General features: G+C 39.7%; 1 protein-coding gene and 1 pseudogene across 2 annotated transcripts; both read right to left on the bottom strand.

The window, feature by feature from the left end:
- Positions 1-10666: 10666 nt before the first annotated feature.
- Positions 10667-56436, bottom strand: AADAT (aminoadipate aminotransferase). 2 transcript variants are annotated; one of them, XR_011648415.1, is made up of 13 exons: positions 56111-56388; positions 55346-55514; positions 54210-54342; positions 38446-38520; positions 35707-35916; positions 34103-34168; positions 30724-30806; positions 30177-30273; positions 28703-28764; positions 27721-27805; positions 14976-15082; positions 12707-12808; positions 10667-11747 (listed from the first exon to the last, which is right to left on the bottom strand). XR_011648415.1 is itself a non-coding variant. In XM_004475394.5 (13 exons), exons 1-13 carry the CDS (start codon positions 56175-56177, stop codon positions 11706-11708), a joined length of 1278 nt encoding a protein of 425 aa, XP_004475451.2. In that variant the 5' UTR covers positions 56178-56436; the 3' UTR covers positions 10667-11705. The 2 variants fall into 2 exon arrangements, 1 of the variants encoding a protein (XP_004475451.2); XM_004475394.5 differs by having other exon boundaries at positions 27741-27805; positions 56111-56436.
- LOC139438833 (bromodomain-containing protein 7 pseudogene) lies at positions 16442-27364 on the bottom strand (annotated as a pseudogene).
- Positions 56437-67330: the final 10894 nt, after the last annotated feature.

The following is a 67330-nucleotide window of genomic DNA, read 5'->3' as shown; positions in this document are numbered from 1 at the left end:
GAGACTCATAGCCATATAAACTCATTTGTCCTTTCCATTTCCCCGTTTTATTCAGGTCAGAAAGCATTTTTAACTCCTGGTATTATATGTAGACTGAGATATTCTGCTGGTCCGAGTTTACCCTTTTATTGAAGGTCATTTTCTAGTTACATCATCAGCTGGTACTTGGTAGTAATCTCTTGGCACCAGAGAGGCTCATCCCCGGGAGTCATGTCCCATGCTGAGGAGAACGCAACACATTTACATGCTGAGTTTGGCTTCGAGACTGGCCACATTTGAGCAACATGGAGGAGAAGCCATTTCTTAATTTTAGTATTGTTTGTCTTTGGAGAGGCTGGGAATGCTCAAATCCAACAATTTCTTCATTTTGTTTAATAATCCTTCATTTAGTTTATCTGTCTCCTGCATTTTACTAAAAGTATCAAGAAGAAACCAGGGAGCATCTTCCATACACAGCCTAGAAATAACATTAGTATATCATCCAATTCAGTGGGTACATTTTCTAGTTTTCACATTACTGCAGGTGACAGTGTTGCTAAAATCTCTGCCACTAATTGGCAGATCCCTTTTCCTCTCATTTCCAATAATAGTTTTCTCACTCTCCTTTAAGTCTTTGCTAGCAGACTAATCTTAGGTTATCAGGCTTCCATTTACAGCTTCTTCAAAACACTTTAGGCATTCACCAACACTCTGCTCAAAGTCCTTTCAGCTTCTTCCCATTGACCAGTCCCAAAAGGCTTTTAATATGGCACTTTCAGGTACCAAATCTTCCAGTTGTCCAAAAAACAGGTAATAAGTTATCCCAAAACTTAGTGGCTTAAAACAGCATTTATCATATCATCCAGTTTCTGTGGGTCAGTAATTTGGGAGTGATTTAGCTGGGTGGTTGTAGAAGTTTGATATTGTTTATGAAGTCCAGAAATAGATATTGGATTATGTTTGTGAACTGGTCTGTTCCTCTGGTCATACGAGATTGGACTGGATTGAGAAGTTTCACTTTTACTTGATTAAATAATGACTAAGGCTTTGATTGGGCCATGTCAGTAGAACATTGAGTCCCTTCCCCCTTGGTGGGCAAGGACTCACAGAGAAAACACTGCAGAGAAGAAAGGTGAAAATTTTGATCCTGGAGCCCAGAGTGTAAACTCACGGAGAAGATACATGAGGAAGGAGAGCAGGTTACATTAGACTTGGCAGAGGCCCTGGGAAGAGAGATCTGATAGTCTACACATGGCCTTGTGGAGAGAGCAGAGTTGCTAACCCTGGAGAAAAACGAGCCCCAGGAAGAGAGGAACCCAGGAAGCCTGAATCTTTGCAGATGTTGGCAGACATCTTGCTCCAACACATGGTAACATACTTTGGTGAGGGAAGTAACTTATGCTTTATTGCCTGGTAACTAATTCTACCCCAAAGAAATACCCTTTATAAAAGCCAACAGATTTCTGGTATTTTGCATGAGCACTCCTTTGGCTGACTACTACAGAATTTGCTACTGGAGAGTGGGGAAGTGCTTTTGCAATTACTGAAATGCTGGAAATGATTTATAAATGGGTAAGGGGTATTTTTTGAGGAACTGTGAGATGCTTGTTAGAAAAGGTCTATATTGGTTTGCAGAAACTGTTGATAGGAACATGAATGCTAAAGAGACTTTTTTTTGATGCCTTAGAAGTAAATGATGAAACTATTATTGGAAACTGGAGGAAAGGTGATCTGTGTTTTAAAGCTGCAGAGAACTTAGCAAGATTGACTCTTGATGTTATTTGGAAGGCAGAATTTGAAAATGGTGAGCCTAGGGCATTTAGCTGAAGTACTTGCCAAAGTAAACTCAGAGAATGCAGCTTGGCTTCTTCTTGCAACTTACAGCAAAATGCTAGATGAGAGAGATAAGCTGAGAACTGAACTATTGCGCACAAAGAAAACTGTTGGGACATAGATTCTGAAACTACCAAGTCTCTGGAAATCAAGTTACCAGACAACAGTGCCCCATTTGAGGACTTAACCAAACTTGGAACTTGTAAATCAGGATGGAAGATGCAGTTATCTAGAAAAGATTTGTGGAAAGTCTTACTATCTGATGGCTTGGATCCCTGCTTCTTGCATGCTAAACCAACAAGCTTTTTAAAAGACCTGTATGAACAAAACCACTGTCAGCTTGGAGACATGAAAGGAAGAGATTGAAGGAGAAACAGCCTTAAGAGGAAAACCATGGAGGCTGAGATCTGGAATTAAGGCATCTCCTTGAGCCAAGAGAGGAACCCCACCTAAGTGTACAGAGAGGGTGAATTTGCCCTGGCAGTTGAAGAGGGTGGATGTTTCCACCCAATGTTTAGGGAGAGTTTTGCCACTTCAGGGTATAGAGAAGGTGGAGCACATTCCCCAGGGATTAGGGAGTTTGAGGTAGACACCCCATAGGTCTGAGAGGGGCAAGTTTGTCTCCCAAGGATTAGGAAATGCCAGGTCACTAACTCTTTGCTCTGAGTGGGTTGGACCTGTATGCCAGAGGTTTGGGAGGATAGTGTCTTCATGTCACTGTACTGGGGGAGGGGGAGGGATTAAGCCTCCAATCCAAAGATTGGGTAAAGTGTGGCAATCACCCCAACACTCTTGGAGGGTGCAGCCTAGAGCTTGGTTGACACCCAGATGCTTGATGAGGGTGGAACCAAGAAAATGGTCATTGGGCAAGTCTACAGAAAGGGTGGGTCCCCATGAGGCCCCAAGGAGAAGAAACCATCCTCTCAAGAATGACTCTTAAGAATAGAGGATGCTCTGCAGGTCTACTGAACTGTAGAGGACTCCTGACTCATGTTTCCCTCCCAATTTCTCCTTAACATAATGAAAATATTTTTCCTTTGTCCATTTGTGTCCTGGAAACAGATAAACGGTTTTACAAATTTCAGAGGTCTACAGCAGACAGGACTTTGCCTAAAGACAAACCGTATTTCTTTAAACTGATTGTGATGTGATTTTGTGTTTAGCATTTAAGGCTTTTTTGGAATCTTATAATGTCTTCTTGGAATTCAGAGGGTGGAGTGGTTTTGACTCAGGATGTCTCATTAGGTTGCAGACAAGACATTAGCCAGGGCTGTAGTGCTCTGAAGCTTGTCTAAGGCCAGAGGATCTGCTTCCAAGCAGGCAGTTGGTGCTGACCCTTTGCTGCAGCCCTCAGTTCCTCACCACATGGATCCCTCCACAGAGCTGCTTGATGGTCGTCATGATAAGGCAGCTGGCTTTTCTTAGTGTAAGTGATCCAAGGAGAACAAGGGAGTAGTTTCTATATCTTTTATGACCTAGTTACAAAAATTACACTGTCATTTCAATATCTCATTGGTTAATAAGGTCAGGCTTATTTGGTGTTGGCAATGGTATGACTACCAGGAGGTGAGACTCACTGGGGCCATCTTAGAGACTTTGCTACAGTCTATATCTCAGGTAGATTATAACCATGATTGTTCTGTCTTCCAGGTAAACTAAAATTGTGTGGAGCTGCTCACACACATGAGTATTTACTCATTCTTTTTTTTTTTTAATTTCTCTCCCCTTCCCCCATCCCCCCTTACTTGTCTGTTCTCTGTGTCTATTTGCTGCATGTTCTTTTTTGTCCGCTTCTGTTGTTGTCAGTGGCACGGGAACCTGTGTTTCTTTTTATTGTGTCATCTTGCTGCATCAGCTCTCCGTGTGTGCGGTGCCATTCCTGGGCAGGCTGCACTTTCTTTCGCACTGGGCGGCTCTCCTTACGGGGCGCACTCCTTGCATGTGGAGCTCCCCTACGCTGGGGACACCCCTGCGTGGCACGGCACTCCTTGCACGCATCAGCACTGTGCATGGGCCAGCTCCACACGGGTCAAGGAAGCCTGGGGTTTGAACCGCAGACCTCCCATGTGGTAGATAGACGCCCTAACCACTGGGCCAAGTCCGCTTCCCTTTACTCATTCTTGACAAGATGTAAACTTTCCTATTCTTCCAAGAAATTTATAACTTAGCAATTATTGGACCTTGGAATCCTGAAACCTGTGGTGTAGGATGTAATATGCTGCTATGTTGGAGACCAAAAATAAGATCTGTAAAATATTAATTTCATTTAGGGGTAGGGAGGGTAAGTGAACTGGAAAAAATCTAGTATGTGTATGTATGTGCTTATTTACTATGGCTTGGCTAATCTTACAGAGATATTGTTTTTCTCTTTGTGTTTTCATTAGAGAAATGTAGAAACCACAATAAATACTGATGCACATGTGTGGGAAAAATGCGCAATAGCTGGTAATGGTAGGTGGTGAGGGTAGTTCAACATTGTGAATGTGATTAACCCCTCTGAATGGTAAGCTTGGGAGAGGTTGAGATGGGAAAGTTTATGATGTATATTGTTCCCACATTTTTTTAAAAAGTTGTGACTAAAGAAACAATGACAATTAAAAGCAATGCATGACAATGGGTTTGATCTAATAACGGAAGAGAAAAGGTCCAAAGGATATATTGGGACATAGGAAAAAATTGGGATATAGAATGTAAGCATATATAAAACAAATGTTTAGAAAATAGATTGATGGATGAATGGACAGATGGGTGGATAGACAGATGGATAGATAGAATGATATGGCAAACATGACAAAATGTTAAAAGTTGCTGGATCTGGATATCTGGGAGGGGGAAATTTTGGGGTTTTCTGTATGGGTTTTATATTATTTTTTCAACTCTCCTGTAAGTTTTAGATTATTTCAAAATAAAAAGTTTTCTTTTAGATGAATATTAGAATGAAAAATAAAAGGGCTTACATGTAGAAAAGAAGATATCTTTATTTAATAGAAGGTGTTGAGTATTTGAGTATATAAACTGTTCCAGGACTGTTCAATCCCTATACAGCCTGAGAGTTGTATAAAATTAGAATAGGATTGTTATGGATTGAATAGTATCCCCTCAAAAGATATATTGAAAACCCTAATCCCCAGTAGCTCAGAATATGTCCTTATTTGGAAATGGGGTCAGAATGTGACCTTATTTAGAAATGAGGTCATATTGGAGTAGGGTGGACCATTACTCCAATATGGCTGGTGTCCTTATAAGAAGAGGAAGTTTGGACACAGACAGAGTCAAGACTGCCTATGTGATGACTGAAGCAGAGAGTACCATGGATTGCCAGGTAGCCACTGCCAGAAGCCCAAAGAGAGGCATGGAACAGATTCTTTCCTACAAGGATATTTTGAATGGTTAAGATTTGAGCAAAGAAACAGATCATCAGACATTAATCAAAGAGTCTCTATAAGACTATAATCTTTGCATCTGATGCTGGAGCTTGATGTCTGCAAGGAAGACACTGGTAAAAGAAAGATGGAGGTAAAGATGGCAAGAACGAGGGCACACTGAAACGTTATTGAATGGTAACAAGGAAACTTGTGTGAGTCCCTCAACACTTACGGCTTGTTGATGTGGATATGCTGTAGGAGAAGCTGACCCCTTTTGTCATATGCTAACAACACACTGGCCCACGTGTCAAAAAAGCTGAAGGAGGATCCAGGGGAAGGTGGAGGACCTACTACCCCACTCCAAAAGGATGAGTCAGCAATAAGCAATGAGGTACAGGAGCAGCAAAGGTGCTGGGTGGTTTGCCTGCACCTACTTGAGCATAAAAACAATATAGGTGCTACTTTACTTTCACCTTCCATATCTCATGTAAATGTTTATTCTGGCTCATCCTTAATGGAAACACTTGGAAGGGAATCATGGCAAATGTGATTCTGCTTACTCAAATTACAAAGCCATCACAATAATGTAGAACTACCCTATAGTTATGAAAAAATTAGTTCCCTTCTTAAAGATGGAGGGACTATGGGAATCCATAAACAATGCTGCAATGTGGCTGGCAGTTTATGCCCAAGCCTGTTAAATTCTGGCTGTCCCAGTGGGTACAGCAATCAAAAAGCTTCCCACGACCAAAAAACAAAACAAAACAAAAAGAAAAATGCAGAAAAAATGAAAACTACCCTCACCAACAGTTCATGTTCCCTGAACTACCTCAGTTAATGGACTCTCTCAATTTAATCACACGAAAACGGAAGTATTTTGTGAAAACGTAATGCGAGAGAATTCCTATAGCTAAAATTTTAAATAAAAACATGGCAAGAATATTGCACAAGTTGATGATCAATTTGAGTTTTAGAAATGGAGGCCTCCAAACACCTGGGGCGAAAATGTTCTTTCTTGTATTTTTCTTTTTTGTTAGGTGTTTGCATTCTATTATTTTTTTATCTTTATGTTTTAAAATGTTCATTCTTCCTTGAATACAGAGGAATTAGGATGATATTTAATGCACTCATGAATACCCTTCCTATCTGGGTCCAGTTGAGAGGAATAGTCAACAGTTGACTGTTATCTTGGAAACACATGTAAGGATGTTACTTCTGGGGAAGTAGATAAAATGAACAAACTATGACTCATAAGCAAGTTAGAGCAAGATTTCTAGGTACCTTCCCATAAAATATATACATTCTAAAAAATGAAAAAGAACATGTCAAATTACAGAATTTGCTTTAAAAAGTCCATCCTTGTGCAAAAATTATGTTTAACAACATTAAGTTTAAGAGGAGAGAGTAGTATGCCTCTTGGTGTTTTATCCGACGTAAGAACGTTGTTATTGCCTATTTCCACCGAATCTAGGCTCAAAAGAGGTTAGAACATTGTTACTGAATGCCATTTTGTCATTATTCCCCAACTCCTACCCCGAGTGATATGTGAAAGGAGAGAGGGCACTTTTCTCTTTGAACTAGTTTCCATAGCACTTGGCCGTGGGTTAAAGGCAACAATATATCCCTGAACCTAAGCCCAGGTGAACCCCCAGCGCAGGGGTCCTGGCAGGGCCAGGAGCATGGAGCTCTCTATTTCTGTGCGTGAAGTAAGAGCAATGAAGGTAATAAGTTATCTCTGGAATAAAGGGACCGGAAACTCTATGGCCTTTATCTTCTGGTGTCCTAAAGCTTCCATCTTATTGCTGTAACTGCTAAACTTTGTCCTAGAGAAGAGAGACAGGCCTAATTTTAATTTTGTTAACACTGGCACAGATGGATTACACCTTTCAAAACTGTGGAGCACGGGATTCTAAATGTATGGAATCAGGGCCTTATTCCAGAGCAAACAAACAATTTTCTACCACCACGTGTCCTGGTAGTGACACCTTCTGATCTCTCAGGATTGGCACTTTTCCCTTCACTAACTGCATTTTGCAGAACATAGATAGCTATGTTTAATGCTTCAGATTGAAGTAGTGAATTATTTTCAGAAAGCGGGATTTAATAATCCTTTTTGTGTGGGGAAAGTGAAGGAGCTTTTCTTTGAATACATTTGTGCTTTTGAGTGGATGAGTCCTTAATGTATTACATAGAGACCTACAATGTCCAACACAGTGTTCATTGCTTTTTTTTTTTAAACCAGTTGTAGGTTTACAGAAAAACCATGCATAAATTACAGAGTTCCCATATAACATCTGTGGTGGTTTGAAGCTGTATGTCCCTCAGAAAAACCATGTTCTGAAACCGAATCCATTCTTGTGGGTGTGACCCACGGTAAGTAGGACCTTCCCATGAGGACACTTGGTGAAGGTGTGACCCCCTCAGTCAGGAGGGGCCAGCATCCTCGTAGTGGAGTCCTGTACAAGGGAATGAGATTCAGACAGAGAGAGAGAAGCCACGGGAGCAAGAGGCTGGAATCAACTCAGCGTGGAAGAGAAGGGAGAGACCAGTGTACGCTGCCATGGGACAGAGGAACCAAGGATCCCGGCCTCAGAACTGTGAGCAAACAAATTCCTGTTGTTTAACCCAACCCGTTTCATAGTATTTGATTAAAGCAGCCTAAGAAACCAAACCACCACTCTATTATTAACATCGTGCATTAGTGTGGTACAATTCATCAAAGAACATGTTTATTTCTTATTTTTTATTTTTTCAGATTTATTTCATTTTATTCCCCTCCCCACCCCAGTCGTCCGTTCTCTGTGTCTATTTGCTGTGTCTTCTTTTTCGTCCGCTTCTGTTGTCAGCTGCACGGGAAACTGTGTTTCTTTCTGTTGCATCATCTTGTTGTCAGTTCTCCGTGTGCGCGGCGCCATTCCTGGGCAGGTTGCACTTTCTTTCGCGCTGGGCGGCTCTCCTTATGGGGTGCACTCCTTGCGCGTGGGGCTCCCCTACGCGGGGGACACCCCTGCGTGGCAGGGCACTCCTTGCGCGCATCAGCACTGTGCATGGGCCAGCTCCATACGGGTCGAGGAGGCCCGGGCTTTGAACCGTGGACCTCCCATGTGGTAGACGGACGCCCTAACCACTGGGCAAAGTCCGCTTCCCAAAGAACATGTTTATGATTGTACTATTAACTATCATTATTTAATCTTGAATACTAGCCATGTGAGACTCCTGAATACTTAAAATGTGGATAGTCTGAGATATGTTCTATGCATAAAATACATACCAGATTTTGAAGACTTAGTTCAAAAAAAAGTAAAATATCTCATTAATTTTTATATTGATCACATGTTGAAATGATAATTTCGATATATGGATTAAATTATATTAATAAAATTAATTTCATCTCTTTATTTTTACTTATAAATGTGAGTACTAGAAAATTTAAACTTACATATGTGGTTTGCATTATAATACTATTGGACAGGGCTGTAACAGAGTATTAAAGCATAACACTGTGAATGTATAAAGCAAATGCCATTTCAGAATTCTGAAGAGGATATACCTGCAAATTAAGCTTCTTCACCATTTCTTGACTTGTTTACCACTGGTTTCAGACCTCTTTCTCTACCTTAAACCCAAGAAGCTGGGCCTTACTTAGCCAAATCCATTTTCTCAGTCACAGGAGAAACGTGAGCAGAGCTTTTCAAGATTTGAGGAAAGGGCACCCACAGTGAACTTTGGGAGCTTTTTTTTTTTCATCTCCGTCCTCTAGAATAGTCAAAGAAGCTGCTATTTCTTAGGAAACCCAGACAATCTTGTAGGGATTTACAAACCCAGGCATATCTCATTTATTTCCCATTTTATATTTGCATTTTAATATTTATGGTTTTGGTTAAATAAAATGAACATATCTGCTAATTAGAGAGGATTTCATTTTCTTTTGATTAATTCTCTTTCTCCCTCATAACAGTCCAGCTCACAGAAAGTTTTCTGTTTAACTTATGTATCACTGTGATTTAATATAGCAACTAAAAGGTATTTAACAAAATAATCAATAATAAGGAATTGGATTTGTTCTAGTTAGGTCAACAATATTCTGTATCAAAATATTTTCCCTTGTCCATGTTAAATAATATTACCTGAATAATGAGATATATCAGATATATCACTGGTTAAAAGAGTACAATAGAGAAAGATTTAAAAAATGATATTCTATTTCTTATCAAGCTGTATATATTTACTTAAGAAAAGGAGACTAAATACTTCTTAAATGACCTTCCCTGTCATTAGTTCTTTCAGAGAAGGAACAAGCCTATTATTATTCTTATTGTTTTCTTTTTTGAAATTAAAACAGTAATTCAAATCATTGACTTCTAAGGAAGTTGTTTTCTGGAAGGTTTAATTAGAGAAGTTTACATTCCTCTCAAGAACTGTTTTGGTTATTTCGATGGCTGGCTATAACCTGAACCAAACTCACTGTTAAAATTATCACAGTATTTCCACATTTAGTGTATCTGCGGGCGGACCCTGGCTTTTGTGAATGAAAGGAGTTAGCTGTCCCTAAGTTGGGTCAGCAGTTTTGTCTGAGAAGTGGTGAAATGGTGGCCGGCCCAAGGCCACGCTGGACATGGCAGGGGCCCAGGCAGCCCGACAAGGAAAGCTGGGGATCGGAGTCAGGACGTGGGCTACCTTCTTCTTGAATATGTTTGTGCTTCTGGATTAATTAATCTGCTGCTTACTAGCTGTGCTACTTTGGGCAAGCACTTTAATCCCTGAGCTCCTTTACTTCATTAATAACGTTCTTCTTTAAAAGAAAGAATAATGGAAAAACAGGTAGTGTTAAAGAGTCAGTATGGATCAGTGCTGCCTTTGGGGGAGGAATTTTGAAAATATGTATCCAAGTTTAAAATCAGTGTACCTCTTATTTTTAGCTGTTCTACTTCTAGAAATTTCACCTGTGGAAACAATGTGAAACTGCAAAGATATCTGTGTAAGTTTTTCCCTGCACTGTTGACATTTTTAACAGAGAAAAACTGAAAAGGATACTATCCATCAATAAGACATTCACTACAGGCATTACATTACATTCATTCATTTGAAGACTCATCAGCCACTAAAATGACTGTATAGGTTTGTATTTGTTTATATGTAAGGCACCATGGTTGGCTGGATTCTAAGATGGTTCCCCAAGATTTCTTACCACAATCCCTGGGAGTATGAATTTGATGGAATTATTCCTGTGATTGTTACTTTACATGGCAAAAGTCAGAGAGCTGTAAGGAGCTGGATTTTGCTAAGAATAAGAATGAAACTGGAAGTAGATTTTCCCCCAAAGCTCCAGATGAGAAATCAGTTTGGCCAAAACCTTGATTTCATCTTTGTGACATCTTGAGCAGAGGCCCCAGCCCTGTCCTGCCGGACTTGTGATGTACACAACTGTGAGCTAATAAATGGGTGTTGTAGCAATTTGTTACACAGCAAGAGCAAACAAATACAGAGTGTTTATAATACAGCCATATGAGATCCCTTCTTTTATTTATTATGTATAGGCACAGAAAAACATCTCAGAGGATGGATAATAAAATGTCGAAGGCAGTTATCACTGGGTGGTGAGGCAGTGAGTGGCTCAGACTTTATTCCTTATGCTTTCTAGATTGTTTAAAAATTTAAAAATGGGTGAAAAAAGATAAAAAAATGGATTACGTACTTTAATAATCAGCTGGAAAAACAGAGATTTTAAAAGGTGGGGAAGAAAATAATTTAAGAAAAGCATATCCTAAAGATCTCATAGGGCTGTAGGAAATTTAAATTACATAACTTGTAAGAATGTGATTTTGTGAATTTTGTGCAGTATTTTGAAAATACAATGTAGTGCATTTTTCTAAGTCCAGAATCTCCATCTCTCGCTTTGCATTTTGGTCTTATTCCTTTAGGTAGGTTTAGTTCGAGAATTTTATTTTAAAGGGATTTCTGTGGTATAACACAATGTCTTTTGTACCCTTACATAAAATCATTTATAACTGCCAAATTTTAATAAATTTCATAAAAACTCCCATTACATTTTCTTTCAAACAGAAAAAGTACATATTATACGACATTTTAACTTCTTTCCTTAAAATTTCAAAATAATTCATTGCAAAATATTAATTTCAAGTAAAACATACAGAAAATGATAAAGCAACTAAGAGTCTTCATAATAAAATCCAAGATAAAAATAATTTTTTGCAAGTTGAAAATTTATCAAAAGGTCTAAGTAGATTATAAATATATTTTGGCAAGGTGATGGATTTAAAGGTACTTTAAAAGTTATCTAGTTAAACTATTACAGATATGATGTGTCTGATCTAATCAGTAAGTTTTACATCACTGTTATTTCTAGGGGAGCAGGTGTAGCTCAGTGGTTGAGCTCCTACTTGCCATGTACAAGGTCCTGGGTTCAATTCCTGGTTCCTGACCCTCCCCTCAAACTGTTTATTTCTGCTAAAACACAAAAGTATTTTATCTGAAAAATCCAGGAGCAGTATGATTCATTTTATTTCTTCACAAATGTTCTTTTATAAGTTGGGCCAATCTCTGGAAAGCCTAAAATAGAAAAGAAATGAGAACAGATGAAATGAGGTGCTGTTAATGAAAAGTTTCTCATAACTTTAGAAATTCACACAAAGAGTATCCTTCTTGGGTTGAGATGAGGCAATGAAAGTCAAGTTTAATATCATCTTTATCTGAGTAGGATGCCATCAATGCTTACAAATATATGGAGAAATACGCATATTGGATTTCCAGGATTTTCATTTTATTCTCTTAGTCCTCAAGATGATCATTTTCTATTTTTCTCCACAATGTATTTTATTTTCATATAAACTTTACTGCTTATACATTCTACATAGTTTTAATTGTCTAACTCTACTAACATACAAAAGCAGAGAGAGATAGAAAGTGTATATTTAATGACCCGAGAGAGCAAGTAAATAAGAACACCCCTAAATGGCCATCTCTAAGGGTAAGTGTAAACTCTTCTCAAGATTAATGACACTGTTCAGTCTATGACTCTTCTGGTAGGATTTGCAGATACACATCCTTAGGAGTTTGTTTCTTTGCTTCTTGTTATTTTGGTATAAACTAGGCTCTGACTAATTTGAGAATATTATTCTATTTGACCCTTACCCTTACTGATATTTTTTTTTCCCTCAGAGAAAGAGACTGACAACTACCATTAATCTGTACTTTGGGTTCGTGTTATTTCCATGAAGGAAGGGGGTAAAGGTTCTCTTCATAACATGTTGGTAATCTCTCAACACTGTTCAGTAGGTTCTAAGAAATTAAACAACGAAATTTAACTCCAACTCGGTCTTGTCATGTATCTATAGAAGTCTAGCAACAAAGTTAACTGTCTTTTAATGTTAGTGTATGACCTTTTGAAAAATATCTGCTTTTTAGAAACCAAAAATGACTTTAACCAATACGGGAACTCACAAAATGATCACATGCACCAAAAAATAGAGCTGATATCTGATTTACTTGGAAGAGAATACTGTACTCACCACGTCCATCTGTTCTGGAGAAGCCAACGAGAAGGACGCGCGAATGTAAGGGCTAGGAGCTGAGCTATCAATGTAGAAAACATTTCCAGGAGCAAATAATACCTAAGAGAGTTGTGGAAAATAAATGATTTACCACTGAAGAAAAACTAAAAGAAAATAAAGGTAAATCTAATCCTGGAGTGGGGAAGGACATTTTAAAGTTTAAAAGCAGTTGAAGAAATCACAAGAGGAAAAATGACTTCTATATGCCACACAGAAAACAAAACTAAAATCATAGGAACTGGAAAAATATTTACAATAAATATAGCAAATGCTAGCTCTTTCCATGTATAAACAATGCATAGAAAGTATTAGAGAAACATTAAAATTCTAGCTTCATTGGGTAAAGGTGAGCTTAAAAAGAAATATAAATGGTAATAAACATGAGTAAATATTTAACTGCACTAGAAAAGTAGTATACATGCAAACAATGAGATAACATTTTTGAAGTTATCAAATTTGGAAGTGACTCTTAAGTGGGAACCTGAAGAACAAGTAGGTGTTAATCAGACAAAAGAGTGGGCAGAGTATCTGAGAGAGAAGATGCAGCATGAAAAGACCCTGAGATGGGAAGAAACAAGGTGCAGTCAACTGAAAGAAGGTAATAAATGAAACAAATGCATAAAGTAAAGGAATAAAAATGTTACGAAAGTGGTGCAGGGTGGTGTGTCAAGACAGAGTGATGGACACCTGCTATTCTTGGTGCCCTCGCTAGCAGAGACAGCTCAGTGATCGCCAACTCTATGTCCTCTTCCCCCTGGACATACAAATACACTGTTTGCTAGGATCCCTACAGGAAGATGGGGTCACTGAACCATATTAACCAATGGATGGGAGTGGAAGTCATGCATGCCATCCTCTAGGCCTTGCCCATAAAGTCCTTCCCTTGTGTGATCTACTGTGTTCTTTCCATTTAGCAGAGACCTTGGAATTAATATGTTCAAGACTGAAGAGCAACAAGATGGAAGGAGCCAGGACCTCTGAATCACAGCATGGAGTTGAGTTGCCAACAGGTCACACTGTTCAATTTTAATGTCAGAAATAAACTTCTATTGTGTTATGCTCCTGAGACTTTGGGTTTTATCTTTTTTTAAAAATTTTTTAAAAATAGCAGTTAGTATTAACTAATGCAATCGTGATCTTGCAAAAGGATTAAGCAACTGTTTGTTGTTATACGGTATGAATCTGAACACTGCCTGCTCAGAAAAGATGAGTTGGGAATGAAATGATTTGGGGCACTCTGGGGACTTGGCCCAATGGATAGGGCAGCATCTGCCTACCACATGGGAGGTCCACGGTTCAAACCCCGGGCCTCCTTGACCCGTGTGCAGCTGGCCCATGCGCAGTGCTGATGCGCGCAAGGAGTGCCCTGCCACGCAGGGGTATCCCCCATGTAGGGGAGCCCCACGCGCAAGGAGTGCGCCCCGTCAGAAGAGCCGCCCAGCGCGAAAGAAAGAGCAGCCTGCCCAGGAATGGCGCCGCACACACGGAGAGATGACACCACAAGATGACACAACAAAAAGAGACACAGATTCCCAGTGTTGCTAAGGATAGAAGCGGTCACAGAAGAACACTCAGAGAACAGACACAGAGAGCAGACAACTGGGGGGGGGGGTAGGAGAAGGGGAGAGAAATAAATAAAAAAATAAAATAAATCTTAAAGAAATACATCGCTTGTTAAAAAAAAAAGTTTTTCTTCATACTTTTATGCATTTTCCAAATTTGTTATAATGGGTTTGTTTTACTTTCAAAATATGAGAAAATCCCTCTATTTTAAAATACTAATGGCTAATCCTCATCGAGCACTTAGTAGTGCTTTACATGTATTAACTCATTTAGTCATCACAGCAGCCTATGAGGGAGGGTGACTTTTCACCTCCATTCTACAGATGAGGCTCAGGCTGGGTAAGTAACTTGCCCAAAGTCATATATACAGTAAGGGGTAGAACTGGGATTCAAACCCAGGGAGTGTGGCTCCAGAGACTGCTCTTTATTAACCTAATCACCAGTTAGGATGTGATATAATGACTACATTTCCATTAATTGCGACTAGTTGAATAATTATGTAGCCCAAAAATCTATCATGATTTTAATAATGAGGCAGCACATCTGATATTAAAATAACATGAACTGGGGTGTGGGCAATGAAAACCATCTCTCTTCATTTTTATTCCAGTAAAGAGTTACTTAAAGTCTGACTTGTCTTTAGGACTGTCCCCCTCCACTTTACCTCTTTCTTAAGGGCTTTTTCTTCAATCAGTTGTTTCATATCAGAAATACCCTTAACTTTAATCCATAAAAACATTGAAGCAGTAGGAATATGCCATTCTGCCAATCCTACAAGCAAAAGAAGAGAATAAATATTTTCCAAAGTCAGTTCTGACACTATCAAGACTATTGCTTAATAACCTAGGTGCAGAAATTGTAACGTTTCTGAAAAAGTTCCCTCAACGACAGCATTTTAAAAAATATAATTTTGTTAGCCCTGAAAATTGACGTCCTGGGTTTTATTTCAAAGAGTAAGTGAGGAGTAAGGGGGAGGGAGACAGAACAGTTCATGTGTGGGTATTTACAGTTTTAGTCAGTCTTAGGGTTGGGCAAGAAATCTAATGCCTACCTGTCCTTAGTTGGAACCACACTTAAAAGACAAATATGGCTGTTTCAGCCATAGAAGAGGATTCCTCAACTCTTTTTAGATTCTTCCAGTGTTTCAAGACATCCTGTAGTTTACATAATAGTTCAGAAGTCCAATGGATTAGGATTTTAATCAGAAGGTAATTAATTATGAAGACAAGTACTTAAAATTCAAGAATTCAGACACATCTGTAGGCTTTATTGAGTATTAGGATAGAGAAATGAAAAAAGGAACATTATTTTGATTTTAATTAAAATAGTACTCTTATCAAAAAGACAATTCTATTTTTATCAAGACTTTGTAGGGAATGAGATATGACAGAAGGAATTGAAATTGAAATTTTGATTTACTGTTATTCATACCAAAGGTATTTTTAGTATCATTACAGCATGTAAATTCATTTGGCTCTCTTCCATGATAGAAAATTAAATCTAAGCCATCCTGCAATCAAATTAGCAATAGATAATATTAGACAAATTATTAATATGGTTAATTAGAAGTCTGATTAGAAGGTAATTTATAATGAGCAAACTGCCTTAGACTGTACTATTTAATCTTTATACAGTCTGATTAGAAAAGGAGTATTTTTTTGTTTGAAAATTTCTCTTCTATTTGAGGCAAAATTTGGAAATAACCCTACAATCTTTTGGTATAGATGCCATGTGGCTTTTCAAACACAGTGCATGCTCACAGTATTACCTGGAGTTACCTGCTACGCATTTCTTTAAACGCGGGGGCCAAGAGACATTTTGGGAGGGCGTTTGGTCTCAGACGATTGCTCTGGGCTCCCTGGAGCTCCCTGAGCAATTTGGTGGTCTCATCAAGCTTCCTCTGGAACACCTCAGCTTCTTTGGAGTAAAAAACTTCAACTAGTTCCCAAAGGTTGTGACCGCTTTCAGCACTGTGAGCCTGTTCTGATTCCTGGAGTCCCCCTGTTTCTCTGCTGGCTCATCTCTATAGCCTGCTGCTTGTCTTTTACTGGTCACATGTCTTGGCCTGGCTGTCATCTGCAGGTGCTGACATCTCCAATTCTTGTAGGGTTCTACAATACCCTCTTTTTGTTAAAAAGAGAAAAAAAAAAAAACCAATCTAGACATTTGCCATAACATATGGATAATTTAGGATCCATAAATAAAATATAGCACTGGAGTCACCTGCTCTTTTTGTTTTCTTTGCACCCGTGCAAAGTCTTCACCTCTAGGGTGAGCCATCCAGTTGCCATTCCCAGTTGCATGAGGCAGTCAGCTCGTTCTCTTACAATGGAATCCACAGAGTGGGGCAGTCCCAGTGCTGGTGTCCCATCTGGTTTTCTTCTTTCAAATTTGTACTATTAACTGCCTAGTTAGCTTTCTTCCAGATTCTTAAAAATGTCATCGGTGTACTCCTGCTCTCTTTCTCAATTACTGCTTTTAAGTTTATTTTCAGGTGTATGTTTGTCTTTTTGTTTTCCTAATTGGGATTTTTAAAGGTTTGGGCTTCAGCATCTCTGGAAGATTCCCTCTCTCTGGGCCAGCAGCACTGGCTTCCCTTCTCTGAGAGATGTCTGTTCTGCTTTTGGGGTTTTTGCACGTCTTCCATGGAGTCTATGCTCTGCTCCAGGCTCTGACTTCTTTCCTGGCTGAGACTTTTCATCTCTAAGTGAAAAGCACCTTTGCAGTTTTATAACTGATGATCTCTTGTTTGTTGTAAACCACGGCATTAGTACATGTAAGTTTGAAGTTATCCTGTAGTCCTTCTATGTACTGGTAGTCATTGTTATTGATCTTTTCTTTAATAGTACTAAAATCTTTTGGATGTTTAATATGCATGGAATAGCTGGGAGCAATAAAATCAGTTACTGGAAATGAAAAGAAAGCCCTTGCTTGGGTCTTTTCTCTGCAATTGTCTCATCTGATGATTCAAAATTTCTTTAAGAAATTTCTATTTCTTGTTTGACCAAGAGGTTATGAGAGGCTTCTCAAGAGGCAATTCCTATCTTAGGGGTCCAACACTGGAGGGCTCTCTCTGCCTCCTTCTCCACATACTCTCCATCTTGCTTCTTTTCCACCCTTTCTTTTCTGGGAATGTGCTTCTCTCCTTTATTTCTCTTTTACCACTTTCTCTCTGGGTGGCGGGCATGATCATTTTTTGCTGTTGAAGAGGCTTGAGTTGTAAGCTGAACTGCCTGATGGAGAGCTTGGGGACTCTGATCCCCCTCACTGAGGTCCAGCTCCAAAGGCCCTCCACATTCCTGGCAGAGGTGTCTGTCTGTTGTACTTCTTGTGATTTTTGCCCATGTCTGACTGGGCTCCAGTGCCAGCCCCCATCCCAGGCCCAGGCTGGGTGGCTCTGCTCTTGGTCCAGGCCAGGGGAGTAGAGGGCGGAAGGCGCCTTGAGACCCCGCACTGTCAGGTAGGGGGTGGCACAGCCAGGCAGTGCTAGGATCCTCTGGATCGAGTTTTAGACTGATTTTTTTTAACCAGGTATAGAAGAGATAGGGAGAACTGTGCCAGGGTTTATAGGCTGTTACTTTTTTTTTCAATTTAAAAACAATTTATTAGGAAGCAGATTTGGCTGAACTGATAGAGCGTCCGCCTATCACATAGGAGGTCCAGGGTTCAAAACCAAGGCCTTCTGATCTATATGGTGAGATGGTCCATGCGCAGTGCTGATGCACGCAAGGAGTGCCTATGCCATGCAGGGGTGCCCCCATGGAGGGGAGCCCCACATGCAAGGAGTGTGCCCCGGAAGGAGGGCTGCCCCGTGTGAAAAGCGCAGCCAGCCCAGGAATGGCACCGCACACACGGAGAGCTAATGCAGCTGAAAAAACCACAGACTCCTGGTGCCGCTGACAAGAATGTAAGCAGGCACAGAAGATCACACAGTGAATGGATACAGAGTAGATAGGGCGGGGTGGGGGGACAGGGAAGGAAATAATAAAAAAATAAAAAAATAAAAAAATAAAAAGTTTAATTGAAGTGTATCATTCATACATAAACAATAAGTATACAGTAAAAGTTGTGAACTTATAAACCAAAAATGTATAACATCATGCAAGACTCCCATACATCACCCCACCACAAATACCTTGCATTGTTACAAAATATTTGCACCAAATTATGAAAAAGCATCGTCAAAGAATTACTACTAACTATAGCCCGTATCTCACACTTGGTGTATTCCCCCCAATCCACCAAATTATTATTTTTGATCATACACCATATAATTTATGTAAAGTGTACAATCAATGGCATTTGGTATAATTACTGAGTTGTGCATTCATTACTTTAATCAATAGTAGAGCATTTTCAATTCTCCAAAAAAACAAAAACAAAACAAACCACTAACATACCCGTATGTTAGTGCTACTGGTTACAAATCCTATGATGTGCTTTCACCGTTTCTATTCATTTCCAAACATTTACAAACTTTTTACCAATTCTTCACAAATTAAATCTCAGCTTTCCATTCTCCAACCACATTTGATTCTCTGGTGACTTACATGCTAGCTGTTAACTCTATGAGTCTGCTTATTACATGTAGTTCATAATAGCAAAATCATACAATACTTGTCCTTTTGTGTCTGGCTTGCTTCACTCAGCATAATGTCCTCCAGGTTCATCTACATTTTTATATGCTTCATGACTTCATTTCTTTTCACAGCTGAATAATATTACATCATGTGCCTATACCACAGTTTGTTTATCCATTTGTAAGTTGATGGACCCCTGGCCTGTTTCCATCTTTTGGTAGTTGTGAATAATGAAGTTGTGAATATCATTGCTCTCAGTTCTTTTGGGTATATAAGTAGCAGCGATATTGTCAGGTCACATCATAGATCTATATCTAACTTCCTTAGGAATTGCCAAGCAGACTTGTACAATGGCTGTATGATTCTACATTCTCTTGAATAGTGAATAAGCACTCCTTTCTCTCCACATCCTCTCCAACACTTGTAGTTTTGTTTTATTAATATTCATAGTGGCCATTCTTGTATATGTGAAATGACATCTCACTGTAGCTTTGATTTGCATTTCCCAAAAACCCAGGGATGGTGAACATTTTTTCATGTATTTTTTGCATGTATATTTCTTCTTTAGAAAAATATTTATCCAGGTGTTCTGACCATTTATTAATCAGGTCATTTGTCTTTTTCTTTTTTTTTTTTTTAAACAATTCAATCATTTTATCTAAATAAAAATATATTTTAATCATAATTATACAATATTTCATAGAAACAGTAGGGAAAAATATTGATTTGGTATGGGGGAGGAGTCAATCTTTCTGATAAAATTATGTGGAAGCACATAATATAATAATTACTATTTGACGCTGACAGTTAGAAAATGATAGTTATTTTTTTTGCCAAAAACCATATAAAAAAGTTTTATTAATTTTCCTAGGGTCTATTTTCATTCTTTGATATACCACTCTCTTTTGAGGCAATTTTTATATTAACATCCTTGTCCTTTTTCTCTCTCCTTTAGTTTTTAATGGGTCTCTGTTAGACCCTCCTTTATCAATCCCTTTGTCAGTAATGTCAGTTCTCCATTTTTTTCTGATGGACTTTATGGAATTGCTATATTTGAGTGTGATTGACTATTTCCTTTCTAAAAATACAATTTTTTTAATTTTTAGAGAAGCTTTAGATTACATAAATATTACATAAAAAATATAAGGGATTCCCATTGCCCCACTCCCTCTCCCTCCCACACTTTCCGACATTAACAGCATCCTTCATTAGTGTGGTACATTTGTTAAAATTGATGAACCCATATTGCAGCACTGCTGTTAATCATGGACTAAAGTTTACCTTAGAGTTTACACTTTGTCCTGCATAATTTTGTAAGTTATGACAAAATATACAATGGCCTGCATCCGTCACTGCAATGTCCTGCAAGACAAATCCAATGTCCCCCAAAGGTCCCCATATTACACCTATTTTTCCCTCTCCCATCCCTCAGAACCTCTGGTGGCCACTGCCTTTACACCAATGATAAGAATTCTTCCATTGCTAGAATAATAATAAGTCTATAGTAGGATAATAATAAAATCTACTTTAGTCTATTGTTTATTGGCCAATCTTGAGGACTGTGGGATGGTGATGCCCACTTTGCTTCTAATTGACAGGAGGCTTAAATCCCATGGGGCAGATCTGGTTTGCAGTTGCAGACACTCTGTTCCATCATCATTTCCTTGTTAGTTGTCCTGGGTGAGTCCAGTGAACTGGAGAGTAGGTATTGCAACTCCACTGAAATTCAGGATGGACCAAAAACTTAAGTCCCTTGGACATATATTTATCAATTGTAGCACTAATTATGGCTTCAAATAAAAAGGGCAAAAGGGTCATGTGCAGAGAACCTATAAATCAGTACAAGGCTGTTAAACTGGGAGTGTAAATTCCAAAGTAAGACCCACTGACAGGGTGACGAATTCCTGAGCTGTCTGCCCTGCTTAGTTTCTGGATATCTCTAGAGCCCCCAGGAGTCCTGCTATTTCAGGCACTGTTTACTGTGGCAGTCAATGAGATCCTGCTGAGACTTGCATAAGCCATAACATCTGGAATGATCTCCTGACTCATTTTGAAATCTTATTCATAAAAACTCATTTGTATTCACCATTTCCCCCTTTTGGTCAAGGTCTTTTTCCAGATGCACTGCTAGTTTGTGCTTGGTAATAATCCCCTGGTGCCAGGGAGGCTCATCCCTGGTAGTCATGGCCCATGCTGTGGGGGAAGGTAGTGTGTTTATATGCTGAGTTTGGTTTGAGAGAGGCCACATTTGAACAATAAGGAGGCTTTCAGGAGGTAACTCTTAGGCAGCATATAATACTGGGCTAAGTTGCAATCTCACAAAAAAGGTTCATAAGTACAATCATCACTGTCAAGAGCGTGGCATAATGGTCTGTTTTCCTTTACTAGACACTGCTTGTACTCGGGGGATTCTTCCTGGGGAGTTCTGCTATAGTCTCATTTGTGTTTTTATTCTTGAGTTGTATGATCTCTTTATATATCATGGATTGTAGACCCTTGTTGGATGTGTGATTTCCAAATATTTTTTCCCATTGAGTAGGCTGCGTCTGGTTTGCTTCATTCAACATAGTGTACTCCAGGTTCATCCACGTTGTCATATGATTTACAACTTCATTTCTTCTTACAGCTGCATAACAGTCCATCGTATGTATACACCACAGTTTGTTTATCTGTTCATCTGTTGATGGACAACTGGTTAGTTTCCATCTTTTGGCAAGTGTGAAAATGCCACTTTGAACATTGGTGTGCAGATGTCTGTTTGTGTCACTGCTCTCGGTTCTTCTGGGTATATACCTGGGTAGTGATATTGCTGGACCACATGGCAAGTCTATATTCATCTTCCCTAGAAACTGCCAAACAGTCCTCCACTGTGGCTATACCATTCTACATTCCCACCAACAGTGAAGAAGTGTTCCAATCTCTCCACATCCTCTCTAGCACTTGTAGTTCTCTGTCTTTTTAATAGTGGCCATTCTAATAGGTATGAAATGATACTTCATTGTAGGTTTGATTTGTATTTCCCTAATTGCTAGAGATGTTGAGCAATTTTTCATGTGATTTTTTGCCATTTGTATTTCTTCTTTGGACAAAAGTCTTCAAATCTTTTGCCCAATTTTTAATCAGATTGTCTTTTTATTGTTGAGTTGTAGAATCTTTTTATAGATCATGGATATTAAGCCCTTATAGAATTTGTGATTTCCAAAAATCTTCTCTCATTGAGTTGGCTGCCTTTTCACCCTTTGACAAAGTCCTTTGAGGTGCAAAAGTTTTTAATTTTGAGGAAGTCCCATTTACCTATTTTTTTGTTTCCTTGCACATGCTTTGGGTATAAGGTCCAAAAAAACCCACCATCTATCCCCTGAATTCCTCCTCAGTTTGTTCAATACTAGGGTACAAAAACATTGCTTATTTTTGCATGTTGATCTTGTACCCTGAATGAGTTCACTTTGCTGAACTCATTTATTAGCTCAAGTAGCTCTGTTGCAGACATTTCAGGATTTTCTAAATATAGGATCATGTCATCTGCAAATAGTCAAGAGTTTTACTTCCCCTTTTCCTATTTGGGTACATTTAAATTTTTTTTCCTTGTCTAGTTGCTCTAGCTAGAATTTCTAGTACAATGCTGAATAACAATGGTGACAATGGGCATCCTTGTCTGATTCCCAAATTTAAAGGCAAAGCTTTCAACCTTTCCCCATTGAATACGATGTTGGCTGTGGGCTTTTCATATATGCTTTTTATTATATTGAGGGGTTTTCCATCTATTCCTCTTTGGAATGTTTTTATCAGGAAAGGATGCTGGATTTTGTTGAATGCCTTTTCTGCATCGATTGAGATGATCAAGTGTTTTATTTTCATTCCATTTGTTTATGTGGTGTACTACATTAATTGATTTTCTAATGTTGTACAACCCTCGCATAGCAAGAATACAGTAATGATGAATAAGTCTTTTGATACACTGTTGGATTTGATTTGCAAGTATTTTGTTTAGGATTTCTGCCTCTATGTTCATTAGAAAGATTGGTCTGTAATTTTGTTTTCTTGTAGGGTCTTTATCTGGCTTTGGTGTTAAGGGTGATGCTGGATTCATAAAATGTGTCACATAATTTTCCCTCTTCTATTTTTTGGAAGAGTTTAAAAAGATAGGTGTTACTTCCTCTTGAAATGTTTTGTAGACTTCACCTGTGAATCCATCCAGTCCTGAGCTTTTCTTTGTTGGCAGATTTTTGATGACTGATTCAATCTCATTGCTTGTGATTGGTTTGTTGAGTTCTTGTATTTCTTGTAGCATCAGTGCAGTTGTTCATGCATTCTATGAATTTGTCCATTTTATCTACGTAGTCTAGTTTCCCATAATATCCTCTTATTATCCTTTTTATTTCTGTAGGTTCAGTTGTAACTTCACCCATTTCATTCCTGATTTTATTTATTTACACCCCTTTTTTTCTGTTAGTCTTGCTAAAGGTTTACTGATTTTACTGATTTTCTCAAAGAACCAACTCTTGATTTTGATTTTCTCTATTCTTCTGTTCTCAATTTCATTTATTTCTGCTCTAATTTTTTTTTATTGTTTTACTTGCTTTGGGATTGTTTTGCTGTTCTTTTTCTGACTTCTCCAGTTGTTCAGTTATATCTTCGATTTTACCTCTTTCTTCTTTCGAAATATAGGCACTTAGGGCTATAAATTTCCCTCTCGCACAGCCTTCACTGTATCCCATAAATTTTTTTCTTAGGAGGCACCAGAGTTTGAACCTGGGACCTCATAAACAGGCACTCAACCGAGTTACACCTGCTCTAAGTTTTTAAATTCCCGCCCTCCCCACCCCCCAAGATGGCTCCCTCATCTGTTGGCTTGTCTTCTTTATGAAGCACTGGAACTGAACCCAGGACTGCCCATGTAGGAGCAAGTGCCCAACCACTCGAGTCACTTCTGCTTCCTGCTGGTTTACGGCTTCTACTGGTTGCAGCCTCTGCTCACAGAGGTGTCTGCTGGTTGTGGCATCTGCTGGTTGTGGCGTCAGCTTGTTGCAGTGTCTATAGTGTCTCACTGATTGCAGTGCTTGATTGCTATGGTGTCTGCTCATTGCGGCATCTGCTCTTCTTCTTTAGGAGGCACCAAGAACTGAACCCAGGATCTCCTATGTGGGAGGTAGGTGCCCAATTGCTTGAGTCATATCTGCTCCCTCCCATAAGTTTTGATAAGTTGTATTCTTGTTTACATTCGTCTAGAGGTATCTACTAATTTCTTTTGTAAGATTTTATTTGACCTACTGATCGTTAGGAGTATGTTTAGTCTTCATATATTTGCAAATTTTTCCCTTTCCCTCCTATTACTGATTTCCAGCTTCATTCCATTATGAAGAGAGAAGGTGCTTTCTATAATTTCCATCTTCTTAAATTTATTGAGGGCTTTGTTGTGGCCCAATGCGGTTTATCCTGGAGAAAGATCCATGAGCACTTGAGATTGAACGTATAACCTGCTGCTTTGGCATGTGTTCTGTATATGTCTGCCAGGTCCAGTTTACTTATCATATTATTCAAGTTGTCTGTTTCTTTATTGATCTTCTATCTAGTTGTTCTGTCTCTTGATATGAATGGCCTGTTGAAGTCTCCAAATAGTATTATAGAGATGTCTATTTCTCCTTTTAGTTTTGCCTCATGTATTTTGGGGTACAGATATTTATGACTGTTTCTCCTTCCTGGAGAAATTCCTTTTATTCCTGGATTATTCCTTTTATTGATATATAATGGTCTTCTGGATCTCATCACATTTTTGCATTTACTGTCTGTTTTGTGTGACACAAGTAAAGCTACCTCTGCTCTCTTTTGGTTGCTATTTGTGTGAAGTATATTTTTCCAACTTTTCACTTTCAGTCTATTTACATCCATGGGTCCAAGGTGAGTCTTCTGCAGACAGCATATGGATGGCTCATGTTTCCTTATCCATTTTGTCAGCCTATGTCTTTTGATTGGGGAGTTTAGTCCATTAACATTCAATTTTGTTAATGTAAAGGCATTACTTCAGTCATTTTATCCTTTGGCTTTCATATGTCATATCTCATTTTTGTCCATCTTTTTACCATTTTGGTTACCGTTTCTGATAGTCTTCACTTCCACACTTTATACCAAGCCTCTCTCTCTTCTGGTTGTAGAACTCTGTTTAAAGTTTTCTGCAGAGCTGGATTCTTGTTTATGAACTCTCCGTTTCAACTCATTGTCATATCTGAAGGACAGTTTTGCCAGGTAAAAATTCTTAGCTGGCAGTTTTTCTCTTTCAGTACCTTAATTATATCATACCACTGCCTTTTCACATCTATTGTTTCTGAAGAGAAATTTGCACTAAGTCCTACTGGATGTTCCTTGTGATGCTTTGTTTTTCCCTTGCTGCTTTCAGAATTTTCTCTTTATCTTTGGCATTGGGTATTCTGAATAGTCTGTGTCTTGGGGTAGGTCTATTTGGATTTATTCTAGTTGGAGTATGTTGTACTTTTTGAACACATATACTCATGTTTTTTTTTTTTATGAGAGTTGGGAGGTTTTTCAGCCATTATTTCCTCAAATACTCTTTCTGCCCCTTTTCCTTTCTCTTATCCTTCTGGAACTCCCATAAACACCTATGTTGGTGTGCTTTTTGTTATTATTCAACAACCTGAACCCCTGCTCGATTTTTTTCTTTCTTTTCTCTCTTCTGTTCTCTCTTTTCAATGCCAGTTAATCTTTCCTCTATGTTGCCGATTCTTTCTTATATAATTTAAAATATGCTGTTGTGTGTCCCTATTTTATTTTCCTTTTAGGATGTACTGGGGATTGAACCTAGGACTTTGCACATGGGAAGCAGATGCTCAACTACTGAGCTACAACTGGCCCCAAGGAGAGTTGGTCTTTTCATGTGTTTGTTTTGTTTTTAGGAGGTACTGATGAATGAACCTGGGACCTCCTACATGGGAAGCAGGTGCTCAACTACTTAAGCTATATCTGCTCCCTATTGTATTTTTTTCTCTCTCCCTCCCTCCCACCCTGTTTTTTGCTATCTATGTCCATCTGCTGTGTCATCTTCTGAATCTATTTCTCTTTTTGTCTTCTTTTCTCATTTTTCCCCTTGAGGATTCACTGGGATTCGATCCTGGAAACCTCTGATATGGGGAGAGGTTCCCTGTCACTGGTGCCACCTCAGTTCCTGGTCTCTGATGTGCCTCACCTTGACTCTCCCCTTTGTCTCTCTTTTGTTGTGTCATAATACTGCTGTGTGACTCACTTGTGTGGGCACTGGCTCCCTGCATGGGCACTGGCTTGCTGTGCAGGCATTAGCGCAGGCACTCACGTGGGCACTCGGCTTGCTCTCTAGCCACTGGCTCACCTTGCGTGTATGCTTTTTTTTTTAACCAGGAGGCCCTGGGAATTGAACCCAGGTCCTCTCATACGGTAGGTGGAAGCCTGATCACTTGACCAACATTTTGTATTTTTGTATTTTTGTATTTTTAATCTCACTTATTGTGTCTTTCGTCCCCATAAACTGTTATTCTTCTATCCAAGATTTCAAACTTTTTTTTGAGCTCACTCAGTGTTTTCTTAATGTCTTTTATTTCTTTAGCCACACTGTCCTCCGACTGCATGATTTAGGAGATTTGTATGAACCTCATTGATTAGCTGTTTCAAGTCCTGTGTCTTGTCTGGAGCTTTGATTTGTCTCTTTCCTGAGTCATAGCTTCCTTTTTCTTTGTATGCTGATGTGAAGGCATCTGATTCTGATGCTGTTTACTCTAATATTCAGTTTCTCTCTCTTGCCTAGGGATTAACTGTTTAGTAGCTGTGCGCTACCACTGTTCTTTCAGTCTTGGTTCAACTTATTCTAGATATTTAGGATTGCCCTTGTTTAATTATTCAAACTAGGGCTAAGGACCCAATAATGGTGTGCAGGCCAGTTTCCAAGGGCCTTGGAGAGTGTAGCATTAAAGGTACCAACTTGCCTCATTCATTCATTCATCCATTCCCTTTTTGTGCATTTTTTGGGTGTGGCTAGTAAATGGTGATCTTTAGTAGACCTCTTAGCACAGACCCTGGGTGCCAGGGGACAACGCACTCAGTGTCACTCCTCAGGTGGGTGGGCAGTGCAGAAGCAATATACTTAAGGCTGGGCCAAGCCTCATAAACCTCAGAAGATGTTCCCAACTTTGGCTGGCCACAACCTCCCTCCCTCTGCCTCCTCAGCAATCAGCCAGTGGCAGTAGGGGGGCATCTGAGAAGGCTAATTCTCTTTAGCTCCCTGGGGGTTCCTGGGTTCCACCCAGCCCTGGAAGTGTGGGACCCCTCCAATGCATGAGACCAAGTTTGCTGGCCAAAATCTGAATTTGCCTTTCTTGGGGAAGAGGTCCCCTGCAATGTCCTCAGTCTGCAGCAGCTGGAGTCCATAAACTGCTATTTGCTCTGCAGGTCGGGAAAGGGTGTCCACTGCTGCTTTTGTAGCTCTACGCATGGGATTTTTCAGCCAGCTTAGACTTCTTTCCTTTTTCCTTCTCTCTTCTGGGTAGTGTCTCGCCTTCTCCTCTTGTTCTGAGCCCCGAAACAGCCCTCCAGATGGTCTTGCCTGTCCTCTAATTATTTCTTCTAGGAGAGAAGTGATCCATCTGCCTGTCTAATCCTCCATCTTCTCAGAAGCCCTGGGGGCCATTCTCCAGACTGATACTTTTGAGATCATTTATAGGATAACATTTTCTTGGCAAGAATACTTCTGGACTCTTGTTTCTTTTCCACTGGGATTATCAACATATACACTATTTACTGCCCTCTCATATTGGTGCTAGCTACTATTACCACAAAGATAGGATTTACTGGATAGACGTTCTGCTCACCACTCAGCCACTTCTCTGCAGCTGCCAATGATGCATCCCTCTGCTTCCTATAGAAATCAGCAACCCTAGGAGAAAGAAACAATGAAAAGGATGTGTTTAGTACATTGATTGCAGATACTAAAAAGGCTCTGGGGTCTTATAAGTTTATAAGAATTTATTTTCTATCTTTTTTAAAATGTTGAATGTTTGATAAGAGAATAAAATGTACTTATTGACTAATCTAGTGGTTAACATTTTTACCACTGTATTTTTCCTTTTTTGTGGAATACTTCAGAAATGAAAACGAATCATGCAAAGTCCATTTCTAAGTAAAATATGGAACCTAAAATATAGTTCCAACAGAGGTAGCAGGTTCAGTATATACGTCTAGTTCTCCAAAATAATAATGGTCACTTGCAGGGTAGAACTCTTAGGATCAAGGAAAACACTACTGAATTGACAAATCCACTGGCTGAGAATAAGGATACCCCATTTTTCTTTATTTCTAAATTGCCTAGGAAGTGCCATTATATAACTAAAGTAATTCGTAACTTGCACTAACGTATTGGTTATTTAGGCAAACTGTGTTGCCAGCCATCTGTATTTAAGCAAATTCCTGTGTCGTGTGTCCCTCATGGTTAATTGATTATTCAATAAAATACCCACGTATATAAAAGAATACCCTCCAAATCAGTTAAACAAGTGAATCCTAAACTGTGTGGGAACATCAAAATATCTCCTTAGTGGGTGGGAACTACTTTCAAAGCATATGCTCTCCTTTCCTACCTTGAATACTCCCAGTAAGAACTTCTAGGTCAACAGCTAATAAAACTTAAAGACCTTTTGCTTCTAATGGACTTTTTCTATTACCTATCTTACGATATGTAGGAAGGAAGAGTAATAAATGAACATTTTGGGTGCTCTTTACTATGTCCACTGGCCGCCTAAGTTATTTATGAACATTTTAATAAATCAGTCCATACCTATCTACGTGAGCCAGGAAGCCCTCTTCTCCCCACTGGTGTAGAAGTTGTGATATCAAAAGCTAGAAGAGATAAAATAATAACAAATGTCATGGTTCATCCCTTCAAATGCGTTTTGTTTTTGCCAAATGTAAAAGCAAATCACTTATGATTACATGTACTCTGCCATATAATTAATAATAAAGATTAATAACAATGGTGATAATAAACATAATAAATACTTACATAATGCTTGTTCGCTTCTAGGCCCTCTTATAAATATTAATATATTTAACTAATTTAATATTTATAATAATCTTGTGAGGAAGGTTATTATTTCTACTTCACCAATGAGAAAACCAAGCCACGAGGGTTAAATTAACTTTCTCAAGGTCTCAAAGCTAGACTCAGAGCCACAATTCAACGTCAGGTTTGTCTGGCTCCAGATCCTTGCTATCGATCCATCCTATTCTGTCTCTCTACACATAGAATATGAATAAAAGATACGTAAAGGTATAAATTATGTTTGGAGAATTTTTATCTTCAAATACATTTTAGACTTGGCAGTTCTAAATGTTACAAGTGACATTGTATTGATAACAGATACAAAAACTACAAAAAATCCTCAACATGGTGAAACATGGGTAAATTTATATATCTGTACTTTATGGAATGTACAATATTAAACACATGTCCCATTCTGTGCAAAATTTTCCATTCATTTTGAGTTCTTCAGTAGGAAGTCTATCTTTAAGATCTGAAGCTCAAGATTGCATTAGGAATGGATACAAAACTTCTTAAAAGTTTGTAAGGAAATTTATATATTCTGAAAAATCAATTTTAGGGGAGCACATACAGCTCCAGTGGTTGAGCACCTACTTCCCCTGTATGAGGTCCCAGGGTCAATCCCGGGTACCCCTGAAAAACAAAAACAAACAAACAAATGAAAAAACCAACTCTCATTGGGGAGCAGATGTAGCTCAGTGGTTGAGTACCTGTTTTTCATATATGAGATCCTGGGTTCAATTTTAGTTAAAATACATTCCAGTCAGTGTCTTTAGGGCAAGTTAGTCCATGAGTAATGGAGGCAAACAAAGAGTCATTTGACAGGTTTGGAATCCTTGGTCTCATGAAAGATTCCAAGACAATGAAGCCAAAGTTATATTACTTCACCAAGTGAAGTTTTAGTTTGTTCAGTTCAACAGTTTTCATACCAATTTCTGATTCTAGATGCTAGAACATAAGATAAGATGCCCTGATCCTCGAGGAGTTTGGGGTAAGCCTCCAAATAACAGCAGATTCATTCAATTTTCATTTGCTGCTTAGAACAAACATTTGTGGTTTCTGGTCTCCCCATTAAGTCCATATTGGATCTGATGATTCGGTATCGGTGATCTTTTTCCTTCTTGCCACCATAACTCAACCTTATTTGCCAACTTCTATTTTCTATTCTGATCCGAGTTTTTAAAAATTCTATTTGCTAAATTATCCTTACCTGTGTAAAAGTGCTGGTATGCATTGTTGAAACTTGCATGTGAAGAATAACTCTCTCTATTAAAGGTTTTGGACCTGTCAAAAAGCCTACTCTTAACCTACACAAAAAGAGAAAAAGCACGATACTAATCATGTATTAACAATACATACATTCCACTTTACTGACTTTAGGGATAGAACTGTGACCTGGGGACAGATGACTCTAGATAATTAAAACATTCTAATACAACTATCTACTTCTTATGTAAAATAAAAATTTAAATTTATGTGTACATTTAAAATATAGCACAACTCTGACCAGATATTTCCAAATGTGCTCTTTTTTTATATATGAAACAAAAAACTTGGTCAATTCCACTACAATTTCAGGTTAATAATCAAATAACTTTGATTTGTGGAGATGAACAGAGGGAAAAAAGGCCTATGTTAATGTTAATAATCAAACTGGTGTTCTAAGTCAAGTGGAATACAAGAGTCTTAAATGAAAAAAGTTACTGGACTAAAACATACAGTCCCTACCTCTTTTAGATAGAGCCATGAGGCCTTACCCAGAGGAGAGGATTTTTGAAAAAGAGTCGGCTCTGATGACACGGCCGTCGACATCCATGGAAAGAAATGTTGGCACCCGGGGCTTAAAATAAAAAAGAAAAGGAAACAAAAAACTATTGGTTTGAGAACTCTGTTGAGTGCCATATAATCACTTTGTATGGAGAGTGGAGATAGTAGTAGCACAACCACCTCTTAGATTATCTTTATCTCAACTCTTAAAAGGGACTATGAAACAAGAGACACATGCTGTTTTATTAGCATCTGCCTGTCCTCAAGGCTTCTTCTGTCAAAACCCACATAAGAGCTTTCATCACTTGCTCAAGATGCCATTAGTATGTATTTAGGGAAATCTCAAACAGTCCTTTCTTGTCCCAGTGTTGGAATCTAGGATTAACAGGTATAGAGGAGGGACACAGGAGGAACTAGTTTGGACAAGATCAAAATGAAGAGGTCTAAGGATAAGGGGGAAAGGGGGTGGATTTTGGATATATGGGAGTCCCATATATTCTGTATCTGACTTTGCTGTGGCCTAAAACTTCACTGAAGACAAAATGAAAAATGTAAGACATTGGGGGAATAGATGGAAGAAAATATCACTGTACACACAGACAACAGATCTTATAGTGATGAAAGGCAAAGTATCAAAAATTTTTAAAAAAATTTTCACTATCCCAAATTTTTAATTTTTTTAATTTTTAAAATTTTGTGTATTTTATTATTTTTAAAACTGTCAGTATTATTTCATTTTCTTATCAATTATTTGTGGCTATTTTATTGGTTTCATTTTTGAAGAAGTTTTGGTTACAGAAAGGTTACAACTGTGGCACGGGAGGACCATTTGTATGGGGTGTCAGAGATGGGGGATACATGGGAGGAAGTTTACCTGGCCATGTATATAAGGCATATAAATGTGTTCAAGTGTTCATGGGGCATTGTCATAGTGGGTGGAGATTCGCACAATAACTGAATGAATACTGAACTCCCATCCTGGGGAGCTCTGCCACATTATCTAATGGGACAGCCAGGATCCCCAAAGTACAGAGGCAATGACTAGTAAAGAAGGATGGTACATTGATGGGCCCTTGATATTGATGACTGTGCTTATAAACCTTTACTCGTGAAATTGAAACTTAACCTAGGATTATAGGGTGAGTAAGCATTACCTCCTAAGAGCCTCCTTGTGGCTCAAATGTGGCCTCTCTCTAAACCAAACTCAGCATATAAATGTAGTAACTTCTCCCCCAGTGTGGGGCATGACTCCCAGGGATGAGCCTCCCTGGCCCTGAGGAATTACTACCAAGCACTAACTAGCAATAAAACTGGAAAAACACCTTGACCCAAAGGGGGAAAAGGTAAAGTCAAATTAGTTTATATGACCAAGAGACTTCAAAGTGAGTTGGGAGGTTATTCCAGAGGTTACGCTTGTGCACGTTTCGGGAGGATCTCACTGACTGCCAAATGAGACACTACCCAAAACAGTGGGAATGCTGAGGGCTCTGGGAACACCGAAGTACTACATTCAGGGCAGATAGCTTGTGAGTTTGGTGCCTTGCCAGTTGGTCCTACTTTGGTGGTTTGTGCTCTCCAGTGTGACAGAACTGGACTCAGTTGTGGTTTCCCTACACATGGCTTTTCTGTCTATTTGAACCTATAGTTGGTGCTGGAGTTGGTAGGTGTATGTCCAAGAGACTTGAATCTTTGCACTGTCCATGTGCCAGCTGGGCCTTGAGCCTCAATGGAGTTGCAACACTTACTCTCCAGTTCATTGGATTCACCTAGGACAACTAACAAGGAGGTGATGATGGACAACCACCATACCAAGGAACCAAGAGAATCTACAATTGCAAGCAAGAGAGTCCCATCCATCAGCCATATGGGACTGAAGCCCTCTCTCAATTAGAGGTAGAGTAGGCATCACCATCCCAGAATCCTCAGGATTTGGGAATTAACTATGGACTAGAGTGGAATTACTGGTATTCTACTATTGTAACTTATTGTGATTCTAGCAATGGAAGAAATTATATCATTGATGTGGAGGCAGTAGCCACTGGAGGTTCTGAGGTCAGGGAGGAGAAAACAGGTATAATATGGGGGGCCTTTTGGGAATTGTCCTGAATGACACTGCAATGACAGATACAGGCCATTATATATCTTGCCATAACCTATAGAATTATGTGGGAGAGAGTGTAAACTACAGTGTAAAAACATAATCCATGCCTACTGGCAATGCTTCAAAATGTGTTCATCAATTGCAATGGACGTACCACACTAACGAAGGATGTTAATGTGGGTAAATGTGGGTGGTACAGGGAGTGGGGCACATGGAAACTGCCTATATTTTTTATGTAACACTTGCGTAATCTAAATATCTTTTAAAAATTTTTTTTAAAAAATGAAGAGGGCCAGCAGTCTTCAGCATATTTCAGAGAGAGAATGCTGATGCTGAGAGTCAACTAAAAAGATATAAAGATACAAATGAAGATAAGAAATGAAGATGAGAGATTTGGAATACTGAGTTCAATATCTACTTTGAAAGTAGATGTAAACAAAGAAAGGGTGCCGTGGCTATGCTGAGAGTGGGAGGACAGGAAGGCAGAAATGATATGCAGGCAAACCAGATAGGGACATCAACAGCTCTTCTATCTTTTCAGTAAATTTAAAGTGAGGACAAAACCTAAGTACATGCTCTCTGCAATATCGAGAGCAAATAAAGATGGTGAATGCAGTGCTGGATTTTAGGAGTCAGCCTTTGGGAGTGTGTGCCATTATCAGTGTCTATAAAGAAACAGGAATCATGAAAGACAACATACATAGACAGAGAGAAAGAAACTGATGACCCAGAACTCTCGGAGGTGAAGGACAGGGAGAGCGAATATGTGGCATGCTCCTGTGTCCATGAGGGACATCGCTAACCAAGCACAGTTCCCTTTCTCCCTCAGCTTCAACACAGTTTCCCAGTCCTCCTCAAGATATCATTCCAGTCAGCTGTTACCAAGACACTGATGATGACACCCAAGAGAAAATCTATTTGACATCCTTGGTATGTTTAAGAAGCTATGAATCAGGATTTGGAGTTAAAGATGACCATCAACCCTGACTCACTCTTTTTGACCAAATGCATGGTACAGAGAGCCAGGTACTATTTTTAAAGTAGGTAATTTCTGAAAAGAGCAGTGATACCCAAAATGAACAGCACTAATTTAATCATAACAATGAAAGACAAAAAACTGAAGTGGTAGCAAATTAATAATAATTTCCTTAATTTCACTGTAAAGGTGGGTTACTTCTGACACTTCTCCCAAGCTAAAATCAGATGTAGTACAATAACTTATGACAACTTATCTTCTAGTAGTGAAATAAGTTCACATTGTCACGTACCTTGTTGATCTGGAGAAAGTAATAAGGATCATCTTCTACTATGAGGAAATCATATTTTCTTGCCAGCTAAAAAGGTAAAAGTAATATATTTTTTAAAAGCTACCTAAAATAAATTTATTTTGGAATTTTAATACTTTGAATCTATTCATTTATTCAACAAGTTTTTCTTTGAGTGCCTGTATCCTAGACAATTAAGACAAAGAGATGAACAAGGCAGGAAAAACTTTTGTTCTCATGGAGCTTACAATTTTGTGGGGGAGACAGACTACACGTAAGTCAACAGATTATGAGTGGAGGAAACATTAAATGGGGGTTATAAGTGCTGGGCATAGCATTACAATGGGGTGATGTGTGTGAGAGAGTGGCAGGGCATTACTCCAGGTTGAATCATGGTGAAGCCATTCCTGGAGAGGTAACCCTGGAACTCAGAATGACAGGAAGGAGCCAGTTGTATAAATATCAGGGAAGAGGATTCTAGACCAAGGGGAGAGTAAGTTCAATGGCCCACGGGTGAGGAAAAACTTGGTAAGTTTAAGGGATAGGATGAAGGCCAGTGTGGCTAGAACAAGTAGGCAAGCGTGAGGGAGGGTAAGATGAGGTCAGAGAACAGACCAGCCAGATCACTTAGCTTTGCAAGGCAGATAAAGGAACGTGAATTTTATTCTAATTGCAAGGGGAACCCTCCAGAGGACTGTAAATGGGGAAAAGAGGTGACTGGCTTTAAATTGACATTCCAGTAGGTGGAAATGACATGACTGGCTGCTGTGTGAAGAATGAATGGTGAGAGATCAAGAGTGGGATTCAGCAGGGGTCCAATGAAGAGGATGTTGCAGTAGTCTAATCACAGAAGGTGGTGGCTTAGAAAATGATTATAATGTGGTAGAGAGAAACGGATGGGTTTAGATAAATTTGGTGGAAGAGTTAGATTAAACATAAGGGGTGGGGCGGGAGGGAGGACAGAAAGGAAAGAGGAATAAAGGTTAACTGTACATGGTGACACTATGGAGAGAGGGAATATGATGGGATGTGACTTGGAGGTTAGGAGTTGGGCTGGGGAAAATCAAGAGTTCTATTTTGGCCAAGTTAAGTTTGAAATGCCTAGTAGACATCTAAGTGGAGATATCAAATAGGAAGTTAGATACAGAAGTCTAGAGTTCAGGGGAGAGGTAGGGGAGAAGATATCACTGGAAGTCAATGGAAACTGGAAGAGAAAGGAGAAGATGCTGACTTGTGCATTGCCGTCTGGAGGTAAACCAATGAACCCCAAGACTGCTGGCCACCCAAAAGATACCGACCCAGGAGGAAGCAGCAAGCCTTCCAGCCTCTGAAACTGTGAGCCAGTAGGTTTCTAAGCCAACCTATTGTATGGCATTTGTATTAGCAGCTAGGAAACTAAAGAGTACTCCTCTTAAAAAAACTATATGTAGTAAAAGACCAGGGACAAGTCAGGTACGTAAGAGATACTTCAGGAAGGGTGCATTTCTCTTTTTTTTAAAAGATTTCTCTCATACATCACCCCATCACCAAAGGAACTTGCATAACATGCTTCTAAACATTTAAAAAGAACGAGGAACATAGCCACATAACACATCCTTCAAAAATACCTCATAGATGTCCTTTTTGCGGTCACCTTTTAATGACATTCCAGTAGGGTTGCTGCCATTTGGGACAGTATAAAGAAATTTGGGGGTCTTTTTCTTGGGGTTCTTTGAATCTTCCGGTTCCCATTTGGAAAGTATTTCTTTGAGGGACTCTGGAATAATCCCATTTTCATCACTGGCAACAGTAATTATGTTGCAGCCCAGAGGACACAGCTATTAAGCACATGAGAAAAGGAAAACCTGATTCAGACATGATTAAAATACGCAAGTGCCATTGATTTTTCTTATATGCACCAAGAACATTACCATTTACACCCCTCAACATATCTAAACCTACGCTCAGCTGTAGCTCCAGAAGGCTGAGGTTGTATCTTCTAACTCCATTGCTCCCCTGTGGTAGATTCCATTATTGTTCAATCATATCTTCCCTCTTCCCAGATGAAGAAATCTACTTTTGTCCACAACCATCACTATCTTTTATGTGGCCAGGAATCTTGTTCTGGCCAATAAATTGTGACCAGAAGTGATGTGTGTGCCTTCCAAGCAGAAGCTTTATAGCCCGGCTTGTGATGCTACCTCTTTTCCCCGTGCTACCCATGCTAGAAAGCTGGTACTCTTCCAGAGAAACACTGCTTCCATCAATCACCCTGGGGCCTGGAAGGAAGAGACGTGGACTGGGACGGCAGCTGATCTGCAGTGGACGCGAGAAGTAAACCTTCCTAGCTGTAAGCCTCGAGACAGAGTGCTCAATTTGGTACACAGTATAATCTGGCCTCTTTGGACTGAATTATCTTTATAGTTAGAACTGGTTCATAAAGTAGGTATTTACTGATGCATGTTTTTTGACAGAGAAAATGAATAACACAACGCATGCATCTGCTAAGCTGAAACATAAAGTAGTTAGAAGCAGAGGTTAATATTTAAAATATTGAACAACTGCTGTAGCATGGGCACTGATAGAGCAGAATACAGATGCAGGCTGAAATAGGGTCCCAGAGCTCCGCGCTATGCCAGCATGAACCCGGGCTCATGGGAGGGTCAATGAGGTCCTGGGAGTGGGGCCAGGGAAGCCAGAGTGGTGACAGGGCTCTGGGAGGGGCCAGGCCAGCAGCTTACCAAGCAGTATGGAAGGATTTCAGTATTTTACCAACTGCTAAGGCTGAACTGGATTTGTGCACAGTCATGATGTTATAAAAATCTTGCAGGATCTCATTCATGGATGAACATAAAGGCAAAAAAAATGGAACTTAAATAACAATAATTTATATAGTCCTCAGAAAAATAATTTTCAAAGGAAAAGCAAATACCCTTTTTGAGTCAAATGTGGAAATGAACAATAAATGGGGATAAACCAAACCCTCCTGATGACAAATTTAAAAGGACTTGAATTTTTTATGAAGCATATTTATCATGAAAAGAAAAAATCAGTATTGGGCCAGGAAATGAACAAATAATGCTTCTTAGCATATTTCCTCATAGGTTGCCACACTTTTCTGTTTGTGTATGTGAAAACATTAGTGCTTGTGTACATGCACGCTGTGTAAGTGGCACCAGTTTTATATTTACAGGCATAAGGCAATCTCAAGTCTTGGGAGTTCATGAAAATAAATAATTATTAGTATCCAGTCATTAAAAAAATTTTTTTAAATGTCAATTATATCCCTATTTAGGATTACTGAGAAAATATGACTTTCATCATGAAGAGCTGATTGTTTATATTTTGACTTTTATGAAGATAACAATAAATTTTGGGAAAAAGAACCCTTGAAGTTAAGCCATAAAAGAACATGAAGGTCATCTCATTCAGTTCCCCTACACTAAGCTGTAACTACCTTCACAACATCTGTGTTAAGAGACAACTGAGAAAATGTGTGGGTGCTGAAGTGATGCAGGAATGCCTCACCTCCTGAGGAAGTCAGCTAAGATTGTTAAAAAGTTCTTATACTGTGCTGAAATTGTTTTCCCTGTACCACCCTCCATGCCCCCCATCCCCTAACCCCCAGCCTACCTTTGTTCAAGTTCTATCAGCTTCAGGACGTGAACAGATAAATCTAATTCCCCTACCCCATGGCTAACTTGTATACATTTGAGGCAATTCTCACGTCTCTGCTGAGTCTGCTCTTTTTGGGGCAAACAGCTGCAATTCTTATAGCCACTCATCATACAGTACGGTTCCCAATTGGCTATTCACTCTGGTTGCTTTTCTCTGAATGTGCTCCTATTTGGACACAGATCTATCCTAAAATATGGTGCCCTAAGACAAATCTCATTCACATTAGTGTGGTCTGACCAGTGTATAGCTGAGTTAGACTATCAGCTTCTGCATTCTGGAGAGTACAGTTCCATTAATTTAACACTAGAGTAGAAAGTCCTAATTACACCATATTAGTTTATAGTTACATTAAGTTGATATATAATATGGTTATACTTCTAAAGATGGTCATAAAAGTAATTAAAACTAAATTTTTGTAAATTAAATCACAGTTCAAGTAAAATATTAAGAAAATTGGATGCCTTACACAACTTAATTTTAGCACCTATAAATTTGGATTTCTAAAAAGAAACACATTCATAAACCAAATGGTACTTTAACATAATATACATATATCATTTAAAATTGCTTGATTTTGTTTACTGATGAAAGATGCCATTTTAATTTTAAGAAGACAAAGATAAATCTAAATGTGCAATGGTTTCTTCTTATTGCTATAAAAAGAACTTTTGGTAAAAATGTGTACTCACAGCTTGAATTGTTCCTGAATAGATAGGTTCAGATAGGAGAATGTTATCTCCAGGGTTAATGAGCATTTCGAACACCTAACAAAAGAAGCACAGGTTAGCTCTGCTAGCATTGTTTCCATTCTCAGAACCTGCTTTTTTTTAGTTTGAGTTCACTAGGATTCTAGGGCAGGAGTTGACAAACTTTTCCCTCAAAAGGCCATACAGTTGGGAAGTGGATGTGGCTCAAGCAATTGCGCTGTAGCCTACCACATGGGAGGTTCCAGGTTCAGTTCCCAGTGCCTCCTAGAGAAGACGAGCAATACAGCAACCTGGCACACTGGGCTTGCGTGGCAAGCTGATGCAACAAGATGATGCAACAAGAAAACACAAACAGGAAACATAATGAGACACAGCAAAGCAGGGAGCTGCGGTGGCTCAAGTGATTGAGCATCTCTCTCCCACATAAGAGGGCCCAGGTTTGGTTTCTGGTGCCTCCTAAAGAGAAGATGAGCACACACAAAGAGCACACAGCGAATGGACACAGACACTAGAAAGTAAGCGCAAACAACGAAACACTGGGGGGAGGGTTGTGGGATGTGGGATAAATTAGTTTAAAAAAAGAAAAAGGTCATATAGTAACTATTTTGGGTTTTGTGGGCAATGTCTCTATTGAAACTACTCAACTCTGTGGTTGTAGCTGGGATGTAACCATAGGTAATATGTAAACAAATGAGTGTGGCTGCATTCCAATAAGCTTTTATTTACAAAGCAGATAAAACGAGCAGACACAATGAGCAGGGAGCATATATGGTTCAAGCGGTTGGGCACCTGCCTCCCATCTGGGAGGTCCTGGGTTTGATCCCTAATGCCTCCTAAAAATGACGAGCAGACAACAGCAGACATATGAGGGAGCCATCTCCGGGTAGGCGGGTAGGATATAAACTATTAAAAAAAAATGAAAGAAACTGTCTTGAGCATCTTTCTGAAAGAACTGTTCATAGCATACCCTCCTAAAAAAAGAATTTCATTGAAAGGAATTTTTTCATATTAATCCACAGAATCACAAATGTTTCTCTCCAAGCAAAATCTCAAACAATAATACTTTTATTTTCTTCAGTTAAATACAAAAAAGAGGGATGAAAAATTATAGAGATTTTTATTGCTAAAATTGTAGCAATAATTTCATCCATTAAAAATTCATTAATACTAACTAGATTATAGCTTTCGCAGTTACACAAGAAATAGTTACTCTGGTACAAGATAAATAAGAGTCATATGTAACCTGGATATGAAGAGAGAATGTAAAGAATATCTTGGACTAATTATTCATGGAAAAGAAAAGAAATAACAAACAGAAGAAACAGAGGATGATAGGTATAGTCTCTTTATTGTAGGGAACCACCCAGTGGAAGTTACATCGATGAAGATTTTGGAACCAGTTCAAATAGGAGCTCAAAAAATGGTTTCTATTATTGTCAGTAGATATAAACGTAGCAAGGGATGTTAGAAAGGGACAAGCGACCAAGAATTTTGCTCTCAGATTTGAAATATCAATCTGTAATACCTGAGAAGACAACGAAATAGAAAGCCTGAGCCAGAAAAATATCTGGAGAACAGGCTAAAATGGCTTGGAAAAAGATTTTCTAGGGTTTAGGACACCAGGCGAGGGAAGAGGGTCAAAGAAGGGGAATAGCAACAGCGGCAAAACCATTGAACCAAGAATGGAAAAGCAGCAGCAACACACAACCTCCTGCCACTAAATCCCTATGAAGAGAAAGAAATCATGCATCTAAGTAAACTACATCAAATCAGATGCCTAGACATCAGCAAAAAATTATGAGCCCTACTAAGAAAATGAGAGGCATGTCTCAAGAAAGGAATATATCAAAGTACAAGAGGAGACGCGGGATTTGAAAGAGCTAATTAATGATTAATGATTTCCAAAATCAAATTAATCAGTTGAAAGACAACTGGCTAAAGAGATAAATGACATCAAGAAGGCACTGAGTGAACACAAAGAAGAGTTTGAAATCCAGCATAGAAGAGTAACAGAGCTCATGGGAATTAAAGATACAATAGGTGAGATAAAAAACACATTAGAGGCATACAATAGTAGCTTTGTAATGAGAGAAGAAAGAATAAGTGATACTGATGGCAGAACAGCTGAAATTGGAGAAAGAAAAGAACAGAGAGAGAAAAGAATGGAAAAAAATTAAGCAGGGGCTCAGGGAGTGGAATGACAATATGAAATGCAACAACATATGTGTCATGGGAGTTCCAGAAGAAGTGAAGGGAAAAAGGGCAGAAAAAGTATTTGAGGAAATAAGAGCTGAAAATTTCGCAACTGTCATGAAAGAAATGAACTTACCAGTCCAGGAAGCACACTGTACCCCAATCAGAATAAATCTGAATAGACCTACTACTCAGAATGTCAAAGATAAAGAGAAAATCCTGAGAGCAGTAAGGGATAAGCAAACCATCATACAAGGGACATCCAGTAAGACTTAGCATGGATTTCTCATCAGAAACTATGAAGGCAAGAAGGCATGGTATGGTACAATTAGATACTGAAAGAGAAAAATTGCCACCTGAGATTTCTTTATCCAGCAAAACTGTCCTTTAAATATGGGTGAGCATAAAATATTCACAAACAAACAGAAACTAAGAGAGTTCATAAAAAAGAATCCACCTTTGCAGGAAATATTAAAGAAAGCCTTAGCTCTTGAAAGAAAAAGACAGGAGAAAGAGGCTTAGAGGAAGAGTACAGAAAAAAAGAAGAGCAGAAAGGATAACCGAAAGAGTAAAAAGACAGACTAAAATATGATGTGTGTGACAAATGAAAACCAAAGAAGACAATGGTGGAAGTAAATAACGCATGTACAATAATAAAATTGAATGTGAATGGATTAAACTCCCCAATCAAAAGATACATGCTGAAGAATGGATTAAAAAAAAACATGAACTTGGGAAGCGGACGTGGCTCAACTGGTAGAGTGTCTGCCTACCATATGGGAAGGTCCAGGGTTCGAGACCCAGGACCTCCTGACCCGTGTGCAGCTGGCTTATGCACAGAGCTGCTGCGCACAAGGAGTGCTGTGCCCCACACACAAGGAGTGTGCCCTGCAAGGAGAGCCGCCTCACATGAAGAAAGCACCGCCCACCCAGGAGTGGCGCCACACACACGGAGAGCTGACACAGCAAGATGACGCAATAAGAAAGAGACGCAGTTTCCCGGTGCCACTGAGGGTGCAAGAGGACACAGAAGAACACACAGCGAATGGACACATAGAGCAGACAACCGGGGGAGGGAGGGAGAGAAAATAAATAAAAATAAATCTTAACAACAACAACAAAAACCATGAACCATCCATATGCTCCTTACAAGAGACTCGCCTTAGATCCAGGGATACAAACTGGCTGAAAGTGAAATTTGGAAAAAGATACTCCATGTAACCAAAAAAGAGCAGGGGTAACTATACTCATATTGGATACAACAGATTTTAAATGCAAAAAAATTATAAGAGATACAGAAGGCCATTATAGATTAAAAAAGGGACAATCCATCAGGAAGATACAATAGTCATGAATCCCGATGCACCTAACTAGGGTGCCCCAAAATACACGAGACAACTCTGGCAAAACTAAAAGGAGAAATAGATATCTCTGCAATAATCATTGGAGACTTCAACATACCACACACATCATTAGATAGAACAACTAGACAGAAGATCAACAAGGAAACAGAGAACTTGAACAATAAGAAAAATGAGTTAGATCAAACAGACATATACAGAATGTTGCATCAAAACTCAGCGAGTTATACATTTTTCTCAAGAGCCCATGGATCTTTCTCCAGGATAGACCACATGTTAGATTACAATGCAGCTCTCAATGAATATAAAAAGACTGATATTATACAAAGCACCTTCTCAGATCACAGTAGAATGAAACTGGAAATCAATAATGGACAGGAAAAGATATATTTGCCAATGTGTGGAGGTGAAAACACACTCCTAAATAATCAGTGGGTCAAAGAAGAAATTGCAAGTGAAATTAGTAAATACATTGAGACAAATGAAAATGAGAACACAACTTATCAAAACTTATGGGATACACTGAAGGCAATCTTGAGTGGGAAATTTATAGCCCTAAATGCCTGTATTGAAAGAAAGAGTTAAACTAAAAGATTTCACTAAACAACTAGAGAAACAAGAAAAAGAATAAGACATCAATCCCAAAGGAAGCAGAAGGAAAGAAATAATAAAGATTAGAGCAGAAATAAATGAAATTGAGAACAAAAAACCAATAGAGAAAATTGACAAAACCAAAAACTGGTTCTTTGAGAAGATCAATAAAATTGACAAACCCCTAACCAGACTAACAAAGAAAAAAGAGAGAAAAGATGCAAATAAATGCAAAGGAAACGAAAGGCGGGAAGTTACAATTGATCCCACAGAAATAAAAAGGATCACAAGAGGATATTATGAGAAACTGTATTCCAGCAAACTAGACAACCTAGATGAAATGGACATATTCCTAGAAATGCACAAACAACCTATACTGATACTACAAGAAATATAAAAGCTTAACAAACCAATCACATTTAAAGAGATTGAATCTGTCATTAAAAATTCCTCAACAGTCCAGAACAGTCCAGGACCAGATGGTTTCACGGGTGAATTCTACAAAGAATTTCAAAAAGAATTAACAATGACCGTGTTTAAACTCTGCCAAAAAACTGAAGTGGCATTTTATGAAGCCTAATATCAAAGCCAGAAAAAGATACTACAAGAAACAAAATTATAGACCAATCACTTTAATGAGTATAGATGCAAAAATTCTCAACAAAATACTTGCAAATCATATCCAACAGCATATCAAAATACTTAAAGATCAGGACCAAGTGGGATTTATTCCTGGTACCCACATTAACAAACTGAAGAAAAAAGACCACATTATCATTCAATTGATGCAGAAAAGGGATTTGAGAAAATCCAGCATCCTTTCTTGATAAAAAGTCTTCAAAAGATAGGAATAGAAGGAAAATTCCTCAATATGATAAGAAGCATATAAGAAAAACCCACAGCTCCCATCATACTCAATGGGGCAAGGTGGAAAACTTTGCCTTTAAGATCAGGAATGAGACAAGGATGCCCACTGTTACCACTGTCATTTGATATTGTACTAGAAGTTCTAGAGCAATTAGACAAGGAAAAAAAAATTAAAGGCACCCAAATAGGAAAAGAGGAAGTAAAACTCTTACTATTTGCAGATGACGTGATTCTATATTCATAAAATTCTAAAATATTTACAACAAAGCTACTTGAGCTAATAAACGAATTCAGCAAAGTGGCAGGATACAAGATCAACATGCAAAAGTCAGTAATGATTTAATACACTAGTATTGAACAGTCTGAGGAAAAAGGGGAGCAATTCCATTTACAACAGCACAAAAAGACTCAAATACCTAGCAATCAATTTAACCAAAGAAGTACAGGACCTATAAGAAGAAAGCTACAAAGCAATGCTAAAAGAAATCAATGAAGATCTAAACAAATGGAAAGATATTCTGTGTTCATGGATTGGAAGACAAAATATCATTAAGATGTCAAGTCTATCCAAACTGATTTATAGATTCAGTGCAATACCAACAGAAATTCCAAGAGCCAACTTTACAGAAATAGAAAAGGAAATTACCAAATTCATTTGGAATGGAAAGTGCACCTGAATAGTCAAAAGCATTCTAAAAAAGAAGAGCAATGTGGGAGGAATTTTGCTGTCTGACCTTGAAACATATTACAAAGCTCCAGTGGTCAAAACAGTGTGATACTGACTGTTTGACACAACAATCAATGGAACTGAATTCACAGTTCAGAAATAAACCCTCACCTCTACAGTCAACGGGTTTTTCACAAACCTACCAAGTCCCTGTTAACGGGACAAAACAGTCTCTTCAATGAACGGTGCTGAACAACTGGATATCTATAATAAAAGGATTGAAAGAGGAACTCTATCTCATTCCCTATATAAGAATCAACTCAAAATGGATCAAAGACCTAAATATAAAAGCCAGCACCATAAAACTACTAGAAGAAAAGGTAGGGAAACATCTTAAAAACCTTGTGGTAGGTGGTGGTTTCTTGGACCTTATACCCAAAGCACAGGCAATAAAAAAACATAGATAAATGGGACCTCCTCAAATTAAACACTTTTGCACCTCAAAGGACTTTGTCAAAAGGGTGAAAGGCAGCTGACTCAATGGGAGAAAATATTTGGAACATACAAGTCTATTAAGGGTTTAATAACCATGATATATAAAGAGATTCTACAACTTAACAATAAAAAGGCAAATGACCTGATAAAAAAACTGGCAAAGGACTTGAACAGACATTTGTCCAAAGAGGAAATGCACATGAAAACATTTCAACATCACTAGCAATTAGGCAAATGCAAATCAAAACTACAATGAGATATCATTTCACACTTATCGGAATGGCCACTATTAAAAAGACAGAGAACTAGAAGTGTTGGAGAGGATGTGGAGAGATAGGAACATGTATTCACTGTTGGTGGAAATGCAGAATGGTACAGCCACTGTGGACAACTGTTTGGCAGTTCCTAAAGAAGCTGAATAAAGATTTGCCCCATGTGACTCTGCAGTACCACTACTGGGTATACATCCAGAACTGAGAGCAATGACACCAACAGACAGACATCTGCACACCTATGTTCATGATTGCCAGAAGCTGGAAACAACCCAGGTGTCCATCAACCGATGAATGGATAAACATACTGTGGTATATTCACACGTTGGAATATTAAAGCAGTGGTAAGAAATGAAGTTGCAAAACATATGACCACATGGATAAACCTGGGGACACTGAGTGAAGCAAGGCAGACACAGAAGGACAAATACTGTATGAGTTTGCTACTATGAACTGAAGATCAATATATTCTGTAACATATTGTATGATTCCACTGAAATAAAATGTAAACATAAATCAATTTATAAAGATGAAATTTCATTAGTGATTATATAGGGCTAGGGAAGGCATGTTAAGGGGTGTGGAGTTTTTCTTTTTGGAATAATGAAATAATTCTAAATTTTTTGTGCGTGGTGATAAACGCACAACATGGTGATTATGGTAAAAGCTATTGATTACTCACTTTAGATAGATCATTGGGTATGTGAATATATCTCAATAAAACTGCCTAGTAAATAAATAGTAGTGTAAGAATAGCCAGAAATAGCAGCAGGGGAAATAGAGAGATGGAGAGGTAAAGAATTTTCTTGCCTGTTTTTTATTATTATTTTTAATATGGAAATATAGCAAATGCTCCAATAATGATTGAAGTAATGAATGTAAAACTATGTGATTATATCAGATACCATTAATTGACCACTTGGGATGAACTGTATGCTTTATTAGTATGCTTTATTTTATTAATAAAGTAAATTTGTTAAAAAATAATAGAAAGTCTGTTGAACAGCTGTTTGCCTCACTCTGACTAATATACATTAGACTATATATGAAAACTTTATTTTCTAACCTTTTTTTCATAGCCTATCTTTAGGTTTCTTTTATTATCTCTAAACTTTAACTCATTTCCACATTATCATGTTTCTTTTTAATGTTTCATTTTACTGTTTTATAAAAATATTATCCTTTTTTCAGTTTAAAATTTTAGCTCATTTTACTTGATAAGAAGAATGCTCCAGTCTCTGGTTTCAGTTCTGACAACAGCCCCACTTTAAGTAAGAGAGTCCAGATTTCTTGGCCTGTAATTGCCTTTCCAACTCTCTACACTAATTCCATGTTTCCTCCTAAAACAGGAAACCCTGTGAAAATTGAATTATCATGTAGCTATAAATGCCAGACTTCTCTCAGAATAGCAGATAATTACCATTTTCAGAATCAACATCGATAATTTGTGGAAATGGTCTAAGTTAAATATCACTATCAGCAACGAACATATAAATTCTCTTTCCGTCAAAGATCCTAGAGGTATGCATGGCAAAAGTCAAGTTAATTCCCTTGCTATGGGAAGGAGGGATTGGGTATCTCTGAGCATTGAGTTGCATATAATCAGAATTTATTCCTGTCATTTTGGTTTAGCTCCTTATTGAGACAGGGAGATGTAACGGCAGTGCTCATGGGCATCCCATGAACAATATTGGTGATTATCTCCACTTGTGCTTTTAACTTGACAGATTCTAGCCTTTTACAGACTTCACGCTTGTGATAGTTGGTATGATTATTTCTGGAAAGCTGAATATCAGGATTGGGGTTGACATTGTCAAACCTTATCCACTCAGGTAGGATTATGAAAAACACCTGGGCCAAATTTAGCTAAAACTGTTATTTATCCAAAGGACAAGCAGACAAGTTTAGAAATAACTTGACATCTCTTAAGTCAAGGCACTTAGACCGAAGATAATGACAGTAGTTAGGTGCTCCTTATTTTTCTCTTGATTTCTGGGTGAGCATTTTATACTTCATGAAGAGTTAGAATTTCCTTTTGTACCATGCCAGTGTCTGTCTGTACTGCTTACTAATTTGGCTAACTAGGGGCAGGTGGGGTAGAAGATGGGACATGGTCATTAAAAACAAAACAAAACAAAACAAAAACAGGGATAGGAATCTTTTGATTCCAACCTGATGTAAGAATTGTTTTTTTTTTATTATCAAAAGAACTTTTAAAAGTTGCTTTCACCACTCTGGGAAAAACTTACCCTGTACCTTTTACCATTGCACAAAATATGGCTCAATCTAACAAGTTCTGTGTGTTTTGTGTCCAGGTAAGCACGAGGCTTCTTGATTTGAAGGGGAGTACAAGAAATAATAAGGAAAGAAGCCTCCCCATGTCGGAGAAGAAGTACAGCAAGTTGGATACCAAAGAAACCACTTAAAACTTTGTAAATAAAGACTCTTACTAAAAACTTCTAATTGAGGGAAAAGCCAAATCAGTCAATAAAACAGAAACAATATAGCACAAACTGCTATTCAGAGAAATTAAAGATGAACTAAATAAATGGAAAGATATACTATGATTCTTTCTTCTAATAGAAATTATGCCCCCCAAAACATGTGGGTTTGTTGCAATTTTATTACATTTTCACTGGCCTTTGATTCTGTGGGCAGGAACTACCTGTGGATTACCTGTATGAGTCTGACAGGTGCCTGGTTACTGGTGTTTCTGTAAAACACTCACTCTGACACTATCGACCCAATGAGGTAGGCAAAAATGGTCTTGGCAGGGCCGGCTCACAATTATCATAGACTTGTCTCTTTTTAACTTTTATTTTAATGCGCTGATCATACTTTTAGATTATTTGAGTGCTTTTCTGTCACAGGGAAGAGAAAGATAATTATTTTATATACAAGGCAACGATACAGGTATATACTGAGTGACAAAGGAGGCTGTAAAAATAAAAACAGATAAGCCATATAGCATCATGGTTAAGAGCACAAGTTCTGAAGTCAGGCAGCCTTAGTTCCAGTCCTGGTTTTGCCAGTTACTAGGAGACTAGGTAGTTAACCTCTTGGCTGCCTTGTTTACTAATTGAGGGTAATGAGAATCTCTACCACATAGATTTGCATGGGGAATAAATGTAAGAAATTCACTGTGCCTAGCAAAATGTGTGTCACATGGCAAGGGTTTAGTAAACTTCAGCTATTATTATCTGCTGTCAGAAAGAAGGGCTAAATATTAACTCGGAGAAAACAAAATCGCTGTTGTTGGTAGTCTTGAATATTCACACAACATAAAATTATTTCAAAGAGCAGGCATTTGCTGGTTTGCCTAAAGGTATTCTGCAATTCGTTTACCCCGGCAGGCACAGGAGACAGCAGAGGTGCTCAAAGCGGTGTATGAGGTAGAACTGAGGCAGGCTAGTAAGAAAGAGAATCAAGAGACAGATCTGGAACCTGGCAGAGAACCCATGTGGATGTCAATAACCCCAAGACGCTGCTGGAAGACCTTCCCAAGATTCTGCCTTTCACAACAAAGACTTCTTCTGGACACCAGGAGAAGCACCTCCACCCCCGCCCCGGTCCCATATTCCCTATGGACTTTATCATTGGTTCTTCACAGGGAATTGATGCGGGAAATTAGCAATCAAAACATAAGCAGCTGGAACCCCTCCGGTGCCATTAGCACAGGGGTGGAATAATTAACAGTTCAAAAGGCAGGCACAGAGCCTATTTGTGCTCCCTCTCCTGCTCTCTCCTCTCTGGACCAGTTCCTGCCTCTGCGCACCACTCTCGCAATTTTCCCTCTGCCACAGGGCCACGCAAGTAAATCTGGGGATTTATAATTTGTAATGGGAAACTGTAGTCTGTAAATCAGCCTGCTTTATCGCTGTTCAACCCATCCTCTCTACCTGGGACCCCTGCTCTGTTATTTTCTCCCATTTCTCTTCCCTCCCTGCCTGAATAAATTACTGGCCTAACTCACCCGGCGTGCTCTTGGAACTCATTTCTGCAGCACAGTCAAGAACCTAGACAAAATCTGGTCACAGACTGGATGGTGTAGGGGTCCAGTGGGCCCCCAGCCCTGGCTCCCCCTTCCTAAGGGAAACTCAGCCCCCGCATGCCCCAAGACACAAATTAAAATGTCGCAAACCTCCTCAGAGGAGAACAGTGCACAGATGGCATCATAGACTGTGGTACAGTTCCTTCCTGCAGCAGCAGCATCAGACCCCACTTATGTGCTTCATTGACCCTAGTAGCCAAAACTCTGTTATGCAATGTCTTTGTTCTGAGACCCTAGATATCACCACTCATTTTCCAATCTCTTTGCAGAGCACTGTCTTCATTCTCCAAACTGCTGCCTTCGGAGACCTGTCCTGTCCATAAATCCCCCAAAATAAACGCACAGTACCAGGTGTGTTCTTTGGTCTTGCAACTGTCCTGACCTGTACCCTCAGGAGTTGGGTTGGAACAGATATGAGCTTTGAGGCTTTTTTGTTTTTTAAATGTCTTCAAAAGAGAGCACCTACTCTGCAGATTTTTAAAATGCATTTTTATTATTTTGTTTTCTTTCTGTAGATTTTTTTGGCCTAAACCATTTTTTTGCCATGGAAGAGGACCTTTGGATTTTTCAAACAAGTCCAAGAGCTGCTTGAACTTCTATCCTAATCTTCTATTCTATTCTTGAACTTCTAATCTGCTTCCCGAGAAAAATGTGGGCTATGTCTATTAATCTGTAGACTACCTCTAGGTTAAGATGCAGACAGAATTATAAAACATTTCCATTTTTCTGCTTAAATGAAGAACCCGTGATGTAAAGACTTATTTATTAAATACAAAAATAAAATAAATTCCAGGATCACACTGTGTTCTGTTAAGGAATAGAGAAGATGGAATGGAAGTGGAAGAGAAGACCCCGGAGGGAGGTGGATGGAACAATTGAGAAAAAAAGAGAGCTAAGCCAGACAGAAGTCAGACGCAGGCATATACACAGACCCAGAGAAGAAGAGCCAAGGGGTAGATGAGATCCAAGCAGTGAAGAGGACAGCTTAAATAAGCAGACATGTAAAAGAGTAACTTTTTTTTTTGGAAGGTACACAGGGATTGAGTCTGGGACCTCGTACATGGGAAGCAGGTGCTCAACTACTGAGCTACACCCACTCCCCAGGAATAACCTTTTCACTCAGATGTATTAGGATATACCCTCTAAACAATTTAAAAATCATATCGTATTTCTTAACTAAAGGTAGAAATCAAATGCAGCCTAAGCTTTGGGCCAGATGAAACTAAGCAGTGTCTTACTAAGATTTTGGTAGGAGACTGGTTTTCCCACAGTGGGAATCTTTTTTAAATGATTCATAGCTCTGAGTCATTGGTCACATGATACATGTTTAGGAAAAATCAGGCTGGTGAATGAAATTCCAGGCAGATAATTTTTTGTAAATTCTTGTGTTTCCATTGAGGGAAACTGGGAGAAAATATTGCAGATTAATAGAATGTATTTCCATTTGGTTTCTGAGTGTAGTCACAACACACACAGACACACATCTCATTGTTTCATCTTTAAATTCCCTTTTTATAATCTAGGGGAGATAAGAAAGATTATCAAACACAAAACTTGATAAGTGAGTGATAACTGTAGTTATTAACATGTCTGATTCTACTGGGGACTTTTCTGTGGGAATTAGTTCCACCACCTTGGCAAGGGCATGGTTAAATGATTTATTAAAGCTCATCTGTTTTTGCTTCAGAGCAAAAAGAGCTCTGTTCTTGCTTATCTCGGCACTAGTTATCTCTTCTTGCTGGAAGTTTGAAAATGGCTTCTTCTTGCACTTTCTGCCACTAGATAAGATGTGAGTCTAGAGACAAAGTTTCTTGTCCCAAGACAAAACATCCTTGAGAAATTTAACTTTAACCACAGCCCTTGGCTGAATCCAAAAAGACATGATATATAAGGGAGACAAATAAACCAGAGGAAGCCCTCCCTGCATATGAGTTTTGGTGTGTGAATCTTTCATTCCTGTGGCAATTGGCAGCCAAACGTGGGGCAGCTGGTTTTCCCTCTAGCTGAAGGGAATTTTTTGGGATGTCCCCCAGGAACAGTCCAGTGTAACTACAGTCTGGACATTCGTCACTGCCAGCTGCCCTTGAGGTAAGCTGCTCACTGGGCTCAGCCACAGAAGCATGTCTGTGGAGTGAAATTGGTCCAGGCGACGCATCCTGCAGAGAGGACATCGGGTGCCCCGAGAGAGGTAAGTTGACCGCAGAATGGGAAATACATTATCAAGGCAACAGGGGTTCTATCTCTGTACTTTACAACTACTACTGAAAGCAGCTAATTGTAAAGTGAAAGAAGAACAAATTATTACATTGCTTCAAACAGTCCAGATCTTTTGTCTGTACTTCCCCAAAGAGGGAACCTTAGATTTTGAATTATGGGAATTCTAGACCTAGAATTATGGGTCAAATTGTAAACTTTATATTTCTGTTGTTGTATTATAATTGTTTTTGTGTTTGTCTGTCTGCTTAATGTCAGTGTGTATTTTAATAACTCCACATAGTAATATAAATTAATAAATAAAAATTCCTAAAAGAGCTCTATTGAAATGGCCTAAAAATGAATAAGTGGTTATATTAATATGTAAGTATAAGTGCTAATAAGATCTCTACAATAATAAAAAAACTGTAAGTCTTGATTAATGAAATTACTCTAAGTCTCTCTATAAAAAATAGTTCTTGCCTAGATTGAAAGTTTATTTTTCTTTACAGGATAAAGTGAAGGATGTAAAACTTAAAAGAATTTTTAAAAAGGTAAAGAGTTTGTGAGAATACTAACTGAAATTTGATGTTTGTTCAAAAAGGTATGTTTTGTCCTAAAATAAATAGCTAGTTTTCATAAAATCAAAATAGAAATATGCAGGACAAAACTTGAATGCATATGACAAGTTGTAAAAAATATTATGGTAGCATTCAGTAAAAGGAATGTGTTCTGTGAAGGTAAAATTTGTCTTAAGGAAAAGTAATGATAGTCTGTGTAGTTATTAATAATTAAGAGAAGTTTATGAAAGCACTGTTTAAAGTGTTTAAATAGCTAATTCTAAGACATCACTATTAACCAGAAACTGCATTGATAATAACAAAAAGTAAACTTCATTAACAGGAAAACTTACTGGCAGCCAGCCTCCCTCTGCCAACTTGCCTCTAAAAAACTGTTTCTAGTATTGTATGTTACTAGGTATTTGAAATAAAGAAAAGTTATATTTGCTTACAACCAAATTGAATCATTATTTTAACAAGTTTATCTAGTGTTGATAGTAATTGTATGTCGTAAGAAGTTTGCTTGGAAACAGTTTCCAAAATCATTTTGGTAACTTATGTATGTAGGGTGTAGAGAATGTGTTTTTATTATTAAGGAAACAAAAAATAATTTTATTCTAAGATTAAATGACTAATTATTAAGAAAGAGTAAAATTTAGGACAAAACCTGAATAAATACAGACAGTGTGTGGAAAAGGAATTGTTGTGGAAACAGTTAAGTAAGATTTGATGGGTCTATTTATTAAGTTTTAAAAAGCTTTAATATCAAATAGTCTAATGCAAAGTTAAATTTTGTGCTTTCTCAAAGTTTCTTAGGTCAGTAATCTGTTTTAGTTAAAGTTTATAAGGGTTTTTTTCTCACGAATAATCGGAATACAAAGAAGTCTCTTTTATCAAAACAGCTTCTTGTACTTTAACCATATCATGTGCTTGTCTGTTTAAAAAAAAACAGTCTTATCACTTTTAAGGGGACATAACATTCAAACATGCTCCCTCAAAGTCAAACCCTGAAAAATATCTTTTATTTCAGGCTTTTGCAAAGGATTTGTTTTTTTACCTTAAAAAAAGTAAAGTAATAAAATAGTTAAGTTCATTTTATATAAGTTAAATTAACAATATTTAAAAGTATTATAAAATTAAAAGGGATTCTTTAATCCTGTTAAAGTTGTATGAGTAAAAAGTTCATATGAAGAGCATATAAAATGCCTGAAAATTTAATAATGTTCCAACATAATATTAAATAAAAATGCTATTAATCATAATTTTAATCATTATTAAAAATAATACACATCATAAAAACAACCTCTACTTAAAATACAAAAAACAAATGCTTTAAGTCATACTCATGGATTAATACTGAAAGCTGCCGCAAGGCAGATGCTTTAACTCATGCTTGTCCAATTTGCATTAAAAGCTGCCATAGGATTATATAAAGCAGTAAGCTATCATAAATTAAACTAACACCACTGCTGTGTGCAGCAGCCCTAAATATTGTTAGTTTATTACAAAAATTAATATCCAATTATGTCACTATCACTTTATTTTAAAACTTGCTAAAGTTTTCTCTAGTATCTCCTTAAGCAAGTCAAGCCAGCCTGCATTCATCTGTGAACAAACCAACAGGAAATTGTGCAGTGCTTTCCCAAAGCTGTGTGCATAACCCAATCATCTATCCTAGCCTAGTAACAAAAACCTAACTGTATAAAAAACCTGTAGTTTTAACCTTATTTCATTACACTAATATTATGCTCACAAATAATTTTCTTTACAAAGTAATCTATCTCTACTTTAAAACTCTGCTTACAAAACAATAAAGGGGCGGGAAATGGACTTGGCCCAGTGGTTAGGGCGTCTGTCTACCACATGGGAGGTCCGCGGTTCAAACCCTGGGCCTCCTTGACCCGTGTGCAGCTGGCCCATGTGCAGTGCTGATGCGCAAGGAGTGCCCTGCCACGCAGGGGTGTCCCCCCGTAGGGGAGCCACACGCGCAAGAGGTGCACCCGTTAAGAGAGCCGCCCAGCGCGAAAGAGAGTGCAGCCTGCCCAGGAATGGAGCTGCACGCACGGAGAGCTGACACAACAAGATGACGCATTAAAAAGAGACACAGATTCCCGTGCCGCTGACAATAACAGAAGCGTGCCGTTGACAATAACAGAAGCGGAACTAAGAAGATGACGCAACGAATAGACACAGAGAACAGACAACGACTGGGGTGGGGGGGGGGGAAGGGAAGAGAAATAAATAAATCTTAAAAAAAAAAGAAAAAGAAAATGACTTCTTCTTGCATCTTTGCTGATAGATAAGATGTGAGCCTAGGGACAGGGTTTCTTGTCCCAAGACAAAACATCCTTGAGAAATTTAACTTTAAGCACAGCCCTTGGCCAAATCCAAAAACACATGATATATAAGCAAGAGAAATACGCCAGATGAAGTCCTCCCTGCATATGAGTTTTGGTGTGTGAGTCATTCCCGCAGCACTTTTCTTTTCAGACTTACCTTAGAAAGCCCTTCTTGGCTGCCACATGTAACACATATCTCCATTTTTCCTTGACTGGATGGATAGTGGACAGTGGGAGGATTATGCAATTTGATCTGTAACCGTGTTAGCCAGGACAACAGCTCTGGAATTCTAAAATATAAAATGCATCTTTATATTTATAGTAGTAAAAATCATATTGGTAATAGACAGGAAATAAATGGAAGCATTATACGAGGCACATGATGCATTCAATTTAACCCTCAAATACTTTTTTCCAGTATTAATATCCCCATTTAAAAAGTGAAGCAGCAGACTCAGAGAAATCAAAAAAATTCAAATAAAATCATTCAGGTAGTGACTGAGTGAACTGGGATTTGAATCTAGATCTTTCTTATTCCAAAGACTGGTCTCTATTTTATTTTTTAAACTAGAGCATTCACTGCATAATTGATTCTTTGCTTTCCTTAGGAAGATATAGGTTACCTGGAGGTTCATGCTCAATTAAGTCTTTGTATCATGCAAAGAAAAGTTTTATGGACAACTGACATACAATTCACATATATACAGTTCAATATACTTTTCAAGTGCAGATCAAAGAAGGCTTTAATAAACAGTAATTTACAGACTCTCCATAAATTATACCTAAGCATTTGAAGAAGACCAGCTGAAGAAATTCTTAAGGCTTGCCTTAAGAAATTAATGACACTTGAACTAGGAGGGCAACGTATTTGCAAAGTAGCCTGCTTAGAAAGGGAACATAACTATTAGAAGATTTCCCGGGACTTAAAAACTTAAAATTGCTGCTGTGGCTTCCTGGTTCATCCTCCTCCTCCTTTCTCCCAACCAGCTCCTTCACTCAGCAATTGTCTCATATTTGCAGACTCACCTCAACTGATGCCTCATTCAGGAAGGCTTTTCTGCCCCACCCCACCCCCAATCCCACCTGGGGTCAGGGTCATTTAAAGGTGAGAAGCAGTCCCTGAGGAGTGCTGAAAAGCAGTCAATATCCCTGGTACTCGATTCTTCTTTGAAACCTCTTGCCCAAACACTCCTAACTGTTGCAAAAGCAGTTTAAATACAATCCACTCTCTGAGCCTTCTTACACAGTTCCAGAAAATGAACCAACAAAATCATGTTATCTATTGATAACTACCCAGCACTTTCAGAATATTGAAGGGCTCTCTTCATCATCTTTTCTCCAAAGTGGATGGTCTTCCCATCTTCGATGGTGAAAGTAGCAGTCTTAAAAGGAAAAGTGCTTGGATTTGGTGATCCAGGAGCCAAGGAGATGAGCGATTCTGGCGCCCTGTTCAATATAGCAGCTACAATAAAGGTGGGAGAGAAGAAACTTACTGAGGACAGTCACAGAGTTACTTCAATGTGCATTCCAGTCAAGAAAAGCGTATTACGTTGGAGAGAATGCTAGCCTAAAATAAACACACGGAACACCTTTTCCTGGGCCTACCTTACCGGTGGAAGCAAAAGGAATGGAAATGGCCAACAGGATGGCACAGGGTCCAGGAAGATCAGCCGAACGCCGCAATAACAGACCCACTAAACGGCCTCCTCCAGTCTGCCCCACCTTCCCGCCAAGAGCCCCACCTCCCCTTCCTCTCCCGCACCCTCCCCGCTCCGCGCACCCGGCACGCTTGCACCAAGCCCCACTTTTACCCCAGAGCGAGCCTGTGCTGCCTGCACGCCCCCGCCCGCCCAAGCTGTGCCCCGCGAAGGCCGGGGCTCCCGAGTCCCGCTCCAGCCTGAGTACTTTGGGGGGGGAAAGGGCTGGACTTAATTCATTTTTACTCCCGAAGGCGGGCTCACAACGAGCTTTCAAACAAAGAAATGCAGGTAAGACGTGACTCCGGGAGCCACCCTTGGACACCGCGAGCCCCAGAGAGGCGCCAGCCCCGCCACTCACTCAGGACTCGAAGCGCTGAAGGCTTCCTGGCTGCGCTCGCGGCGGTGAGGAACCGTGAGTAATTCATGCCTCGGATCCTCCAGGACCAAGCTGCTTGCTCAGCTGCTGGAGAAAACACTCCGCGACGCGCTCAGGGGCCGCCCCCTCCGCGGGGACGCTCCGGGTGCCCGCCCGCTGGGTCCGCGTTTCCGCGCGCAGCGCCCGCTGTCGGCCGCTCCGGCCTACCCGCACCGGGGGCGGGTGGACAGACCGACAAAGTCCACGCGGAGGGACTGCCCGCCTCTCCCCGCCCCGCTCCCCGAGAACCGGGCGCGTGTCCTCGCCGCGCCCCCGCCCGCCCCGCGTCGGGGCCTATGGCCGCCCGCGTCGCCCGCGCGCCCGGCGGGCAGGGTCAGCGCCCTCGCCGCGGGGCGTGCGCTGCGGGGCACCCCCTCTCTGGCCCCGAGGCCCGAGTCCACCCAAAGCGCCGGGTGCTCCTTGACCTTTCAACTGGGAGTCGCGACAAGAAAGCGTCCGCATGCGCTCGGGCGACCGCGTGGAGAGACGGGAGACCTCCTGGGAGCCTGATCCTGGAGCGCCACCTGGCGGCCGCGCTGGTCCTTGCAGCCAGCTCGCTGGGTGGCCCTGAGCGGGCGCCGCTGCTCCCTCCCCGCACCCCCAGCGCCCCTTTTTACCCGCTCGGACCCTGGCTGTGCCAAGCACTGCCCTTTCACTAAGGACACTGTAGGTGCTCTTCTGAGACGTCACCTAGGCGACCCACATGAATTAAAATGTTACTGTCTCTTATGTTTTTTAATGTAACGTTTTGTGTGATCTATTAACTTTCAGAAAAGATACTTGAAAAAGAAAATAAAATTGAAAAAACGAAGGAAATGCAAAAAAAAAAAAAAAAAAAGCTGAAACGGAAAATATGTGAATTCATTGATTTCAAAATACTGATTTTTCTCCAGTTCCTCTAAGCTGAATTTCTCAGAAAAAGCCAGGATAGATACCAATTTTGGACTTATATTTGTTAGTGATGTGGATTATCTCCGTTTCATTTTACTCTATTTTCTATTTTGAATACAGGGAGATGACAACATATGAGAAATGGACGATCTTATTATTTTTGTTGAGCTCCAGATCCTGCAAAATCTACTGTTCCTAGAAATTTATATGAGTGCCTTGACTGGGAATCTTCTGTTGCTGTCATTATGACATATCCAAAACTACACTCTCAAATGTACTTCTTTCTAGGCAATTTATCCTTCATTTGATCTTTGCTGCATTTCAGTAACTGTTCACAAAATAAATGTGAATTCTTTGACCAAAAAAAAAAAAAAGTTACTGTTTCAAAAAAACTGTGCAGTTTATGGTGATGGTGGAATGCTGATACAGATTTTTGAAGAATCATTCTCAGGTTCTGCTCGAGTTTTAAAGGCTACCCTCCCTTTGGAGTATTCTGGCCTCTTTATGGAAGACTTAAGTTGGAAACCTCTCATGAATCTCTTTGGATCTAGCTCCTTGTCCTCCTCTCTCAGAATAATCTGACCCTGAGCCTCAGGTTTTTTCTGTGATTTCTTCTCCTTTCTAAATTGCCAAAATGAAATGTGCAGAGTTCCACATGTTCAACTTGATAAGAGCGGATTTCGAGACAATTTCTCCCCTTTTCTTCTTAAATGGGAATAAGAGTCTTTAAAAAATGCAGAATAGATTTCCCTAATCCAATCAGTAGTAAAACAGAACCAAAACTAAAGAGATTTAAGGCAATCAAATCTATAAGATGCAGGTTCTCTCAACCCTTAAGCAATGCTGAATTTTCTATTTGGCCTGCTCCTGTGTGGATAGATAAGATGGTTGGGAGTGCTGGCTATTATCTGGGTGATGATTCATGCCAGGTAGAGAGCCAGAGAAGTTTTCCATTAAGACAGACTACTGGGAATCAGGGGTACATATGGAGGTTGTGTTGAGAAAATGTAAGGCAGAAAAAAAAATGGTCAAGGTGGTGGGAAAGGGATAGGCAATGGTTAAGTTGGGGAGAGCTTACTTGCCAATCAGAAGCTGAAAATTGAAGATAAAATTGATTGCCAGAAAAACAAAGAGAGACTGGTCTTTGATTTATCAGATGCAGCAGCAGCAGGAGTTCTCTTGAGGAATTAACTTACACAGTTCAGTGCTGCCTTTTTAAAGACCTGGCCTGGACTTCCAGGGGATCGAATTAAAGGAACTAGAGCCTTTAATGAATGATTAAGTCATTCTCTAGACATTTATTGAATGCTTACTAGGTGCTAGAAACTGTACTAATTGAAACAGACAACTGAGACAGTTCTCTCAAAGAGCAAGGGTTTGTATTTTGAGGGGTATGATGGTTAATTTCATTTGTCAACTTGGCTAGTTTCTGTTGTCCATTTGTTTGGTCAAGCGCTGGCCTGATTGTTATTGTGAGGATGTATTATTTTAGATGTATTAATATTTACTTTGTTAGTTGATTGCATCTATGGCTGATTACATCTACAGTCAGTAGAGGAGATTGCCCTCATCAATGTGAGGAGTCTCCATTCAATCAGTTGGAGGTTTTAAAATTCAGAACAGAGCTGAGGACTTCGGAAGTCATAAAGAAGAATTTCTGCCTCTTTTTCAGCTAGCTAGCTTCCCCAGAAGAATTTGGACTCAACTTCAGCATCATCTTTATCGCATGTCCAGCTTGTGACCTACTCTTATGGGATTCAGACTTGCCAGTCCCCATGGCGGCATGTGCCAATATCTTCTAATAAATCACTTTATAAATAAATTGTCTGTCAGTTCTGTTTCTCTGGAGAATCCTGACTAATACACAGCTTATCCTCCGCTACTTTCACTTGAAACTTAGAAGTCACTCATGTGAAGACTTGTTCCTCACTTGACATATTTATCACAGAGCCTTTCATATAATCTGTGAGAGAGTCAGAATTCAGGGCGCCAAGTTTGTTCAAAGAAAGTTTTCCCAGTTTTCTAATTTGCATGCTTTGAGACTAGATTGGTGAGAGAGGTTTGGCTATGGAGTATGTATTTGTCTATTGGGATGTGGGTGGGGAAGTGCATTATTGTCTAGTGCTCTACGACAAATTCTCTTCAACCTTAGCAGCTTAAAACATCAAATATTTATCTCATAGTTCCTGTGGGCCAGACACTCAGGAGGAGTTTAACTGGTGGTTCTAACTCAGGGAGTCTTAAGCAACTGCAGAAAAGGTGTTGGCCAAGGCTGCAGTCATCTAGACGCTTGGCTGGGGCTGTATGATCTGCTTCCAAAGTGGCTCATTTATATGACCAATGACCGAGGACTTCAGGTCCTTGCTGTGCACGGGCAGGAGGCCTCAGCTGCTTTCCACGTGAACTTCTTTATAAGGCTGCTTGAGTCATGCCATGGGCAAACTGTTTTATCCCAGAACAAGTGACCCAAGAGCGAAAAGAAGAAGCCTAGTTGCCTTTTATGACCTAGTTATAGAAGCGACGTAGTGTCGCTTCTGCCAAATTCTCTTCATTTGCATCATTAAATCCAGTCCACACTCAAGCACAGGGTAATAATTCTCTACCTACTGAAGGGAGAAGCATCAGAAATTTGCAGACCTTTTAAAAACCACCACAGAAAGGGAGCAGGGTTAGATCAAAGTTCTCGACTCTATTGGTCAGGGTAGTGGAATGAGATTAAAGCAAGAATCAAGTCATCTAGATCTTACCTGTCATAAATACTTGAGTCAGGCACTGAAAAGTCAAGAAAGAAAGAATGGGGTAATTAAATAGCTGAGATTGGTTATCGGAAATTAAAAAGAAGAAAAGTTTAATATAAAAAGAGAAAGAATTCTTCTGGGAAAGAAACGTATATCAGCAAAATTACCTTTCAATTTTGGATGTTTTATTTTTCAGTTCTAGAATTTCCATTTGGTTCTTTTTATAAAGTTTCTATTTCTTTGTTGTTGAGATTTCCTAAGCTTTCATTCATTATGAGTATGTCTTCCTAGAACATTTTATGCCAAAGAAAACACTATAGGACAGTCTTTTTTTACTAGTTATAACCATTGCTGTAGTGTTATAATCGTTGCTTTCAAATACTTGTCTATTAATTCAAACATCTGGGTCATCTGAGAGTTGATTTTGTTTGATTGTCTTTTTTTTCTTGATACTAAGTCACATTTTCCTGGTTCTTTGTATGCTGAACTATTTTGAATTTATCCTGAGCATTCTGAATATCATGTTGCAGAGACTCTGAATTCTGTTATATTCCTTTATAGAGCTGTTGATGTTTTCATTTTAGCAACCACTTAACTTGGTTGGAATCAAACTGTAATCTCTTTGGTAGCTGTTCAAATCTCAATTTAGTCCTTTTATCTTTAGCTGGACTGCTTTGAATCTGCCCTGTGCATGCACGGTTTAACAATCAGTCAGAGACTTGGAAAGACTTTATATACAGAATATGGGGCTCCACTCTCTTAGGCCATCTCCTTTCTTGGATTTCTTCCTTCACTTTTAAAAAATATTTTAAGTTTTATTTTTAAGTAATTTCAAATTTACAGGACAGTTGCAAAAATAATATAAATCACATACAAAGAAATCCAACATAACCCCACCCCCAGATATCAAGATCCACCATTTTAACAGTTTGCTATCTTTTTCCTCCCTCCCTCCCTCCCTTATTTCCCTCCCTTCCTTCCTTCCTTCCTTCCTTCCTTCCTTCCTTCCTTCCTTCCTTCCTTCCTTCCTTCCTTCCTTCCTTCCTTCCTCCCTCCCTCCCTCCCTTCCTTCTTTCCTTCCCATCTCTACTGAACATTTGAGAACAAGTTGCACACGTCTTACTCCTTGAACACACAACACTTCCAAACAAGGATATTCATTTATGTAATTGCCTTAAAAGTGCAGTTATCAAGTTCAAAAAATTTAACGTTGATAGAAAACTTGCATTCTATATTCCAATTTTTTCTTATGTCCCAATAATGTCCTTTAAAAAAAATATTTTAACAAATAATTTTAAAATTATTTTTAATTAGAGAAGTTGTAGGTTTATAGAAAAGTCATGTAAAAAATACAGTATTCCCACATACTCCTCTATTGTTGACACTTTGCATTAGTTTAGTACCTTTGTTATAACTGATGAAAGAATATTAAAATAATACTATCATTATAGTTCATAATTTACATTAGGTGTATTTTCCTCATGTATATCACTTTTTAAAAAATCTATAAACAGGTAGTTTATTATTCATATTAACGATGAGTCAAATAATAAGGAATTCAGCCTGTTAAGTATGGATGAAATTGAAAGGAGGTCTTTCCTCCCACCCTGCTATTTTTTTGCTGTCTGTGTTGTCTTCTCTTCTTATTTTCTCTTCTCTAGGATGAACCAGGATTCGATCCTGGAGACTCCTGATGTGGAGAGAGGTTCCCTGTCAATCTTACCACCTCAGTTCCTGGTTTCTACTGTGCTTCATCTTGACTCTCCCCTCGTCTCTCTTTTTGATGCGTCATCATCTTGCTGCCTGACTCATTGTGTGGGGCATGGCTCACAGCACGGGCATTCACACGGCACTGACTCTCCACGTGGGCACTCGTAGGCACTGGCTTACAGCACAGGCACATTTCTCTTCTTCTTTTTCACCAGGAAGACCCAGGGATTGAACCCAGGTCCTCCCATATGGTAGGTAGAAGCTGTATCACTTGAGCCACATCCTCTTTCCCCTCATAGGTTTCTATATATAAATTATGTCAGAGTCATTCGTACACACACCCATTATGAATCAGTATGGGAAATAATTTAAAGATCTTTTCTAGTGATGAAAGTACAAGCTGAGCTCATTAAGCCTCAGTGTCAGCTGACTGCAGTAAGCAGAAAATGTCTGGTAGAATTTTTACATTTAAAGTCAAAGCTCAAGGAAGCTAGTTAAGATTTCAATGAAAAAGCAGTGAATCAAATCAGCCAACATCCAAATGAGAACAGACACATAATCTGTATGCTCTGCCCTCACACTTTCTTCAACTCCTTAATTTAAGAACCTGCTATGCAACACAGGTAGAAAGAATCATAAGGGATATCAGGAAAGCATTCAAGCCAAAGGGCCACCAGCATTCTCTGAAATCATGGGCAAAAGGGAATTAAGTAGCAAATCTAAAATAATGTCCAACTCTATCAGAATCACCTGGTCAGCAGGGCTAACTAGAATTGTGATTTTCAAAAGATAGCAGAACAGGAGGAGAGAAAACCCCTGAGAAGCTGCAGATGTGTTGGAGATTTGGACCTGAAGGGTATCAGGAATGAAAGAAAGAGAAAAAGGTGAAAGAAAGAGAAAGAGAGAGAGCGAGAGCGCATGCGCGCACTGGGATCAGGGGTCTGCGAGTAGAGACTCATCAGACGACTTTATTGTTCACAAGGGGCTCTATATTCCCCCAGTCGACCGAGTACAAGCAGCAACAGGCAGTTAACCATCAACATTACTCAGTCTAAGAAATGAAAAAAATCTTATCTCAAGGTACAAAGTCTAAGTGTTCTATTTACTACAAAATGTTTTCCGCTCCTCTTTTCTTTCAGCCTTTACCAGCTTCATCCTGTTTGCCAGGAACTCTTAATTACTGCCTTCCTTAGGTTGCAAGCATTGCCATGGAAACAGCACGGACTCTCCTTGCGAGACCACTGTGCCTCAGTTTCCAACACAGATGCATCTACTCAAGTCGGCACATCTCCTTTATCTCCTTTCTCAAGGGGCCTGAAGTCAAACCACCACACTAACCTGGAATATGAGGCAACAGATTGTCTCCCCTCTCTCTGCCACCACTTGAGGCAGTATTCTAGATAAGAGTACACAGTTTTCAGTGTCGTGGTTTTTTTTTGTTGTTGTTGTTGTTTTTTAAAATAAGGTTTAATTAAACTGCATGGGATCCAGAAGAAAGAAATATATCAAAGACTCCAACCTGAGACATCTTAGAGGGAAGGGGGAGAAAAAAGAATGCTATTTTGGAGGGAACACCGTAATCAAATATAACTCCAAAATAAATCATACAAAAAGTTACTTTTTAAAAAGAAATCAGTTCATAAGCAGACAGGCACTGTCAGATGGACAGAGATATACTCACATTCTCTCTCTTCACACGTGTCCTTGTATGTAGTCTTCTATTCAGCGCTGGCTGGGACTTCCAGGCTGGCCACCCCGGGAAATGGCCGAGGTTAGAAGTGAAGAAAGGCTGGGCCCCTCCGCCACCAGTGGACTGAGATTTAAGACAATGAGAGAGAGAACCTCCTAAACTGTCAGAAATAGGGGGAAGGAAGGAAACAGCAGCTATCAAGAAAGATTTTAATTGTGTCCAAGAGGAAGAGGGGAAGACAGCACAGAAATCTAACAGAAGTAAAGGTACCATAATGAACAAGGAGCTGAATGGAACCACACTCTTCCTTTGGTTAGAGTTAGACGGTTATCCTTTTTTTTTTTTGCTATGTTTTTGAGGGTGGCTGAAGTTTTGCTTCATTTTCTTTTACAGAGATGAGTCTGGCAGGCAGAGTTTTAACGGCCTCCTCTCTCCTCTCCCATCCTTATAAGGTGGCTGCAGAGAGCCACCCTGACCACCCAGCCAAGGACTGAGAGTCAATAGGGAAACAAAGACTGTGACTGGAATATGAAAGTTTTGATTTGCAGCTGATCGCAGGTTGGGTTTGCAGAAAGACAGGTAGCTCAGTGTAGAGCCACTCAAGCGCCTCAGGGGCCCTGCACGACCCCTCCCGGAGAACGTCCCAGAAGGAAAGCCTCTGGAGGCATACTTCTCCAACACTCACTCAAGCAACTCAGCCTCCAGATTATTTCAAGTGATCAGGAGAATTAAAGCACACCCCAAACCTGAGTTGTAAGTCTATTTACAACTTTTTGTCTCTCTTCTCTCTGGAGGTAAACCTGGGTTTCCAGTGAGAAGGCCATGGGATGAGAGGATTCCCCCAAGCAGTGGGCAGTGACTGGTCTCCTCACCGTTGCCAAGTGGGAGGGCTGGGATGAATTCCTGGAGACCAGCAGCCTGGCATCCCTCAGTAGGGGCAGCCCTAGGCACGCACTCTTGGGGCCCAGGCTGCAGAAATGATGGGGCTTTTGCAGCTGGAGCAAATCCCCACAATCCAGAAAACCATGCCTGGAATGTCAGAGTGCTTTGGCTCAGGTTTGGTGATCAGGGAAGAGGGGGACGTGGGACGTCAAGCTCATTTAAAAACCTGGAGGCCACTGCCCACCCCTTCCCAGGCAGAGTGGTATAAATTAATTATTAAGTTTTTCCCACTAGGGAAACACATCACAAAACCAAACTCTCACAGGGGCTTGGAACACAGCTTCTGATGCTTAGCTGGGCAATGTGTCTTCCTTCTGGGAGGGGACAAGGGGTCGATGGACTGGGCAACAGCCTCAACATGGCACCACCCAGTCCTCCACGGAAGAGTCAACATTCACAAGCAGGTGAAAAGAGGAGTTGAAAAGGTGAGAGGTTTTGTGCTCTTGCAGCCACCTTACCTTCACCCTCTATTCCAAGCTTTTTACAACATATAAAATAGATTGATAACCATGAGGCCCACATTCCAATTCTTCAATAGTAAATATACATGATAATAAATCTGTTAACAACAGTGGGACCAAACAGTGTATAAGGCAAAGGCATTTGAATAGATACTGTGTCGCCAACGTGCTCTGAAGAAGAAAACCCATTTTGCTAGATCCAGGCCCAGGCCTTTTGTTCATGAGGCCAAGACAATGACATGCAATCAACACCCACGTGACACAGTCCACATGCTGGGGAATACGAGGGCAGCAAACCATGAGGGAAGAAAACAACAGCCCCACTGGAGAGCTGGGGTTTGGCTTCGACTTATGATACTTATATTTTTATGCTCTGTGTTTGAGCAAAGGAAGAAAGACACACTTTGATAACATTGTACAAAAGGCATCAATTTCCATTTCAGAAATAAATGGGAAGACTTCACAGTCAAAATTCAGTAACACGTCAGCCTCTACCCCAGAACCCCGCTGCAGAATCAACTCTTGTACTCTCTCTTTTCCCTCCACTAGTGTCCCCTCTCTCTACTCTATTCCCTTTGGGATGCTAGAGACACTTCTGGGAGATAACTGCTGACAGATTTGCAAATAAGAATGATTAAGAAAAAGTGTGGTGGCTGACCATCTCACGGTTGCCCCAACGGTCATGTGGTCCAGGGGATGGCAAATAACCTAATTCGAGCCCGCCCCCGCCTAGCATTGAGAAAGACGAGGGGTTTCGCCTGGCACGATGCAAAGATCCTTAGCCTGTGATCCAATAGATTAGAAAGGTCCCTAAGACAATTTAAGCCTGTGATGTGGCCGGTGAGAAATTTCAGCTGACTTTCCCCTTCCATTTCAAGGAATAGCCATGGCCTCCCCACTCCACACCATGCTGTGAGCAGCTTCTACATTCGGCAACAGCTGTAGCAAACAAAACCACCAGGTGTGTGGTGCCAGGAGACCCGTTCTGCTGTTGGAGAAGGTGAGTTCCCTGTCTCATCACTCAAGCTCATTTCCTTCCTAGAGTGAGAACCCCCGTTTTCTCTGTGCTCTTTAACTAGGACCTGCCAAGATAAACAAGGTATCACTGGCTGCCAAGGAAGATCTACTGGACTCAGGCACATCTCCCCTAAGGATCTGTGCTTCTTGGCATGGAGGAATCTTTGACAGCCCCCACAGGGGTCTACACACTGCCTTATCCTTCCCCTATTCTGCTGTGCTAGCCTCTGCAATCTTGGGAAGGTGGGGGTGGCGGAGAAAGGAACAAAAAGAGCCTGCTCAATCAGAGGGGCTGTGCATTGAGAACAAGTAGGCCTTAGTTCAAGTATTTTGGAACCCCACAGAGATAGTCCCTTCCCCAAGGAGCTTTGCCTTGGCTTTCTTTGTCGTACTGGAGCATCCACTAGGGGCTCAAGTTTCTGAACAAAGGGCCACTGGCTTTCAATGCCAGTCAGAAAAAACGAGATGGACTCAAGGTCAGGACCAAGCCCAGGCCCTGTCTCCCTATCTCCTAGAGAAGGTTTTTGGGGTTTGTGAATTAGGACCAAATGATGCTCCCCACAAAAAGCAATGCCTCTCTTGAGGGGATGGTCGATGGGAGGAGGAAAAACATCCTCAGCCTCAGCATCCTGAGGACTCAAATAGCTCCTGGTCCCTTTGCTGCAAAACCGACTAGTTCTAGAAGGATCCCCAGTTCATTCCACCCTCTCTTTTCATTAGAGGTTTAGTTCAACTGATTGGTATTTAGTGCTTATATCCAACTTATCCCTGGAGGTTAGGGGAAATGGTGGGGGCCAAAATGATAAGCACCCCTAAAAATAAAGCAGATCCATTTCTTTGTCCTTCCTCCAAACGTTTTTTACCTCTACAACAGATCACTTTTCTGCAAACTCCTGTTGTTTCACTGAAAATGCCCACTTCCCAGGAGCTGTGGCCATGCCAACCTCCTAAATGATGAAATATAATATACCTGGAGGGAAGCGGACTTGGCCCAGGGGTCAGGGCATCCGTCTACCACATGGGAGGTCCGCGGTTCAAACCCCAGGCCTCCTTGACCCGTGTGGAGCTGGCCCACGCTCAGCGCTGATGCGCACAGGGAGTGCCCTGCCACACAGGGGTGTCCCCTGCGTAGGGGAGCCCCATGTGCAAGGGGTGCGTCCTGTAATGAGAGTCGCCCAGCGCGTAAGAAATTTCAGCTTGCCCAGGAATGGCGCCGCACACGCGGAGAGCTGACACAACAAGATGACGCACCAAAAAAGAAACACAGATTCCTGTGCCGCTGACAACAACAGAAGCGGACAAAGAAGAACATGCAGCAAATAGACACAGAGAACAAACAACCGGGGTGGGGAGCAGGGGAAGGGGAGAGAAATAAATAAATAAATCTTAAAAAAATAATAATAATATACCTGGAAAGCTTCCTCCCTCAGTGGGTAGGAAAATGAATGAACTGCCCCCAAATGAATGAACTCTTCACAACAAGGCACCTTTCCCCAAGAGGAAAGCAGAGGACATGGAAGCTTTTGCCTCATCCGGCTAGCAGGGCTTGCTAGGGGAGGGATGGATGCAGGTTAAAACCCTACTGCCGATATAAAGAGTCTAATCACCAAGTCCAGAGAGAAGATGCGTAGATGGGGATGAGCTGGGAGGATGCTTGGAGCCTAGGAATTGGCTGCACTGGGGAAACACATTAGGGGTTCTCAGGCAGGTTTCA

Source organism: Dasypus novemcinctus, chromosome 1, assembly GCF_030445035.2.
Source record: "Dasypus novemcinctus isolate mDasNov1 chromosome 1, mDasNov1.1.hap2, whole genome shotgun sequence".
NCBI lineage: Eukaryota > Metazoa > Chordata > Mammalia > Cingulata > Dasypodidae > Dasypus > Dasypus novemcinctus.
Note: the sequence above shows the minus strand (reverse complement) of the source record. Positions and strands in the feature narration are given on the sequence as shown.

Bases quoted from the DNA above. Each gene is read 5' to 3' on its own strand.
- AADAT (XM_004475394.5), bottom strand. From the start codon at position 56,177: ATGAATTACTCACGGTTCCTCACCGCCGCGAGCGCAGCCAGGAAGCCT. The intron at 28,765-30,176 runs GTAAGGATAATT...TATCTCTTCTAG, and splicing joins ATACCAGCACTTTTACACAG to CTTTTGATATCACAACTTCT. The intron at 15,083-27,740 runs GTGAGCAGAACG...TTTTGCTTGTAG, and splicing joins TGCAGAGAAGTGGCTGAGTG to GATTGGCAGAATGGCATATT.